Source organism: Scyliorhinus torazame, chromosome 15, assembly GCF_047496885.1.
Source record: "Scyliorhinus torazame isolate Kashiwa2021f chromosome 15, sScyTor2.1, whole genome shotgun sequence".
Lineage (NCBI taxonomy): Eukaryota > Metazoa > Chordata > Chondrichthyes > Carcharhiniformes > Scyliorhinidae > Scyliorhinus > Scyliorhinus torazame.
In genome coordinates this window covers 139,621,987-139,694,075 of record NC_092721.1, presented here as the reverse complement: position 1 = coordinate 139,694,075, position 72,089 = coordinate 139,621,987, and the positions used below count along the sequence as shown (strand labels likewise).

The following is a 72,089-nucleotide window of genomic DNA, read 5'->3' as shown; positions in this document are numbered from 1 at the left end:
TCCTTTCCTTCAGTCCGGCCTTATAATCTTCATTTCACTACAAATAATAACACCAACAGCAAATCTAGAAAAAAATATTGCAACAACTGCATTCCATCTGAATCGAAATTTTATAAAAATAAAACAATGAATTGCATAACCCCAAGTATCTGTCTTGGGTCTATTCTGTCCAAGTACACTTATGACATGTATTCTTACTTCTATGGTTTGGGAGGTGAAAAACTGCTGAGCTTCTATTGAGGACTTCTCAGATGGCCATAGCGGGTGACCCCGAGCAGGTCTGGGTTCAGATGCAGGTTGCATTACCAGCCATTGGATAGAACAGTGAAGCACCAACTCAGTGGATGGTGGGGAGCAGATTCCTTCCATGAATCCATTATCATTTTCTTGGCACTGCACCCCAGCACTCCTACAGCTCTACACAATAAGATTCCAGGAGCGATTTGATGCTATGGAATCTTCTGGCGAAGCTGGTCTCCGGAATCAGTCATATGGACTTCCATTGAATCTGTGAAAGTTGTCATGGTGATTGTCACTGTCGTGTTAACCAAACTGGGCACTTGCTACATGTTGGAGTCCGTCATAAGTTGGAGCTGAATTACTTCATGCTATGGGCCAATGTGTGCAAGCTCGCTGACAGGCTGCCCAGTGCACTTGGCATTTCAATCTTTTTTAGGCAACCCCCAAAATCTGCATTGAATCCTCTGCAATAGAACTGGTATGCAATCTTGCCCTCTGGCAAACTGCTATTTGTGATATCCTATCCCCTTACCCCAGCTCCTGCAGACTTTGGCAAGTGACTCATCACACGAAGACCCCTTGTCTAGCATCCTTCAAAGTACATAGGGTGCCAGTCTAAGCTGGTGTTTTCTAGGTGATGTTGCATCTTGGGGAGACTGTCCTTCTCTTCCAGAATTGGAATAGGGTTGTTTATATTTTCAGAAGCTGAAGTGAAAGACGATGCAGATAGTATTTAGTCTGCAGTCATACAGGTGTGCAGGATTCATACCTTGACAACTCTGATGAGATTATTGAACTTTTTCCACATTTCAACAATGTCCTCAGCACTCAATTCCGTGGCATTAACCTCTGCAACTTCTTCCCCCTGGCAGTGGAGGTGCTGCCTGGAAGTTTGTCTCCCAGTGGAACAGGTACCCCCGTCCATCTTCGACCACCAATGCGGCTATGGGGGACATGGGGCCAATATGCAGTTCTTGCAAGCATTTGTTTCTCAAAAACATTTCATCCTGTCTGCAGCTAAGGTGCACCTTCCTTTTTAAAGGTGCTGCTTAGCTTTAAGTGGTGTCAGTGAAAGTAGGTTTCCCACCTCTACGAACAGCTGCATAGCCAGTGGGTTGTGCAATCGCACTGGCTGCAAAGCTGAGTCATTATTGTGAGCTGCCAGCATCAATTTGACATGGGGGGGTGGGATTCTCTGATCCTGTGGCTAAGTGTTGACGCCGTTGTAAATGCCGGCACTGGAGCGACTCTCGCAGCTCCAGCTGCCAATGCCGGTGAAAAACAGGCACGGCGGGTATGTGCATGCGCTCTGTGGCCGGCGCAAATTCGCACATGCGTGCTGCGGTCGGCGCAAATTCGCTAGTTGGCTTCTCTGCACTGGCCCCGATGTAACATGGCGGAGAGCTACAGGGGCCCGGCACGGATTAAAAGAGGCCCCCACCAGGAGAAGCCGGCCTGCCGATCGGTAAGCCCCGATCGCGGGTCAGGCCACGGTGGAGGCCCCCCCCAGGGTCGGATCCCCCGCCCCCCCACCAGGCCGCCACCCGCAACATGCACGCCAAGGTTCCACCAACTCGAACCACACGTGAACGGCGCCGGCGGGACTTGGCCTATCTTGGCGGCCACACGGCCCATCCCGTGCGGAGAATCGCCAGCGGGGCCGCGCACAGTGGCCCCCAACCGGCGCCACGCCGACCGTGCCAGTCATCGGAGAATTGGTGGACTGGCGTCGGAGCGGCGTCGCATGAATCGCGCTCCCCCCCCCCCCCCCCCGGCGATTCTCCAACCCCTCTGCCCGGTTGTGTGGGACCATGTGAACAGGTGCTTGCTGTGCTTGTACTGCCCATTATTGCATTGCATTATGGGGTGTGATTGCACTTCTAGGCCAATATTTTCAATTATGATGTGGCTTTGTAACAATCACTGTCCCAGATCTCCCAATTAGACCTTGCTAAATATGACCTGCACATAAAAGGCAAACTCAGTGGCTGCTTCTTTAAAGACATTTGAAGGTCAATGACCATATTTGACCTCCAAAAGTTGACTTTTTTCAGATATTTCGCTGCCCTCTGATTCTCTGTTGCCCAATCCATTTTGAGTAAATGAGGATTTTTTAATAGCTTCAGGGTGTTTAACATATTTCATAACTGCAAATTAACCAATCAAAAAAACTGCCAAGGTTGTTATCCGGCACAGTTTCTTTGGCCACAATGTCCTCTGTGATTTTCAAGAAGGGCTGGAATACATCTTGCTTTCCACAGAAGAATAATCCATTCCATGCTAACCTCTGGATATCACTCTGTACTGATGGAATCTCTGATTCAAATAGCTCCTTAAACGGTGATGTGAAACAGGGTTGTTTTTGATCCTGCTAGCTTTGGTTATGGAATTGATGGGTGACCTTTTTTCTATAATGGCCAGGTTGTACGAGTTCAAACAATGTTATAGAAAATAGTAAGAGGTGGAATTCCATGATGCTGGGTCATTGCCGTTTTTGCTCACACCAACCATTTCTGGCAATGAAACAGCTGGGTACAGGAGACCCCATGAGAAAGGGTCAAAAACATTTAACTGACGTGGCAATAACTAATTTCTCTCATTTTCCTTCATTTAGCATTGGGCCAACACCAGTTCAAAAGAACAGAACATCCATATAAACTTGTGCCTTGACCTCCAAAAGCTTCTTTAAGAGCAGTCAGTAATTTTGACCTTAATGGTGAAGTCTATTTTGGCAAAGTACAGCAAAGATTTTATTTTGTTCTATTCTTGTGTTGGGTCATCTAGGCCCAAGGGATTTTACTCTAGACAGCTGCCACTACTGCACAATCCAAGGCAGTAATTCTGCCTGTCATTTTCCCATGGATTTAAATGAGTTGAACCTTCAGAATGGAACAGGCAAAAGATCCACCAGATGCCATACACTTGAGTCAATTTGGAGAGAGATTGTTATTTTACATGCATCAATTTCTCTATTTTCTCCATAAAATATTTATATAACTTTTGACTACAAAATTTGGCTCTGAAGTGTAACTGGTCCTGTTGCTTTGGACATCTGAAACTCCACAAAAGTATCGACCAGACTGTTTCCAGCCACCTCAGGCGTCACCAAGGATCTGTCATACGTGCATCAGAACATGCAGTGAGCAGACTGTGATGTCAAGCAGCACCTGGTGCTGAGTTGGCACGTGGGCTTTATTTTGGATCTCAGAGGTTCTTTTAACACCCCCCCCCTTAATCACTCCACACTGATCGTGTTTTCTGATGCACGAGGAACTGCCCCAGTCCAGCCCCACCAGTGTCACTATTTAAACCGTGGAACTGCCAGGTGAAGTCCTTTTGACTTTCATTCGCTGTTTCAGAGTGTATGGAAGTGTTGAGTGTTGGAGGAATTTGGAAAGTGTTTTGGATTAACACGTGAGATATGCTGGACTTTAGCAGAGAGCTCAGAGGATCTGTTTGTTGTTTCATATCTTCCCACGTTTTTCCCCTTTGGAGAATAGTCAGGACGTGTTATACGTGTTGAGTATAAACCTGTTGATTGCTTTAAATTACCCCACGTGTGCAGCTGTGCAAGAAGGGGCCATGCAAGTGAATCGGCTGTATGCTAGAAAAAAGGTGAGATGGTACATTGCTCATTACTCCCCTCTGCCATCCAACCACACATGACCAACATGCCTACAGTGTCGAGGAACTTCACACAAACCTTTGACAGTCATTCAGTTGCAGGATGCAGCTATCAGACATCTCTTGGTGCTTGATTCTCTCCCTCTGTGGTCATCATGGTAACAATCACAAACCATTTGTCTCTTATTGATTTGACTGCAGCAACCTGTTGCATTGTGTACGATTCTTCATCAGATTCAGCTGCTGATATCTGTCTTGTGGCCATCTATATTGTCCTGTTTTGCTTCTTTCGAGCAAAACACTTGTGTGTGAAATTTTGCTGCTTATTACAGTTAAAACACTACTTTCTCCATTTTAGCCAATCTATTTTTCCCTTTATGCTGTCCCCTACAGTATCTGCATTCTGCCCTTCGTCTGAGATTGCTTCTGGACTTGTCTGTCAGCATATCTCTTGATCTGCTCTGCCTCTAGCTGATGTTTCACAACATCTGCATTTTGACACACATCTATCACTTTCTTTAGTGTCAGTTTTCATCTTTCAACAGACCTTCTCTCACTGAGGAGTCTTACATGCCTAAGACTAATCTATCTTTAATCAGATCATCTTTTAGCTGTCCAAATTCACATGATTCTGCCAGCTGCATTACTGCTGGTACGTGCTGTTCAATGGTCTTTTTTTCACTCTGAACTCAAGTGTTGAATACATAATGTTCAAATGTAACATTCACTCAGGGAATTGGGCAGCATGGTAGCACATTGGGTAGCACTGTTGCTTCACAGCTCCAGGGTCCCAGGTTCGATTTCTGGCTTGGGTCACTGTCTGTGTGGAGTCTGCATGTTCTCCCTGTGTCTGTGTGGGTTTCCTCCGGGTGCTCCGGTTTCCTCCCACAAGTCCCGAACGACGTGCTGTTAGGTAATTTGGACATTCTGAATTCTCCCTCTGTGTACCCGAACAGGTGCTGGAATGTGGCCACTAGGGACTTTCCACAGTAACTTCATTGCAGTGTTAATGTAAGCCTACTTGTGACAATAAAGATTACTAATTGTTGTTGGGCTGTTGTTTATGTAAGCTATGTTGGCTGGGTTTTGTTTTTCTTGGTGTGTGGTTGCTTATTCTGTTAACATTTATAATATAAATGCCTCAATAAAATATTTTTCAAAAAAAAATTAATCCTGGAACATACGAGGGTGCCTCTGGAATTGCATTTTGCTCATTCTAGACAAGGGCACTGGTGGTGGTATACCCATGGTTGGGCCAATGCAGTGGTCTATGTTCACCAACATCTTGGCCTTCTAGAGGCCCTACTACCGCTTGCTTTTCAGGCCCTTGATTCTCATAAACCTGTGCCAACCAACGGTTCCTCTATGTTCTCATCTGGATGAGGGCAGGGTTGACTACAGCCTGCACCATTGCTGCCTCAGTGGATATGTAAACGGGTTGAAGTAATACAATTAGTGAGCATGTATTTTACAGGTTTCCCTTAATCTCAAAGCCAGCGGGCAAGTGCTCAGTTCTTCATTTGGCCCCCATCTAGACATGGCATCCCATCCCACCCCTTTCAAGTAAAGGACATCCTGGAGGACGAGAAATGAGTGTTCCTCCCGTTCATACATGAATGAGTACGGAGGCATAGCTCTTTGAATGGGGCGATGAGAGCCATGTGCAAGGAGCCTCAAGAGGACACTTTTCCACTACCTGAAAAACTCTAGTGAAATCATTGCTGTGGCAGTATAGAAAAATTTTGTCAGCCATGACCATTCAACCGTGGAGTAGGAGGTTTTGAGTGGTGAGTTGGCTTCCCTCTACCAGCCATGCCCCTTGGAGGCACCCAGCTCCCTCCTTCATCCCTATCTCTGACTGCAGCCAATGGCAATTGCACAGATTAAACGGCAGCTCCACACCTTGGTAAGATCTTAGTGTTATGAGATCTGTGAGTTGGGAACAAACCTGTTGCAATGCAGCCTTCACCAGAGAGAGGAGAACATAACTGAGCATTTTTGACATCCAGTTACCTCATAATTATTAGGGTGTCCCTTTAGTCAGCCACTTGTGTTGACTTTTAACATCCATCCACCCAAAAAAAACCCTCATCCCACCTTGAGGGGTCTTACTGATTGACTAACTGCATGGTCAAGGTCAGTTTGGAAAAATGCTGCGCATAACCTTTCAAACTCATGCCATCACCTTTTACCCTACCCCATCACCCACCAATCTCCCCCTAGACATCATAGACCTACCAAATATCATCATTCCTCTCCCCTCTGTCACCTTTGAACCTCCACTATTACCCTGGACCATACTACGATCCACCTCTACGTGCCTTTCCTCCCCTCAGCGCAAACACCCAATTCCATCCCCATGCCCACCCTGCCTCTTCCCATTATCCAGGTCCCCCTCCATGATCAACTCGATGAGACCTTCAGCTTCCAGACCCTCACTCTGGACCTGCCACCCTACCCCATCTCACACCTCCCTCTGACTGTGACTGTTCCCTCCTATCACCCTCTGACTGTGACTGTTCTCCCGCCCAAGACCCCACCATTGGCACCACTAACCTCGCCCTCTAAGGAAATCCACCCTCCCCCAAGCACTCTACCACTCCCCTTTTACTCGGTCACTTCCCTGTCCCACTGTTCTCTGGACACTCTACCCATCCTTCCCTGGACATTCCACCTCCCCATCCCTGGATACTCTCACCAACCTTTCCCTATAGGTCTGCCTCTCTTGTGCTGCCTTGGCACAGCGCTGGCTGATGGCACTCGAGTGAAGTTATGCAAATGGCCTCAAGAAAGAGAATGCAACATCTAGGTACTTCAAAGTCGTGAAAGAGGTGAAGCTCACCAGATGCACAACACTTATATACACTTGTAAAGCTGATCATTCTACAGTCTCGCTGGCAGGGAACATAATTTGGAGGGTGAACTTAATTTGGTGAGGTGACCTTTTAATTAGTACGCATGAGATGCTAATGCATGCAAATTGGTTTCCCACTATTGTTCATCGAAAATCTCGGCCCACCTTGAAAGTCGGGAGAACAGAGTTCCAGCAGTTTCTCCAGCTGTCAGGAAACAGGTTTCCTGCCTCCCGCAAAATTAAGTGGGCTGCCCGCAACGATTCCTGCTGCGGGTGTGAGTGGAAGGTTTCACTGAACCCCCACAAACCTCTGGGTTGACTTTCTTCCACTCCGGGGTTGTGGGTCCTGGGTGGCTAAAAAGTGTACGAACTTTGTCTATGCCTGATCTTCTACTGCAATGGCAACCAAAAGGACATATGAGAGATGTTATCACTCAGCTAATCACTGCAGCAGACGCATTAGGGGAGTCTCTAAACTTTGCAGCATCCAGGTAACTTGTGAAAAACAGTAAAACAGATTTTTCTGTTGAATTTCAGTCTGTTATATTTGGAAAGTACATGAATAGTTTCCAAAGCTCTATGCATTCGCCCTCTGTGATGCTCCTGCAAGCTTTCATCAAAAATGTTGATGAGGTGCATTGTACAGCAACCTTGTAAAATGAAGCAAATCCAATCTAATCAACTGAGCCCAGCACATATCTTCCTCACACCGCGGTGCCCAGGTTTGGTGTGCAGGTGAAATCGCATGTTTTCCTTCAACTCACTCTATGCTACTGTTGGCTGCATGTTGACTCTCAACTCCTAACAGGGTCATCTTTTCCAACAGGATCTCTTGAAGCTGGCCCTCTGAGGTTCCTCCATGACATTGAGGAGTTGTGTTTGGTCGCCTTTTTGCAATCATTCTTTCTCACTGTAGCAGGGCAGCCGCAAGGGTGAACAGAGCTGCTGGTGATGGATAATTTGCCCTTGATTCCTCACGATTACCCAGCTCATAATCTATTGTGACAGGAACCACCACAATTTTATGTTTAGGAACTAACCTTGCATTATAGCACAACTTTGTGAGCAGGCAAAAACAATGCTTGAGAAATAAGAAACCAAAAAGAAAATGCTGGAAAATCTCAGCTGACAAGGAGCTTTGACAAAGGGTCATCTGGACTCGAAATGTTAGCTCTTTTCTCTCCCTACAGATGCTGCCAGACCTGCTGAGATTTTCCAGCATTTTCTTTTTGGCTTCAGATTCCAGCATCCGCAGTAATTTGCTTTCATCCTTAAGAAATAAGAGTCTGATCACCGCACCAGACGGACATTATCGAGTCCTATAACCCAATGTAAAGTTAGCACTTTTCACTATCCTTTAATCTTAAATGGAATTAATCTGCATTTTAATCTTAGCTAGAATTAATATAAATCAGGCCTCATCAAAACTTCCTTAAATTTACTTTTTGTTTTAGATCTCCTGGGTATTTTTCTGCTCTATTGAATTTTTAATTCATTTCTCATTTTCTATGAAATCTCTTTAAAGTCAATATTTTTGTGTAATTATTTATTCCTCTAGATCAATCTGGTTCTATTAATATTATGATCACTGCATCCCAGATGTTCTGCTGCTTCTCTGTTATTTACTATATCAGGTCTGAGTAAAGATTACCTTCAACCCTTGGTTGTTTGCCAATTAAGTAAACAATCCGACTCACATTCCAGAAACATACAGTCCTCTTTGTTTATTCTTCTATTTTTCCTATCTCTAGATAATTAAAATGCTCAAGGAATAAAATACCAGACTTTTTACAGGCCTCTCTTATCTGTAAAAATATTTCCTGTCTCCTTCTCCTTCTTTCGAGGAGTCTGATAACAACATCCAGTAATGATCATTGTTTAATTCTGAAATATTTCCGGAGCAGGGAATATTATTTCACTGTGGGTGCCATAATCCTCCTTTATGCTCAGTCGTTGTGACAGAGCAAACCATGAACCATTGACAATATTAACTTGATTCTTTTCGGTTACCTCAGCAGGGTTTTCCTGCCCCAGTGTGGTGAGAGCAGGGCCGGAAAATGCGGCAAGCCATTCAAAGGTCCATTGCCTTCCGTGAGACCAAAAGACCCTGACAGCAGGAGGGGGCCCGAATTCTCCAGCCCCTCCTACTGAATTATTTGCTTTTCATGTCTGTAGTGTTTTGTATTTATTACAGTTTGTAACATTGTTTTGGTTTGGCACTGTGTCTTTCAGCGAAGGCAAAATGAAATGGATCATATCATCCATTCTAAAGTCTGCCTGATACCAAGCCTGGGTGGTTTGACTGTTAAAAATTAAAGGGGGTCCAAATTGTTTTACTAGGAAAAGGTGCAAGGCACTTACATTTGGAGACAATGCCAGAAGCCTGTGTGCTAATAGTGGTCGAACATTACTGTCCAAAGTATCAGAGAAGCGTTCAGTATGCCGAGTTATAAACAATGGTGCTTTAAGCTGCCCATTTACATCCAAGATAAGAGAGATACGTGGGCCGGGATTCTCCCCCAACTGGCGGGCAGGCCGTAACCGTGCCAAAGAGTGGTGTGAACCACTCCATGTCGAGCCACCCGGAAGTTGTGGAATCCTCCGCACTCCTGGGGGCTGGGCCAGCGCTGGAGTGGTTGGCACCATGCCAACTGGCGGCGAAGGGCCTCCGCCGGCCGGCACGAGTTGGCGCATGCGCAGGAGTGCCAGCGTGCTCTGGCACATGCGCAGAACTGCTGCCGTGATCCCTGCGCATGCGCAGGGGGTTTCTTCTCCCCGCCGGCCATGGTGGAGCTTTACAGAGGCTGGCGCGGAGGGAAAGAGTGCCCCCACGGCACAGGCCTGCCCGCAGATCGGTGGGCCCCGATCGCGGGCCAGGCCACCGTGGGGGAGCCCCCCCGGGGCTGGATCCCCCCGAGCCCCCCTCGAGGACTCCGCAGGCCGCCCTCAGAGCCAGGTCCCGCCGGTATGGACCTTGTGTATTTCACGCCAGCGAGACCGGCCAAAAACGGGCGGCCGCTCGGCCCATCGGGGCCCGGAGAATCGCCCGAAGAATTCGGCAGCCGGCATCGGAATGGCGGGGTGGGATTCACGCTGTCACCCAGCGATTCCCCAACCTGGCGGGCGGTCGGAGAATCCCGCCCGTGGTCTCCAGGGTAGCTAATTAGCATTTCCACCTGTATACAAGACTCATATGATTCATGTTGCCATGGAAATGGGCTTTGGGAGGGTAAGGGTGGCATTGTGGCACAATGGTGGGCACTGTTGCCTCACAGCACCAGGGACCTTGGTTCAATTCCAGCCTTGGCTGACTGTGGAGTTTGCACGTTCTCCCCGTGTCTGCATAGGTTTGCTCCGGGTGCTCCAGTTTCCTCCCACAGTCTAAAGAGGTGCAGGTTAGGTGGATTGGCCATGCTAAAATTGCCCCTGAGTGTCCAAATATGTGTAGGTTAGTTGAGCTACGGGGATAGGGAGAGATTGTGGGCCAGGTAGGGTACCTTTTCAGAGGGTCGGTGCAGACTCAATGACCGAATGGCCTCCTTCGGCACTATAGGGATTCTACAATTCAGAGGATTTCTCAGATGTCCCTAAAACTAACAGAAACTATTACCCTGCCAGGCTCAAGTGATTTCAACAATGAGATTCATCATACCCACAAAGCTTACGTCCTGCTGCTTAATAAGAACTGCTCCTGATGTTGGCTACAGAAGTCTGCTGACCGGACCATTTTACAACTCCAGATAATAAGGAGGTCATGGAAAAAAAATTATATCTAAAGGAGATAAAATGAAAATTAAATGGCCCTGTCTTACTGAACCATATAATGTCCACACCCAGAATGGGAGGAGGCAGCACAAGAATGAGACTTAAAGAATAGAACATAAAAAGTAATGGATATGTGAAACAGACTTCATAAAAAATGAATAAAATTATGTTGATGAACTCTTCAAACAATAAGTAATAGATATCTGGTTAACAATTGTATTGAAGGATTAGGTGTGAGTAGATATGATCAAATACTCATGTTTCTGTACCTCAGAGACCCATTGTGTCTGTGCCAGATTTGAAGAAAAATCTAGTTTCCCCCAATTACACACTTTTTTCCATTAACCCTCCAAAATATTCTCCTTAAAGTATTTATCCAATTGCTATTTAAAGATTGCCATTGAATCTATTGAATCCAATCAAACAATGCATTCCAAATTTTGCTTTTGGATGCTGTTGAAACAAATATGGGGGGGGGGGGGTGGGGGGGGGGGGCAATGGCACAGTGGTATTGTCACTGGGCTAGTAATCCAGAGTAATACTCTCAGGATCCAGGTTCAAATTCCATCACGGCAGATGGTGAAATTTGAATTGAATGAAAATCTGTAATTAAAAGTCTAATGAAACCATTGTCAGTTGTTGCTAAAAAAACACCTGGCTCACTCTTTGGGGAAAGAAATCTGACATCCTTAGCTGGTCTGGCCTACATTTGACTCCAGATCCACAGCAACATGGGTGACTCAGAAAATGCCCCCTCATGGGCAATTAGGAATAGGCAATAAATGTAGGCCCAGCCAGTTACATCACATTCCATAAAAGAAATGTGAAGCAGTAAGCTTTAAAATAGCTAAGGCCATTGAATAGAGAATCAGAGAAAGTCAGGAAATGGTGGATTACAGAGAGTCAGGCAATGGGAAATCAGAGAGATTCGGGGAATGGGGAATCAGAGAGATTCAGAGAATGGGGAATCTGAGAATCAGGGGGCAGGATTCTCTCAGCCCACGCCGGGCCAGAGAATCGCGCGATGCCGCCCCGACGTCGGTCCGCCGATTCACCGGAAAACGGACAATTGGTGCCATTGGCGCCGGGGCAGCGTCCGTCAGGGGCCGCTCTACGTGGCACCCCCCCGACAATTCTCCGCCCGGGATGGGCCGAGTGGCAGCAAAGAAAATCTGAGTCCCACCGGTGCCGTCCACGTGTGGTCTTACCTGGCGGGAACTTGGCGTGCATCCTTTCGGGGGCGGCCTGGTTGGGGGGGTGGAGGAGGGTCTGACCCCGGGGGGGCCTCCGCTGTGGCCTGGCCCACAATCGGGGCCTACCGATCGGCGGGCTGGCCTCTCGGGCTAGGGGCCTCTTTTGCTCCACGCCGGCCCCTGTAGCCCTACGCCATGTTGCGTCGGCGCCGGCACGGAGAAGGAAGCCACCGCGCATGCGCGCAACTGTGCCGGTCGCAGTGCACATGCGTGCATTCGCGCCAGTCGCAGTGCGCATGCGCAGACCCGCGGTGCCCATTTGATGCTGGTATCGGCAGCTGGAGCGGCATGGGTCGCTCCAGTGCCATGCTGGCTTACTGAAGGGGTCAGAATCGCAGCTCCTGGGGGCCTGTTGACGCCGTCATAAAACGCGACGGTGTTTACGACGGCGTCAAGACTTAGCCTCAGGGAATGGGGAACAGTCATGGAATGGATGGCGGAATTCTCCGTTCCTGAGACTAAGTGTTGATGCCAGGGCAGGATTCGTGGAGTTCTACGACAGCAAAAGTGGCTAAGGTGCTGCCACACCTGGACCGATTCAACGACCATTGAGGGGCAAGCATCAGCACCACGTGAAACACAATCAATTCCAATGAGAAACGGTGCCGGATTTGGCGGATTTGTGATTGATGCTAAGGATGCTGACAAGCTGCAGCCACATATAGCCACTCCACCCACCACACACACCATCCCGGCCAACAAGGTGGCAGCAAGGAGAGCAGCCCCGAGATTAACGGACACTGAGCTTGAAACCTTGCTGGATGACATGGAAGAGAGGCGGGCGACCCTGTACCCTGGCCCGGGAAGGAAGCTGCCAGCCGCCACCATTTACCGTACCTGGCAGCAGGTGGCAGAGGGCGTCAGTGCCACGAGCAACACCCTCCGGACCGGCCAGCAGTGCCGGCAGAAACGGCACTACCTCCTCAGGGTGGCCAGGGTGAGTAGGCAGCAGTGTGCCCCTGGCACCAACCCTGACCCACACACCTGTAACCCTACCCCCCCCCCCCTCCCTTCAACCTAGAGAGCATCTGAACCCCAGCCGTGCACCACATGCCGCCACCCATATCGGCCGCTATGGCCGGGTGCCCTGGCTACTGAAGCCACCAGCTGGCCTCACTGTAGTAGAGCAGAGGGTCCTGGACGTGGTCGGCGGGTCCGAAGAAAGGGCAGTCACCAGAGTGGAGAACTGCATCGGGTAAGGAACTGAGTTGCCGTTTCCCGTGAAACGTGTGTCAACTCCCCCCAACAGCAACCCCACACCGCCCTTACCCTGACACCACCCTCATACTCACACCACACTCACACCACCCTCATTCTCACACCTCCACCACCCTCACACTACCTACACACTTACACCGCCCTCACCCTGACACCACCCTCACACTCACACCGCCCTCACACTCACACCACCCTCACGCTCACACCACCCTCATACTCACACCACCCTCACACTCACACCACCCTCATACTCACACCACCCTCACACTTACACCACCCTCATACTCACACCACCCTCACACTCACACCACCCTCATACTCACACCATCCTCACACTCACACAACCCTCACACTGACACCACCCTCATACTCACACCACCCTCACACTGACACCACCCTCACACTCACACCATCCTCACACTCACACCATCCTCACACTCACACCACCCTCATACTCACACCACCCTCACACTGACACCACCCTCACACTTACACCACCCTCACATTCACACCACCCTCGTACTCACACCACCCTCACATTCACACCACCCTCGTACTCACACCACCCTCACATTCACACCACCCTCGTACTCACACCACCCTCACACTTACACCACCCTCACATTCACACCACCCTCGTACTCACACCACCCTCACACTCACACCACCCTCACACTTACACCACCCTCACACTGACACCACCCTCGTACTCACACCACCCTCACATTCACACCACCCTCGTACTCACACCACCCTCACACTTACACCACCCTCACATTCACACCACCCTCGTACTCACACCACCCTCACACTCACACCACCCTCACACTTACACCACCCTCACACTTACACCACCCTCACATTCACACCACCCTCGTACTCACACCACCCTCACATTCACACCACCCTCGTACTCACACCACCCTCATACTCACATCACCCTCACACTCACACCACCCTCACACTTACACCACCCTCATACTCACACCACCCTCATACTCACACCACCCTCACACTTAAACCACCCTCATACACACACCACCCTCGTACTCACACCACCCTCACACTCACACCACCCCCATACTCACACCACCCTCACACTTAAACCACCCTCACATTCACACCACCCTCGTACTCACACCACCCTCATACTCACACCACCCTCACACTCACACCACCCTCATACACACACCACCCTCGTACTCACACCACCCTCACACTCACACCACCCTCACACTCACACCACCCTCATACACACACCACCCTCACACTTACACCACCCTCACATTCACACCACCCTCGTACTCACACCACCCTCACACTTACACCATCCTCATACTCACACCACCCTCGTACTCACACCACCCTCACACTCACAACACCCTCATACTCACACCACCCTCATACACACACTACCCTCACACTTACACCACCCTCACATTCACACCACCCTCGTACTCACCCCACCCTCACACTTACACCACCCTCACATTCACACCACCCTCGTACTCACACCACCCTTACACTTACACCACCCTCATACTCACACCACCCTCACACTTACACCACCCTCACACTTACACCACCCTCACATTCACACCACCCTCGTACTCACACCACCCTTACACTTACACCACCCTCATACTCACACCACCCTCATAATCACACCGCCCTCACACTCACACCACCTTCATACTCACACCACCCTCACCCTGACACCATCCTCATACTCACACCACCCTCATACTCACACCACCCTTACACTTACACCACCCTCATACTCACACCACCCTCACACTCACACCACCTTCATACTCACACCACCCTCACCCTGACACCACCCTCACACTCACACCACCCTCAAACTCACACCACCCTCACCCTGACACCACCCTCACACTTACACCACCCTCACACTCACACCACCCTCACACTTACACCACCCTCACACTCACACCACCCTCACACTCACACCACCCTCATACTGACACCACCCTCACACTCACACCACCCTCAAACTCACACCACCCTCACACTCACACCACCCTCATACTCACACCACCCTCAGACCCACACCACCCTCAAACTCACACCACCCTCACCCTGACACCACCCTCACCCTGACACCACCCTCACACTCACACTACCTTCACACTTACACCACCCTCACACTCACACCACCCGCACACTTACACCACCCTCACACTGACACCACCCTCACACTGACACCACCCTCACACTTAAACCACCCTCATACTCACACCACCCTCACCCTGACACCACCCTCATACTCACACCACCCTCATACTCACACCACCCTCATACTCACACCACCTTCACACTCACACCACCCTCACACTCACACCACCCTCACACTCATACCACCCTCACATCACACCACCCTCATACTCACACCACCCTCACACTCACACCACCCTCATACTCACACCACCCTCACACTTACACCACCCTCACACTCACACCACCCTCACCCTGACACCACCCTCATACTCACACCACCCTCACACTCACACCACTCTCACACTCACACCACCGTCACACTCACACCACCCTCATACTCACACCACCCTCACACTTACACCACCCTCATACTCACATCACCCTCACACTCACACCACCCTCACACTCACACCACCCTCACACTTACACCACGCTCACACTCACACCACCCTCACCCTGACACCATCCTCACACTCACACCACCCTCACACTCACATGATCCTCACACTCACACCACCCTCACACTCACACCACCCGCACACTTACACCACCCTCACACTTACACCACCCTCACACTCACACCACCCTCACACTTACACCACCCTCACACTCACACCACCCTCACACTCACACCACCGTCATACTCACACCACCCTCACCCTGACACCACCCTCACACTCACACCACCCTCAAACTCACACCACCCTCACACTCACACCACCCTCATACTCACACCACCCTCACACTCACACCACCCTCATACTCACACCACCCTCAGACCCACACCACCCTCAAACTCACACCACCCTCACCCTGACACCACCCTCACACTCACACTACCTTCACACTTACACCACCCTCACACTCACACCACCCGCACACTTACACCACCCTCACACTGACACCACCCTCACACTGACACCACCCTCACACTTAAACCACCCTCACACTCACACCACCCTCACGCTGACACCACCCTCATACTCACACCACCCTCATACTCACACCACCCTCATACTCACACCACCCTCATACTCACACCACCCTCACACTTACACCACCCTCACACTCACACCACCCTCACCCTGACACCACCCTCATACTCACACCACCCTCATACTCACACCACCCTCATACTCACACCACCTTCACACTCACACCACCCTCACACTCACACCGCCCTCACACTCATACCACCCTCACACTCACACCACCCTCACACTCACACCACCCTCACACTCACACCACCCTCATACTCACACCACCCTCACACTTACACCACCCTCACACTCACACCACCCTCACCCTGACACCACCCTCATACTCACACCACCCTCACACTCACACCACTCTCACACTCACACCACCGTCACACTCACACCACCCTCATACTCACACCACCCTCACACTTACACCACCCTCATACTCACATCACCCTCACACTCACACCACCCTCACACTCACACCACCCTCACACTTACACCACGCTCACACTCACACCACCCTCACCCTGACACCATCCTCACACTCACACCACCCTCACACTCACATGATCCTCACACTCACACCACCCTCACACTCACACCACCCGCACACTTACACCGCCCTCACACTTACACCACCCTCACACTCACACCACCCTCACACTTACACCACCCTCACACTCACACCACCCTCACACTCACACCACCCTCATACTCACACCACCCTCACCCTGACACCACCCTCACACTCACACCACCCTCAAACTCACACCACCCTCACACTCACACCACCCTCATACTCACACCACCCTCACACTCACACCACCCTCATACTCACACCACCCTCAGACCCACACCACCCTCAAACTCACACCACCCTCACCCTGACACCACCCTCACACTACCTTCACACTTACACCACCCTCACACTCACACCACCCGCACACTTACACCACCCTCACACTGACACCACCCTCACACTGACACCACCCTCACACTTAAACCACCGTCATACTCACACCACCCTCACCCTGACACCACCCTCATACTCACACCACCCAAACACTCACACCACCCTCACCCTGACACCACCCTCATACTCACACCACCCTCATACTCACACCACCCTCATACTCACACCACCCTCATACTCACACCACCCTCACACTTACACCACCCTCACATTCACACCACCCTCACCCTGACACCACCCTCATACTCACACCACCCTCATACTCACACCACCCTCATACTCACACCACCTTCACACTCACACCACCCTCACACTCACACCACCCTCACACTCACACCACCCTCACACTCACACCACCCTCATACTCACACCACCCTCACACTCACACCACCCTCATACTCACACCACCCTCACACTTACACCACCCTCACACTCACACCACCCTCACCCTGACACCACCCTCATACTCACACCACCCTCACACTCACACCACTCTCACACTCACACCACCGTCACACTCACACCACCCTCATACTCACACCACCCTCACACTTACACCACCCTCATACTCACATCACCCTCACACTCACACCACCCTCACACTCACACCACCCTCACACTTACACCACGCTCACACTCACACCACCCTCACCCTGACACCATCCTCACACTCACACCACCCTCACACTCACATGATCCTCACACTCACACCACCCTCACACTCACACCACCCGCACACTTACACCGCCCTCACACTTACACCACCCTCACACTCACACCACCCTCACACTCACACCACCCTCACACTTACACCACCTTCACCCTGACACCACCCTCACACTCACACCACCCTCACACTCACACCACCCTCACACTCACACCACCCGCACACTTACACCGCCCTCACACTTACACCACCCTCACACTGACGCCACCCTCACACTCATTCCACCCTCACACTTACACCACCTCATACTCACACCACCCTCACACTCACACCACCCGCACACTTACACCGCCCTCACACTTACACCACCCTCACACTTACACCACCCTCATACTCACACCACCCTCACACTCACACCACCCTCACCCTGACACCACCCTCACCCTGACACCACCCTCACCCTGACATCACCCTCACCCTGACACCACCCTCACACTCACACCACCATCACACTTACACAACACTCATACTCACACCACCCTCATCCTGACACCACTCTCACACTCAAATCACCCTCACCCACACCACCCTCATACTCACACCAGCCTCACACTCACACCACCCTCACACTCACATCACCCTCACCCACACCACCCTCACACTCACACCACCTTCACACTCACACCACCCACACACTTACACCACCCTCATACTCACACCACCCTCACACTCACACCACCCTCACCCTGACACCACCCTCATAATCACACTACCCTCATACTCACACCACCCTCACACTGACACCACCCTCACACTTACACCACCCTCACACTCACACCACCCTCATACTCACACCACCTTCACACTTACACAACACTCACACTCACACCGCCCTCACACTTACACCACCCTCACACTTACACCACCCTCATACTCACACCACCCTCACACTCACACCACCCTCACCCTGACACCACCCTCATACTCACACCACCCTCACCCTGACACCACCCTCACCCCACACTGCCCTCACCCCCATACCACCCTCACCCCCACTCTCAGCCCCACACGACCTTCACGCTACCACCACCCTCACACCACTCACTCACCCACACCACCCGCTCAGCCCTACTCCACACACCCCCACCTCCCGCATTCCCTCCCGGCCCGCAGTCTAATCATGCGTATTCTCTTGTGTCTTGCAGGTGATGGGGCACGTCCTTCTGGTGTCCCCCACCCCCAGCTGGAGTCCTAGGTGCCAAGCAGCGATGAGGACACTGACACGGAGCATCAACCCGAGACCCAGGAGCCCGAGTGGAGATGCAGTCACAGAGCCAGAGACGGCATGAAGGGTTGTCAGCAAGCATCCAGCAACCTGCAGATGCAGGTGGAGGAGTCCAACCATGTACAGGAGCAGGAGATGGTGCTGACCATGCGCGTCACCCAGGCCAACACCGCACAGGTGGCATCCGTGGTGGAGGCCTTGGGCGAGTCGAGGGTTTCAGCTATGGATCAGCATGTCCAAGGCCTGGGGCAATCTGTGCAGGTGATGGCCAAGGCCCAGGACAGGCAGCCATGTGCCAGGGCCACCTGGACTGTGCAGTAGCGCTCCTGAGCGTGGACCAGTCACATTGGGCCATGGCTGAGAGTGTTGCCCAGGCGCTGGCTGATGTGGTACAGACGTAGTGGAAGGTGGTCCAGCCCCAGAGGGAGATAGCACAGACCCAGGAGGTGGAGGCATAGTCGCAGTGTGATGTGGCACAGTCCCAGATGGAGGTAGTCCACTCCCTATGCTCCATGGCCACAAGCATGCAGACCCTGGCAGAGACAAGAGTGGGCCTCCAGTACTGGCAGCACCAGGTGACGGGGTGCCTCAGCGGATAGCTCTGCCCGCACCCCCGTTCCATGGAGTAGCCCTGGGGCCATCAGGCACCCCAAGGAAGGAGGAGGTGATGGGATCCGTACAGGTGATTCCACAGAGGAGGTGCCAGAAAACTGCAGCACCTCGGACTCCCCCGCCCCCTCCTGTGCCAGGCGCACCTGTGGGCAGCGGGCAGAACAGGGCAGCACCATGCCACCTGGGACACCCAAATAGCAGCCAGGTTCATCCAGGCCCGGTTGCCCCAGAAGATGGCCACCAAAGGGGACCCAGGTTGCAGGGCAGGAATCACAGCAGGCCGCCTCCACTCCTGATGCACTGTCTGGGGATCCACTTAGGTGAAGCATTAGGGCCTGGAAAGCCAGAAAATTAGATACAAGTTAAGTTGGCACGGATGCAGGGCACAGTTTAGTGATAGGGGCTAGGGCACATTAAACACCTGTTCACAATGTTGCAACCTGCCTCGATGCTCTGTCAGAAGGATGTGAGGGGTGGGCTGGTCTGGGCTGACCACAGAGGGGGTGCAGCTGGGAGGAAGGAATGGGCGGACGTTGGCTCAGGGACCGCAGTTCAGCCAGCGTTCACCGCTCCGGTATCCCCCCCCCCAACCCGCCTCCTGGCCTGAACCCTGGTCACCTCAACGGCCCTGGCGGCAGGCCCCCCCACCCCCAGCCAGGCCAGTGTCCAGCCTTACAGCCCACAGTCGTGCTTCACTCCCTCACCAGCCAAGGCACCTGTTTCTCGATTTTTAAAAGCACAATTGAACCTCGCCGTTGGGAATTCCCCCCACTGGAGGCCAGGAATAGCGGAGGCCCCAAAGAATACTGGGGCAGGCCCGTTAATGATATGTCAACGGCGTTTACTGTAGGTGCGGTTTGGCATGAAACCGGCATCCGCCACGGTTTCGGCATCAGAATCGATTCTTCGCCCAATTCAGGCGTTGGCCGACAGAGAATCTTGCCAGGGAACCAGATAGAGGGGTAGATTCTCCATTGCCCGATGCCGGCATTGGGATTCCCGATTGGATGGAGAATTGAGCGTCGAGGAAGAAAACTGGTTTGACACCCGGCGCCAAAACAATGGCAATGCTCTGATCCCCATTGGTGGCCTTAGTGCGCTACTCAGCTCTATTCAATTAATGGGCTGGAAGCTGAGCCCGTTATACACCGACCCCTCACAGCGGGAAATCCTTCGTGCGGGCTATGTTTGCCCAAGAGTGGCCATAACACAGGGGTCAAGGGACATAAATAAGGTGCCCCCCAAAGTACATCAGAAGGCCCCCCACAATGCAAACCCTGCCACCCCCCCTCCCACTGACAAGTTGGGTCATCCTCCCCACCCCACCACGGGAATAACAGGTCACCCCGCCACAGCACACATGCATGAGAGTGACCTGACTCCCCCCCCCACCGACCCCCTCCACACAGACACCCCATCAGAGACCCCCATCAGAGACCCCCACAGACCCCCATCTCACCCCCATCAGAAACCCCCATCAGATCTCCCCATCAGAGACCTTCATTAGTCACCCCTGCCTGAAAGCTGACAAGCAGTCAAGGCAGTAGAGTAAAAAAAACACTTTTCACTTACCCTTCCCTAATATCTGCTGCCTCAGACATAAGTGTTTAAAACAGCAGCGGTTACAAGTGTGAGAGGCTTCCTAGGTGTGCTCATCACCAAAAATCTGTCCTGGTCCACCCATGTCAACGCTACGACCAAGAAAGCCCAACAGCTCTTATACTTCCTCAGGAAACTAAGGAAATTCGGCATTTCCGCACTGACTCTTACCAGCTTTTACAAGTGCACCATAAAAAGCATCCTATCTGGCTGCATCACAGCCTGGTATGGCAACTGCTCGGCCCAAGACATGAAGAAATTGCAGAGAGTCGTGAACACCGCCCAGTCCATCTCACGAACCCACCTCCCATCCATTGACTCCGTCTACACCTCCCGCTGCTTTGGGAAAGGGGGCAGCATAATCAAAGGCTCCTCCCACCAGACTTACTCACTCTTCCAACTTCTTCCATCAGCAGGAGATACAAAAGTCTCATGCACAAATAGATTTATAAACAGCTTATTTGCCGCTGTTACAAGACTCCTAAATGACCCTATTATGGACTGCTCTGATTAATACTACACTCCTGTATGCTTCACCCGATGCTGATGTCTATGTATTTACATTGTGTACCTTATGTTACCCTATTAGGTATTTTATTTTCATGTACTAAATGCTGTTTGAGCTGCATGCAGAAAAATACTTTTCACTGTACCTTGGTACACGTGACAATAAACCAATCCAATCCAAAAGCCAAGTGCACTTCAAAGGTCTTCAAATACCTTGACAGCCTTTGAAATGCAAATCTTCCATTCAATTTCACGCAATAATACATTGCATTAGCCAGTGATTGACAGTTGTATTATTCCAGAGGCAGGTGCTTGATGGATTGTTTATTTATCTTTCCCTTCATGCTTGAATGCACCTCAAGTACCCTGCTTTGATGCTAAACAAAATGTTGATAAACACTCTTGGTATGATTGACAGCTCTTCATCACACCAAAAGCAGCTGCGCTTTCTGCTGTGAAAAAGCGGAAGTAAAACTGGTGGTGCAAAAAAATGTTTAATTGTGTGTATTTACAATAGGTGCGCCTTCCCCCTTACTATCTTCTATCTACTATGCCCATGCCAACTTAAGTGTCATCTATTTCCTAATCTTCCATGGTCTGCCGTTTCTTCTAGGTGTTAGCCCAGACAGCACATCAAAATTGGATGCGGCCTGCTTCTTGTCTAGCCCTCTGCCCTGCGATGCTCTTGGCGGTAGTACTCGGCAGGGCCTGGGCCTAGATGGTCCAGTCAACTTTCAGGTGTCACATGTGATGATGACCTGCTTTACGCACTGCCCATAAGATGAGTCAGTGTCAGTTGGGGGGGGATTCAGAAGCATTGAGGTGTTCCAGCACCGCCCCTGCAGGAGTCGCCGGTTTGGGCCCCATCACTTCCTCCTCACTCTGGCACCCGGGCTACTCTATGAGATGGAAGTGAGACCGGACTGAGATCTGGAGGCATCACTATCATCTGGCGTTGCCAGTCCTGGAGGCCCAACCTTGTCTGAACCATTGTGCAGATACCCTCAGCCATAGTGCACTGAGGCTGGGTCATGTGCCTCAGTGACTGAACCATGTCCCTTATACCCTTGGTCATGTCCCTCTCTGACTGGTGAATGTCAGTTAGTGCCCAGCCAATACTTTTGATGCCCTCAGCCATGACCCTTTGCAAATGTGCCAAGCTCTGGCGCACTGCAGCAATATCCGCCTGTGACTGGGCTCCCCTGTCCTGCTCCTCAGCTATGGGCTGCACAGTGTGGTCCAAGCCATGAGCATCCTGACATGTGGCCTTGGCGACCTACCCCAGGCCTTCCACCGCAGATGTTGGCCTGGGTGCCAAGTATTATCGCACCATCTCCTGCGTCTGAAGGTGGCTGGATCCTCCAGCTGGACTTGTAGGCAGTGGAAAGTTGCTGATACTCCCTCCTGTAGATTCTGGCTGTGATTCTGCATCTGCACCAGTGATGGGATCAGACTTTTCAGAAGCTCAAACCTGCCTGGACAACAGCCCTCCGACTGTCCACTCCCTCAGAGTCCCTGCCTCCACCTGCTGTGCTGCAGCATGTGTGTGGTTCTCACCAGAGCGTGACCCAGAAGCCTGATCACTACCATTACCCACCAAGGTGATAGTCACTGCGATGATGGATCGTACACGTGAAGACAATGACGAGATAGTGGTGTCCTCCCTGGAGTGTTGCTCCATAGTGTTCTGAGGATCTGGATGGGGGCAGTGACCCCGGGTGACCAGGCCTTGTCTGATGGTGATCCTGTAAGATAAAAGACATGGGGATCTTGGGAAAGACTGGTCTGTGGGAGAGGGGTTACTCACTTGCTATAGGGACATCTGCACTGCATTGGGTTCTCACTTGTTTGCTGCATGCCGATCTCCAGTGCAGCCACTGCCCTCTCCTCGGTCTCCCCTGCGAGTTGTTGGGCCCACTACTCTGAGGCATTGTCAACCCAAATGTCTGGGATACCCCCTCCCGTCTCTTGTCACTCCCAGCGATTATGGGCCACCTTATTCTTGGGGACCCAAAAATAAATCCTGGAAGGTGAGTTCCATGGGGGGAGGGGGGTCTGTTGCTGGTGGCATGCGAGTGCAAGGCTACTTGCCAAAGAGGACAGTACATGTGTAGGGCTTTGGTGGAGGATGAGTTGCAAAGGAGATGCAAGCAGGTAGAGTATTGTTGGCCTCAGGGGGATTGGAGGTTGATGTGAGGAGTGAGGGACAGCAGTGATACCAGGGACACAGGCGAGGTGACTCATCTGTGCTCCCCTAAGGAGGTCAATTATTTATTTTTGGCATTGCCTGCCAGTCCTCCTGGCATCCAGCATTTGGTCAATCTCTGACTCCTGGAATCTGGAAGCCGGTTTGCGTGCAGCCATCTTCCTGGCTGGAATTACAGTCTGTGGTGAGTGAAGCGCTTAATAGCTGCTGCAGCTTGTCAGGCTTTTTAAAAAAAATGTATTTTATTACAAAATTGTATCAAAACAGGTAACAGCGAATCAACACCCCGGGAAACATATTTCCCAGCAACCAGCTATACAGTCTGTACAATTTTTTCCCCATTTTTAACCCCCCCACCCCCACAACGAACAGCTCCTCAAACACAGTTACAAACATCCCCCACCTTTTGTCAAACCCCCTGCAGAACCCTTTAACACATCCTTTATCTTCTCCAACCACAGGAAGTCATACAGGCCACCCAACCAAGCCGCTACCCGCAGTGGCAATGCCAACCATCCACTCCAGTAAAATTTGCCACCATGCAATCAGAGAGGCGAAGGCCACGACATCGGCCTTCCTCCTCTGCATGAGCTCCGGCTTCTCTGAAACCCCAAATATCATCACCAAAGGATCCGGGTCCAACTCCTCCTCCACTATCTTGGCTAAGACCGCGAACACTCCCGCCCAGAATCTTCCCAATTTTTCACAACCCCAAAACATGTTTGTGTGATTCGCTGGCCCCCGCCCACACCTCTCACACTCATCTGCTACCCCCTGAAAGAACCCACTCATTCTCGCCCGAGTCATATGCACCCTGTGCACCACCTTAAGCTGTATCAGGCTCATCCTTGCACATGAGGAGGTCCCGTTTACCCTACGCAGTGCCTCACAATTTCCCGCAATTCAAATCTGGTGGGAGAACTTAGTCTTCTAGACGGAGAATCCTGCCCTCTATTCATCTTATGATCATTTCCTTTTGATTGCACCATCATAACTTTTGTCATTTAATTACTCCTGCCCTCCACTCTTCACCCTTTTGTTTCTTTCTTGCCTTTCCCTGGCTTTGTACCTGTTAAAAATGTTCAGCTGGGCAGCACGGTGGCACAGTGGTTAGCATTGCTGTCTCACTGCACCGAGGTCCCAGGTTCGATTCCGGAACTGGGTCACTGTCCGTGTGGAGTTTGCACATTCTCCCCGTGTTTGGGTGGGTTTCGCCCCCACAACCCAAAGATGTGCAGGGTAGGTGGATTGGCCACAATAAATTGCCCCTTAATTGGAAAAAATGAATTGGGTACACTAATTGGTTTTAAAAAAAAGTTCAGATGTAATAGCTTCCAGTGTCATTCCAGCAACACTGGAAGCTATTACAGCTGAACATCTTCACTCTGTTTCTTTCTCTACAAATACTGATTAACTTATTAAATGCATCCAGAATTTTCTGGTTTTATTTTGAATCATCCAGAGTAGAATCTGAGTGCAAGTGCTTATGTTATTTTGTTAAACTGACTCTTATACAGTTGACCTTTCATATCAAAATTAAATAATTACAGCAATCATACAATGATAGTTAAATATTGCAGGAGCCATTTTTTTATTGGTGTTAATGAATAAAAATATTGGTTTCAAATTTCTTGTCAGGCTAGTTTCAGGTATTTCTAAGCTACAACCAAACAGGAGACTAATTAGATTCAATAGCTTTAAAGAACCTGTGATAATTAAATTTATATTCCTTGATCTTGCATTTGCAGAAAATGTGCAAACTATCTATCATGTAGACTCATTGGAGCATGGGTACAATTACCAAATTGAAAACATTTTCCTAAAATGTTGTTTGAGATTTCCAAAAATTCTTACAGACTTAAAGTACCTTCTCAGATTTCACTTCTCATCTTTACGCAGTGTAATGAAAGATGGTTATGGTTCACATTGTGACAGAATTGTATACTTTACAAAAGCAAACAAAATCATGAATTATGGCACAATAATATTTTGTGATGTGTCAAATGCTCTCTGATCTGAGGACATTCTAAAAGTGCCACCTGTTGGTTAGAGTTAAACCACCAGAGCTTGTGCTTACCTACATCAGGTAACTAACTGTGTATCAAGCCAATCTGTCGCACATAAAGTATTTTGAGACACGTCTGAGACATGGCAAAATGTTACATTTGTGAATACTCATATGCATTTAAATCTGTAAGTAAGTTTAGTAAATGTAAAAACTGACTAAAATTGTAATTTTATACATAGGTTTACTATGTAAAGAAAGGACAAATGGATTAATCTCCATTTGGGGATGAACATTTGAGGTATTACTGTTTTTCATTGGACTTTGTATTCATCAACACAGAGGGAAATTTTCCAACAACTTCACAGCGACACTGATAGCCCTTAAAGTATAGATGTGGATTCTTCTTCTTATGATGAACCTTTATAAAACATTGGTTAGACCTCATCTGGAATATTGCATCCAATTCTGAGCCCCGCATTAGGAAAGATGTGAAAACGTTACAGAGGCTGCTGAAACTAATGACGATAATGGTTCCAGGAATGAAGGACTTCAGTTATGTGAAAAGACTGGGGAAGCTGAGGCAGTTTTCCTTAGAGAACAGAAGATTGATGGGGATTTGATGGAGGTATTCAAAATCATGCAGTATCCAGACAGAGTAGATAGACAGAAACAGTTCCCACTGGTGGAAAACTCAGGAACTGGAGGACACTGCATCAAGATAAATAGGAAAAGAACTAACAATAACATGAGGAAAAATCTTTCTAGGCAGAGAGGGTTAGGGTCTAAAGGGTCCAAAGATGTGCAGGTCCATGGATTGGCCATGATAAATCTGCAGGGTGAGGGGAATAGGGTGGGGAGTGGGTCTAGATAGAGTGCTCTTTTGGAGGGTCAATGCAGACTCGATGGACAAATGGCCTCCTTCTGCACTGTAGGGATTCAATGGATTCAATTGGTTTGGAGTTCACTGACTGAGAGTACATGGGGGGAAATTCAATTAGCCCTTTCAAAAGGGAATTGGATAAGCTTCTGAGGAGAAATAATTTGCAGGGCTGCAGGTAAAGGACAGGGAGTTGGATTAGGTAAATTGTTCTTGTAGACAGCTAGCATGAACATGATGGGCTAAATAGCCTCCCTCTGTTGTTACCATTTCATTTGATTATTTTTATTTCCTACATTTGGACAAAGGGGGACTAATTATTTTTACTGAAATTGAACCATCAGTGTATTCCAACGTTATTTTGGAACTTGGAGCCATTCAACCAAAAGGGAACCAGTTTAAGGTTGAGAGGGATGAAGTAAACACTGTTTTATTAATTGCTAATTTCCATCCAATGGTAATGCATTTTGATTAAGATAAAGCAATATATGTATATATTATATTTATATACTGATGCCACAGAGTTCTGCTAATGGTGAGTGTGGATTTTGGTGCTAATCAAGGTGCGGGCCTTGGTGGTGCAAAGTTCTTTGAGTATTGTTGAAGCTGCACCTACCATGGTAAGCCCTGAATATTCCAACATACGCCTGATGAACGTTGAATATGGTGGACAGGCTTTGAAGTGCTGAAATGTAAATCACTCATTAGGGTGTATTCAGTCTGTGCCCTGCTCTTGTATGGTTCATAGTGTTGGTCAAGTCAAGCTACTTGTCAAGTACTAGATTCCGAGATGGTGCTAGCGAAGGATTTGATGATGATGGTGTTATTGAAAGTAAGAAAAAGATGGCTAGATGTTTTTTCCTTCTTGGAGATTTTCATTGCCTGCTAACTGTTGCTTGACACTTGTCAGCCCAAGTCTAGATTAGGTCCAAGTCCTGCTGTAGGTTGTTATGGATTGCTGAATTATCAAGTGAGTGTGAATTGAGTCAAACATCAATTGAATTTTCAGTGAATAGTCCTATTCCTGACCATATAATAGAGGAAAAGTTATTGATGAAACAACCAACAAGGACTCGTCCATTAATGCTACCTTGGAGAACCATAAAACAATGCTCAGATTGTGAACTATCAGTCCAAATTGCACTCTGAAGTTCATAACCACTCTTTGACTAATAATCTATACAAAGTCATTTTCGATTCCCGGCTTGGGTACTGTCTGTGTGGAGTCTGCACGTTCTCCGTGTCTGCGTGGGTTTCCTCCGGGCTCTCCAGTTTCCTCCCACAAGTCCCGAAAGACGTGCTGTTAGGTGAATTGGATATACTCAATTCTACCTCTGTGTACCCGAACAGGCGCCAGAATGTGGCGACTAGGGGCTTTTCACAGTAACTTCATTGCAGTCTTAATGTAAGCCTACTTGTGACAATAAAGATCATTATTATTATTATTATATTATTATGTGTCAAAGATTAGGAATGTAATATCAAACTATGATTTCTGTGATCATCAAATCTGATTCTGAACAATTTCACAAGAGAAAAATTTCATAGAATCATAAAATCATAGAATTTACAGTGCAGAAGGAGGCCATTCGGCCCATCGAGTCTGCACCAGCCCTTGGAAAGGGCACCCTAATTAAGCCCACACCTCCACCCTATCCCATAATCCAGTAACCCCACCTAATTTGATTGGCTTTTCCTGATTTCATACTGCTAGGTTCCAGCCGTGTTTTTCAATTGTCTTTAAGACTTTGAACCACATTGGCTTTGTAAACTATGATTGTCTCAGGAAATGTCCTGTCCCATATTTTATTCTTTATTCTTTCATGAACTGTGGGGAGGCAGTGGCGTAGTGGTATAGTTACTGGACTGGTGACCTGGGTTTGAATCCTGCCATGGCAGATGGTGAAATTTGAATTTAATAAAATTCTGGAATTAAAAGTCTAATGATGACCCTCAAACCATTTTTGTAAAAACCCATAACTCCTTCCTGATGATCTTGAAAGGTCCTCCTTGCGAAGACCTGGTGGCCTGTGTCAAGGTTGGGAGAGCTGTCTCACAGACCAGTCAAGCAACAGCCTAACATAATCATACTCACGGAATCAGATGTCCCAGACACCACTATCACCATTTCTGGGTATGTTCTATCCCAGTGACAGGACAGGCCCAGCAGAGGCGGTGGCACAGTGGTATACAGTTGGGAGAGAGTTGCCCTGCGAGTCCTCAACACCAACTCCGGACCGTATGAAATTTTGTGGTTTCAGGTCAAAAATGGGCAAGGAAACCGCCTGCTGATTACCAATTCCATTCACCATCAGCTGATGAATCAGTACTCCTCCATGTTGAACACCACTTGGAAGAAGCACTGAAGGTGGCACTGTGGGTGTCAAGAGCACAGTATGTACTCTGTCTTGGTAGCACCACTACTGACCGAGCTGGCCAAGTCCTAAAAGACATAGCTTGACCTGCAACAGTGGTGAGGGAACCAACAAGAGGAAAAAACATACAAGATCATATCCTCATCAACCTGCCTGCCACAGATTCACCCGTCTATGACAGTATCAGTAGGAGTGACCATTGCAAGGTCCTTGCAGAGACAAAGTTCCATCTTCACTTCGAGAATACCTTCCTTTGCTTGTATGGCACTATCATCATGCTCGATGGCATAGAGTCGGAACATAGAACATATAGAACATAGAACGATACAGCGCAGTACAGGCCCTTCGGCCCACGATGTTGCACCGAAACAAAAACCATCTAACCTACACTATGCCATTATCATCCATATGTTTATCCAATAAACTTTTAAATGCCCTCAATGTTGGCGAGTTCACTACTGTAGCAGGTAGGGCATTCCACGGCCTCACTACTCTTTGCGTAACGAACCTACCTCTGACCTCTGTCCTATATCTATTACCCCTCAGTTTAAAGCTATGTCCCCTCGTGCCAGCCATTTCCATCCGCGGGAGAAGGCTCTCACTGTCCACCCTATCTAACCCCCTGATCATTTTGTATGCTTCTATTAAGTCTCCTCTTAACCTTCTTCTCTCCAACGAAAATAACCTCAAGTCCATCAGCCTTTCCTCATAAGATTTTCCCTCCATACCAGGCAACATCCTGGTAAATCTCCTCTGCACCCGCTCCAAAGCCTCCACGTCCTTCCTATAATGCGGTGACCAGAACTGTACGTAATACTCCAAATGCGGCCGTACCAGAGTTCTGTACAGCTGCAACATGACCTCCTGACTCCGGAACTCAATCCCTCTACCAATAAAGGCCAACACTCCATAGGCCTTCTTCACAACCCTATCAACCTGGGTGGCAACTTTCAGGGATCTATGTACATGGACACCTAGATCCCTCTGCTCATCCACACTTCCAAGAACTTTACCATTAGCCAAATATTCCGCATTCCTGTTATTCCTTCCAAAGTGAATCACCTCACACTTCTCTACATTAAACTCCATTTGCCACCTCTCAGCCCAGCTCTGCAGCTTATCTATATCCCTCTGTAACCTGCTACATCCTTCCACACTATCGACAACACTACCGACTTTAGTATCGTCTGCAAATTTACTCACCCACCCTTCTGCGCCTCTAGGTCATTGATAAAAATGACAAACAGCAACGGCCCCAGAACAGATCCTTGTGGTACTCCACTTGTAACTGTACTCCATTCTGAACATTTCCCATCAACCACCACCCTCTGTCTTCTTTCAGCTAGCCAATTTCTGATCCACATCTCTAAATCTGGAACAGATCTAGTAATTCAAGACTGGGCATCCATGAGGTGCTGTGGGCTTTCAGTATCAGCTACTCAGCCGCAATCTGTAACCTCATGGCCTGGCATATCCCTCACTCTACCATTACCACCAAGCCAGGAGATCGGCCCTGGTTCAATGAAGAGTGCAGGAGGGCCATGCCAGGAGCAGCACCAAGCATACCAAAAAATGAGGTGTCAACCTGGTGAAGCTACAGAACAGGACTACTTGCATGCCAAATGACATAAGCAGCAAGTGATAGACAGATCTAAAGAACCCCACACCCAACAGATCAGATCGAATCTCTGCAGTCCTGCCACATCCAATTGTGAATGCAGATTTATTCACAGAATTGGAATTCCACCAGCTGTGGTGAGATGTTCCAGAGCATTAGCCTGTTGCTAAAAGTTGCTAAGGTAGAGAGAAACCTTTCTGTTGGTGGGGGAGTCTAGGACAAGTAAACAAATCTTAAAATCAGAGCCAGGCCATTTCAGGGGTAATGTAGGAAGTATTTCATCATCAAAAGCAGCACAGTAGCATAGTGGTTAGCATGTGGCTTCACAGCGCCAGGGTCCCAGGTTCGATTCCCTGCTGGGTCACTGTCTGTGTGGAGTCTGCACATTCTCCCTGTGTCAGCGTGGGTTTCCTCCGGGTGCTCCGGTTTCCTCCCACAAGTCCAAAGATGTGTAGGTTAGGTGGATTGGCCACGCTAAATTGCCCTTAGTGTCCAAAAAGGTTAAGAGGGGTTATTGGGTTAGGGGATAGGGTGGAAGTGGGGGCTTAAGTGGGTCGGTGCAGACTCGATGGACCAAATGGCCTCCTTCTGCACTGTAAGTTCTATGTTCTATGTAAAATGGGGTAGAAATGTGGAACTCCTCTGACACAAAGCAATAGATGCTGGCTGAAGTTTAAATTAAAGCCAATAGATTTTTGTTAGTCAGTTGCATTAAGGGAATGGAACCAAGGCAATTAAATAGAGTTAGGATAGTGATCAGCCATGATCTCATTGAATGGTAGATAGAGTTTGAGGAGCTGACTGACTTTCTCCTGTCCCCATGACCTTTAGTCATCTGATGTGGTCGGGGGTGGGGACTTTCTTGTAGACCTTGCCAAAATTGTAATTTATAGGGTCAGCACGATAGCACAGTGGTTAGCACTGTTGCTTCAAGCTCCATGGTGCCAGGTTCGATTCCCGGCTTGAGTCACTGTCTGTGTGGTGTCTGCACGTTCTCCCTGTGTCAGCATGGGTTTCCTCCGGGTGCTCCGGTTTCCTCCCACAGTCCAAAGATGTGCAGGTTAGGTGGATTGGCCATGCTAAATTGCCCTTAGTGTCCAAACAGGTTAGGTGGAGTTACTGGGTTACGGGGATATGGTGGAGATGTGGGCTTGGGTAGGGTACTCTATCCAAGAGCCGATGCAGACTTGATGGGCCAAATGGCCTCCTTCTGCACTGTAAATTCTATTATTCTATGATAGTTCTGGGAAGGGGATGGGGAGACATTCTGCCTCAATTCTACAGCATTATCCACATCTTGATGGCCCTGGAAGGGTACTGCAGTGTTCACGGATGTACTGGAGGCCTACAGTGGATAGGCACCAACTGGGTATTGAGTGTATTTTAAATACTAACATCATAAATGATCTATTATTTTTTTTTGATCGTCCAATTGGTCGTGTTTATTGTTGACCTATCCCTAGGGTCCTACACTTGCATTCGCCATATTAATGTTATGTTTCAACTGTCCAACAAAATAGGCCCATCGGACAGGTTTTTTTCACTTGGAGCAGCCTCTAATTTCCTTCATCAGCGAATCCCTGCTGTACAGTCCTTGTACTCTCTCTCTCTGGCACCATTGCGTCAGTCAGGTGTGTCGCTATAAAAAGGGTCAGGTAGTAGGTGGTAGATCACGGGGCTGCTCGCCAGGGGGAGGAGGATAACATTAACACGCATGCAAGTAGCCAGCCGAACTGTTTGAGAGTTTTACTCCAAGGATTCGGAAATTGGGCGCCTATCTTTCGATAGGAAGCCGGTGAGACGTTTCCCTGACTATCTTGAGTAGTAACTGCATTTTGAAGTGAGTGAGAGCGGGTGCGCTAAGTGTTTGTGGTGACTTGGGCTTTCAGTAAGAATGGGACTTATTGTTTACAAGTATTTGAGAATGTCTGCGCAGGAATCATTTGGGTTTGAGGTTTAACAGATTCCTATTTCGTAACCAACTTAGGTTTGCATCCACAAAGTTGCAACTGAATTTTGAACATGTCTAAAGGGGGACGAGGCGAATTAACACTAGTTTCGCAATTAGGGGAGCATTTGGCGCCGATTCCTCTATTTTCTATTTCTGTTTTATTTCACTTCCCAAAATCGGAAGATTTCCAAATCTGGTAAATTCCAAGTGTTTTAGTTTTTTGGGTGGACATTCTGAATGTAACGGTGTTAACCTAATTAGTTTTTTATTAACTGGATGATTGGCCCATTCACTTTAAATGGGGGTGTTAATTATTCTAACTGATTAGAAGGGTTAATTCTAAATGGGAGAACAAAATGCTGATTTCTGAACTCTCGGGATGATAGTAAGGGCACTAAACTTTACATCAAAAGAAACCTAGCAATCTTTGGGCTAGAAGAGTTAAATTCTGGTTTCTAATCTAGACCAGCTTTGGGAGTAAGTTTGGGATTGTTGTGCAAATACCTGGTCTATTTGTTCCTCTAAACAATGGGTTTGTCTAAACTTAGAACCTGCAGACTTTGACCTTAAATGGACTGTAGTGTATTCTACCTGTGCAACTTGTGTCAAATATTTAACAAATCTTCAGTCTTGACCATAGAGGGTGTTTTTCTGAATGGAGGTCTGTAACTAGTGGTCTGCAGGGATCAATACTGGAACCTCTGCTCTTTATAGTATAAATGACTTTGATAACTGATTAGCAAACTTGTGGATGCTACTAATTGCAGGAGTTGCAGATAGTGATGAAGATTCAGAACATGACTGGATAAATGGCAGATGGAATTTAACCTGGACAAATGTGAATGCATTTTGGTATATCTAATTCTGGTGGGAGCTATAAGATAAATGGCTGGAGTATAGAGACAGATTTGGGTGTGTAGGTCCACAGCTCCTTAAAAGTGGTAGCAATGGTGGTAAAAGCATATGGCATGCTTGCCTCTTGGGATGAGGTATTGAGTATAAAAGCTTTAGTTATAAAGAATGCTGTGTTCAATTCTGGTAACTGCACAACCAGAGTACAGAAAACATTCACCAGGATGTTGCCTGGTATGGAGGGTATTGTTAGTTATATACACCATGCTGTGTCCAATTCTGGTCACTGCACTAACAGCAGGATGTGGAAGCATTGGAGAGAGTACAGAAAATGTTCAGCAGGATGTTGCCTGGTATGGAGGGTATTGGTTATGAGGAGAATTGAATAAATTGGGATTGTGCTCCCTAGAGAGATGGAAGGCTGAGGGGTGACCTGATAGTCTAGACAGGGTGAACAGTTGGGAGGCTTCCCAGGGTAAATTAAAGGGGGCATAAGTGCAGGGGGGGGGGGGGGGGGTTCAGTGAAGGTGTGGGGGAGGTTTTTACATGCAGGATGGTGGGGCCTGGAATGCGCGAGTGGTTGAGGCAGTTCTGTTAGTGACCTTAAGACTGATCTGGATAAGCACATGAACAGATGGGGGTATAGCAGGATGCAGGCGGTTGGTCTAGATGGGACATGTGACCGGCACAGGCTTGGAGGGCCTGTTCCTGTGCTGTATTCCTTTCAAGTGAAGCATCGAATTGTGGAAATGATCTGGTCTGAGTTCTGTCCTGTTCCTCAAACCTGTTCATTATCATCTCGCTGCTGCTTGGATACACCAGTCCTGCTTCCAGAAAATATGCCAGTGGCTGAATTTAAAGCAGAAATTGTGTAAATTAATTTCGTAAAATAGTACATGTAATGGCTCACTCCGTTAGGAACATTGAGAATAGGCAGATAAAGCATTCAACCTTAAACATGTGCTGGAAAATGGGTACTTCATGGCGGACAGACTTCTGTGCTGTTAAGATGGACTCTAAAACCTACACTCTCTATCTTTCCTATTTATTCATGGGGGTGGAATCGACATTTCCACCGTTGTGGATGTGGACCATCAAGGTAAACTCTCCTGGTGAAATTGGGAGAAAAGTGGACCCAAATCGTCGTGCAGTATCATAATAACAACTCTTCAATTTATATTTTTAATCTTTTTTAAAATTCAATCAACCTATTTTCTTTTTTAAGGTCTAACTGAAGCCAAAAGATGAACTGGGGAACACTGCACCTTATCCTAGGAGGTGTCAACAGGCACTCTACCAGCATCGGCAAAATCTGGCTCTCCGTCATCTTCGTTTTCCGCATTATGATTCTGGTGGTGGCGGCGGAGAGTGTTTGGGGAGATGAGCAGTCAGACTTTGTCTGTAACACCCTGCAGCCTGGGTGCAAGAACGTGTGCTACGACCAGTTTTTCCCCATGTCCCACATCCGCCTGTGGTGCCTCCAGGTCATCTTCATCTCCACCCCCGCGCTCTTGGTCTCCCTGCACGTCGCGTACAAACAGCACGAAGAGAAGAAGTGTTTGGAAAAGCGGCAGGGCCTCTTGAAGCAGGAGGAAGTGGAGGCCCTGAGGAAACAGAAAATGCGGATAGTCGGTGCTTTTTGGTGGACCTATGTGATCAGCATCGTCTTCCGAATCTTCTTTGAGACGGTTTTCACCTACATGCTGTATTTCCTGTACGGTGGCTTTCAGATGGCTCGCCTGGTGAAGTGCAGTGCCTCGCCCTGCCCCAACATCGTGGACTGCTTCATTTCTAGACCCACCGAGAAGACCGTCTTCATCATCTTCATGACGGTGGTGTCTGGGGTCTGCGGGCTGCTGAACGTGGCCGAGTTGTTTTATTTGCTGGCGAAGGCGTGCGTGAGGCAAACGCGCCGGAGGCCCCACCCCAGCCACCTGCCCAGGAGCTCCGAGAAGGAGCAAAACGAGATGAATGAACTCTTGTCCGTTGATGCCACACACCAGAAAATGGTCTTGGAGTTGAATAAAACGTCCTGAGGGACTGTGCGTTGCCCAAGCTCAGTCCTGCTCCGTGACTCGCGTCAAAATGATCCAAACATGATGTGTAATGAACATTTAACCTGGGGAAATGCACCACGTTCTACCTTAATGTCGCCCCTTTTATACATGTACTCAGTAGTTTCTAGTCGGCACTTGCCGTTTTTTAAAAATACCAAGCAGTTACTCCCAACGCACAACTTGCACTAATTTGACACCTTTACCAATGTTGTATTCACGCTACCGCGACCTTTTTTAATGTAAGGAAGTGATATCAGATATTTAAATGCACCATCAGTGATGGACCGTTGACAGCAAATCTATTGGACTTTTCGTCCCTCTTGTGGGTTATCACTGCCAGTGGATGAACCAAATCACCTCCAAGCCAAGTCAGAAGTTTAATGGTTGCCGCTTATGGTTGGGTTCGTGAATTGTATCCAAAGAGTCACTTCAAGCCTCGCTGCTGTAATGAAGGGTCCTGACCACTGAGTGGCGCGCACTCCTAGCAACTGTTTTTTTTCTGTAGTTTTTATTGTAAAGCAATAAAATATTGTACTTGATGGGTATTAGCTCAATCTCATTTCTTATGACTGGTATTGGGTGCCAATGGAGCAATTTAATTTTGATTCTTGCGCGAATAAGCCAAAGGGCCAGATTAGTGTAAAGCAACAGCCGTCACTACATTCAATCCCGCTACCATTGACCAAATGACAACTTTTAAATTCCTGTAGAGATGCATTTAGCATTTATTTGCATAATTAGCTTTACGACTGCTTCCCCTAAATACTATTTGGATACTTAACCTCCTGATCTCTAGGATGAACTGCCCGCTTTGGTGAGGGAGCATGGTGCTCTTTCACTTTTCAATTTCCTCCAAGCAAGCAGCAGCCGTGGTAACTTGTGAACTGTGGAGCTAATTGTTGAGTACAGTCAGTTTTTAACCATTGAGCTATATTAGGAGTACGGCCTTCGGAGTATTGGTTTAATTTTAGGGGAGTATGAAAGCTGTCCATGTGGGAAGTTGCCAAAGGGACGTAGGATTACAGGCCCTTCGGGCCACAATGTTGCACCGAAACAAAAGCCATCTAACCTACACTATGCCATTATCATCCATATGTTTATCCAATAAACTTTTAAATGCCCTCAATGTTGGCGAGTTCACTACTGTAGCAGGTAGGGCATTCCACGGCCTCACTACTCTTTGCGTAAAGAACCTACCTCTGACCTCTGTCCTATATCTATTACCCCTCAGTTTAAAGTTATGTCCCCTCGTGCCAGCCATATCCATCCGCGGGAGAAGGCTCTCACTGTCCACCCTATCCAACCCCCTGATCATTTTGTATGCTTCTATTAAGTCTCCTCTTAACCTTCTTCTCTCCAATGAAAACAACCTCAAGTCCATCAGCCTTTCCTCATAAGATTTTCCCTCCATACCAGGCAACATCCTGGTAAATCTCCTCTGCACCCGCTCCAAAGCCTCCACGTCCTTCCTATAATGCGGTGACCAGAACTGTACGCAATACTCCAAATGCGGCCGTACCAGAGTTCTGTACAGCTGCAACATGACCTCCTGACTCCGGAACTCAATCCCTCTACCAATAAAGGCCAACACTCCATAGGCCTTCTTCACAACCCTATCAACCTGGGTGGCAACTTTCAGGGATCTATGTACATGGACACCTAGATCCCTCTGCTCATCCACACTTTCAAGAACCTTCCCATTAGCCAAATATTCTGCATTCCTGTTATTCCTTCCAAAGTGAATCACCTCACACTTCTCTACATTAAACTCCATTTGCCACCTCTCAGCCCAGCTCTGCAGCTTATCTATATCCCTCTGTAACCTGCTACATCCTTCCACACTATCGACAACACCACCGACTTTAGTATCGTCTGCAAATTTACTTACCCACCCTTCTGCGCCTTCCTCTAGGTCATTGATAAAAATGACAAACAGCAACGGCCCCAGAACAGATCCTTGTGGTACTCCACTTGTGACTGTACTCCATTCTGAACATTTCCCATCAACCACCACCCTCTGTCTTCTTTCAGCTAGCCAATTTCTGATCCATATCTCTAAATCACCCTCAATCCCCAGCCTCTGTATTTTTTGCAATAGCCTACCGTGGGGAACCTTATCAAACGCTTTGCTGAAATCCATATACACCACATCAACTGCTCTACCCTCGTCTACCTGTTCAGTCACCTTCTCAAAGAACTCAACAAGGTTTGTGAGGCATAACCTCCCCTTCACAAAGCCATGCTGACTATCCCTGATCATATTATTCTTATCTAGATGATTATAAATCTTGTCTCCTTATCATCCCCTCCAAGACTTTACCCACTACAGACGTGAGGCTCACCGGTCTATAGTTGCCTGGGTTGTCTCTGCTCCCCTTTTTGAACAAAGGGACCACATTTGTTGTCCTCCAGTCCTCTGGCACTATTCCTGTAGCCAATGATGACATAAAAATCAAAGCCAAAGAAGGTCCAGCAATCTCTTCCCTGGCCTCCCAGAGAATCCTAGGATAAATCCCATCAGGTCCCGGGGACTTATCTATTTTCAGCCTGTCCAGAATTGCCAACACCTCTTCCCTACGTACCTCAATGCCATCTATTCTATTAGCCTGGGGCTCAGCATTCTCCTCCACAACATTATCTTTTTCCTGAGTGAATACTGACGAAAAATATTCATTTAGTATCTCGCCTATCTCTTCAGACTCCACACACAATTTCCCATCCCTGTCCTTGACTGGTCCTACTCTTTCCCTAGTCATTCGCTTATTCCTGACATACCTATAGAAAGCTTTTGGGTTTTCCTTGATCCTTCCTGCCAAATACTTCTCATGTCCCCTCCTTGCTCGTCTTAGCTCTCTCTTTAGATCCTTCCTCGCTACCTTGTAACTATCCATCGCCCCAACTGAAACTTCACACCTCATCTTCACATAGGCCTCCTTCTTCCTCTTAACAAGAGATTCCACTTCCTTGGTAAACCACGGTTCCCTCGCTCGACGCCTTCCTCCCTGTCTGACCGGTACATACTTATCAAGAACACGCAGTAGCTGATCCTTGAACAAGCCCCACTTATCCAGTGTGCCCAACACTTGCAGCCTACTTCTCCACCTTATCCCCCCCAAGTCACGTCTAATGGCATCATAATTGCCCTTCCCCCAGCTATAACTCTTGCCCTGCGGTGTATACTTATCCCTTTCCATCATTAACGTAAACGTCACCGAATTGTGGTCACTGTCCCCAAAGTGCTCTCCTACCTCCAAATCCAACACCTGGCCTGGTTCATTACCCAAATCCAACGTGGCCTCGCCTCTTGTTGGCCTGTCAACATATTGTTTCAGGAAACCCTCCTCTGCACACTGTACAAAAAACGACCCATCTATTGTACTTGAACTATATCTTTTCCAGTCAATATTTGGAAAGTTAAAGTCTCCCATAATAACTACCCTGTTACTTTCGCTCTTATCCAGAATCATCTTCGCCATCCTTTCCTCTACATCCCTAGAACTATTAGGAGGCCTATAAAAAAAACTCCCAACAGGGTGACCTCTCCTTTCCTGTTTCTAACTTCAGCCCATACTACCTCGGAAGATGAGTCCCCATCTAGCATCCTCTCCGCCACCGTAATACTGCTCTTGACTAGCAGCGCCACACCTCCCCCTCTTGCCTCCTTCTCTGAGCTTACTAAAACACCTAAACCCCGGAACCTGCAACATCCATTCCTGTCCCTGCTCTATCCGTGTCTCCGAAATGGCCACAACATCGAAGTCCCAGGTACCAACCCATGCTGCCAGTTCCCCTACCTTGTTTCGTATACTCCTGGCATTGAAGTAGACACACTTCAAACCACCTACCTGAACACTGGCCCCCTCCTGCGACGTCAAATCTGTGCTCCTGACCTCTATACTCTCATTCTCCCTTACCCTAAAACTACAATCCAGGTTCCCATGCCCCTGCTGCATTAGTTTAAACCCCCCCAAAGAGCACTAACAAATCTCCCCCCCAGGATATTTGTGCCCCTCAGGTTCAGTTGTAGACCATCCTGTCTGTAGAGGTCCCACCTTCCCCAGAAAGAGCCCCAGCTATCCAGAAATCTGAATCCCTCCCGCCTGCACCATCCCTGTAGCCACGTGTTTAAATGCTCTCTCTCCCTATTCCTCATCTCACTATCACGTGGCACGGGCAACAACCCAGAGATAACAACTCTGTTTGTTCTAGTTCTGAGCTTCCATCCTAGCTCCCTGAAAGCCTGCCTGACATCCTTGTCCCCTTTCCTACCTATGTCGTTAGTGCCAATGTGGACCACGACTTGGGGCTGCTCCCCCTCCCCCCTAAGGACCCGGAAAACACGATCCGAGACATCACGTACCCTTGCACCTGGGAGGCAACATACCAAACGTGAGTCTCTCACGCTCCCACAAAATCTCCTATCTGTGCCCCTGACTATAGAGTCCTCAATTACTAATGCTCTGCTCCTCTCCCCCCTTCCCTTCTGAGCAACAGGGACAGACTCTGTGCCAGAGGCCCGTACCCCATGGCTTACCCCTGGTAAGTCATCCCCCCCACAAGTATCCAAAGCGGTATACTTGTTTCTCAGGGGAACGACCGCAGGGGATCCCTGCACTGACTGCTTTTTCCCAGTCCCTCTTACAGTTACCCACCTATCTCCATTTGCAGTGCTGCTGGCCAGCATATGTAGGAATGGCTATGGCTCCTGGAAGCCTGAATTTTTTTGAAGCTGCAGGTATTCTATGGAGCATCCACAGGATTGAGTACTGTGTGGTGTAACAGGCTGAGTCCGCAGAAAGGGAATGACCACCAGGTGGCCACCAGGTGGCGTATAACAGGCAGTGCAGGAATCGCCTTTGCTGTTCCCTAACAACAGATACCACCTTGGATACTATTGGAAATAGTTTGTGGCAAGCAGCAACCGTGTTGTACCACAGTTGGCTCTGCACAAGTGAGAATGTAATAGTTAAGGACTGGAATAGATGGGTGTTGTGGCTGCAAACAATATGTTGCTTTGGAGGTCCTGAAAGCAGATTCGTGAGTTGAGAAGTTCAAAAATAGGACCTCGAAAGGTAGTGATCTCAGGATTATTACCATTGCCCACGTGCTTAGAAATCGCAGGGTATATCTGGAGTACATGATGCGAGAATGTGAGGGGAAGTCCCTGGGACATTGGGACCAGTAGATGGGTTACACTTGGTGGGACTGGATTGGCTAGTGGTTTGGGAGCAGTAAAATGGCACCGGGATGGCAGCATGGTGGCAGTGGGTTAGCCATGGTGCTGAGGCCCCAGGTTCGATCCCAGCTCGGTCACTGTCTGTGTGGAGTTTGCACATTCTCCCCGTGTTTGCATAGGTTTTTGCCCCCACAACCCAAAGATGTGCCGGGTAGGTCGATTGGCCACGCGCCGGGTAGGTCGATTGGCCACGCTAAATTGTCCCTTTAATGGGGAAAAAATGAATTGGGTACACAAATAAAAAAAATTTTAAAATAAAAATGGCAGCGGGATGAGAACTCATCCTGTTCCCCATATCACCTTTATAAAAAAATAAAAAAAAAATATTTTTCCCCTTTTTCACATTCATCCAAATTTACACCCACAAACAATCAATGGTAACATACAATGTCAATCCCCTGGCCAACAATTCCTCCCTCTCACCAACCCCCCAACATTTTAAATACAAACATCAATAAAAGGAATCAGGAATACACCACACCAACAACATGCAACCTTCTCCCGCCCCCCCCCCCCTAATGTTTGATGTCATTCAATTCTTGAAAGTGCATAATAAACAAAGCCCCCATGAATTGTAGAACCCTTCCCCTCAACTCAAACTTCACCTTCCCGAGTGTTTTTAAAAACTCCCAACAGATCCCCACGCCAGGGTCAAGAAACTGACCTCCACCCCAACAGGATCACCCTTCAGGCAATCAGTGAGGTGAAGGCTAAAACAACTGCCTCTGCACCCCAGCCGATCCAATACCCGAATATGGCCTCCAGAGGATCCGGCTCAAGCCTCCCATGTACCACCTTCAAAATTACCCTGAACACCTCCCACATCCTCTACCCCTCAGAGTTGGCTCATCCTTGCCTTTGTGAGGTGCGCCCTATACACCACCTTCAAACAAAGTTTGAGGCATTCACCCTCTGGAGCACCTCACACCACGACCCCTCCTCCATGCTCTTTCTCCCACTTTGTCTTCATCCCCTCCAGCGGTGCCATCTCTCCCAGAATTGCCCAATAAATTGCTGACACCGCCCCTTTCTCCATTCCCCCTGTCGTCAGCACCTCCTCCAACAGTGTGGAGGCCTGCTCCACTGGAAAGCTCTATCTCCTTCTTAGCGAAATCTTGGACCTGCATATACCGAAACATTTCCTCCTGCCCCAACCCCTATTTCAGCCCTAACTCCTTCAATCCTGCAAACCTGCCCAACCTAGAAACAAATCCTTTAATGCCCTGATTCTCTTCTCCTCCCAACTCAAAACTCCTATCCCACTTCCCTGGCATTTCCATTGACCCTGCCGCAGCCTGAAGTGCACAACTGGCTCCAGATTTTCAACTGCCTCTCTGAGTATTTCCCCAGGACCATCAGGAGAAGCACTGTTGCAAACACCCTCACCCCCGATCCCCTACTCAGACTCTCCTCCATTGTAACCCACTGGGAGTCCCCCCTCGCCACCCACCCCTCCTCTAACCCAGCTCCTCACCTTCTCCATGTGTGCCACCCAGTCATACTATCGTAAATTCGGAAAACCCAACCCCCCTGATGCCGTCCTCTCAGCAACAGCACCACCGTCATCCTAGCCACCCCCCCACCCCCCGCCATATAAATGAGGTAATCATCTTTACAACCGCCTTGAAAATGCCTTTGGCAGGAAGATCAGCAGGTACTGAAAAATAAACAAGAATTGCGGCAACACCTTCATTTTAATTGCTGGTATTCCACCTGCCAGCGACAGAGGGAGACCATCCCACCTTGCCAGATCCGCTTTCATCCTCCCCCCCCCCCCGCCCTCCCTCCTGAGACCAGTAATCTTATACCTACGGACCCCCCCCCCCAATCCCCCATATCCCTTTAACCTGATTTTTAAAAATCTTGTTTATTTTTATCTCCTGTTATTATCAGAAATATATCTGACCAGAACTCAAGGCTTTAATGCGCAGAGCATTTGCAATAAAGGGGATGAATTAATCACGCAAATGGTCAGGATTAGTGTTATGGCTGCAGGGTGATGGAAAGCGAACATCCAGAGGTATTTAGGAAGGACCGGCAAAAAACCAGATTTGCATTGCTGGGAAGAGAAAATTAATGCAATAGTAAGGGAAAAATATTAGTTCCAATGATGTGGGATCTATATGGGTTGGGGCAAAGGAGGTTGTGTGTATAGTGGGCAGTTGCACTACTGTGTGGATAAATGTGAGGTAGTAAAAACAGGAAGGAGAATTCTGAATGTCTATATAGACAATGAAACCTGGGTGTCCTGTACACTAGTATCTGAAGGCAAACACACAGGTTCTGCAGGCAGTAAAGGTGGCAAATAGTATATTATCCTTCATAGTGATTTCTTGCTGTAATTGTGCAGGATCTTGGTGTGGTCACACCTGGAGTACTGTGTGTAGTTTTGGTCCCCTTACCTGAGGAAGGATTTTCTTGCGGTTATGGGGAGTGCAGTGAAGCTTTACCAGACTGATTCCTGGGACGGTGGGACTGACATGAGGAAAGATTGAGTCCGGGTTAGGATTATATTTGCTGGCATTCAGAAGAATGGGAAAGGGGTCTCATAGAAACCTATAAAATTCTAACAGGACTAGACAGGGTAGATGCAGGAAGGATGTTCCTGATTGGTGGGTGTGTCTAGAACCAGGGTCACAAGTCTGAGGGTATGAGGTAAACTGTTTAGGATACAGACGAGGAGAAATATCTTCACCCAGAATTCGCTACTGCAGAAAGTAGTTGAGGCTTATTGTATATTTTCAAGAAGGAGTTAGATATAGCACTTGGGGCAAAAGTGATCAAAAGATATGGGGTGGGGGGGGGGGGGGGGGGGAAGAGACGGGAACAGGGTACTGCGTTAGATGATCATAATGAATGGCGGAGCTGGAAGGGCATATTTCTCCTATCTTCTATGTTTACACCTGGCTTCACTTATTTGCATTGCCTGCAGGACCCCTATGCTGCAACTTAAGCTTCCCTATTTGTTTAAAGGTCCTCCTTTGTCCCTTCCTATCATTAATTGGATGCAGCAAAGGCAATGGACCCTGACAAACCTCCCATCTATAGTACCGAAGGTTATGCTCTAGATTATTCCATGCCTCAGCCAAGTTGTTCCAGTACAGCTACACACTGCATCTACCCAACATTGTAGAAAATTGCCCAGGTATGTCCTGTTCATTAAAAGGACAAATTCAATCCAACAGTTACCACCCCATCAGTCTACTCATCAGCATAGTGTTGGAAGGTGTCATTGACAGTGGTATCATGTAGCAATAACCTGATCACTGATGCTCAGTTTGGGTTCCACAAAGGGCGCGTGGTTCGATACCTCATTACAACCTTGGTTCAAATATGAGTAAAGGAGTTGAAATCCAGAAGTGAGGTAGACATCAGGGCTGCATTTGGATAAGTGCAACATCATGGGGCAGCACGGTAGCACATAGTGGATAGCACTGTGGCTTCACAGCGCCAGGGTCCCAGGTTCGATTCCCCGCTGGGTCACTGTCTGTGTGGAGTCTGCACGTTCTCCCCGTGTCTGCGTGGGTTTCCTCCGGGTTCTCCGGTTTCCTCCCACAGTCCAAAGACGTGCAGGTTAGGTGGATTGGCCATGATAAATTGCCCTTAGTGACCAAAAAGGTTCGGAGGGGGTATTGGGTTACGGGGATAGGGTGGAAGTGAGGGCTTAAATGGGTCGGTGCAGACTCGATGGGCTGAATGGCCTCCTTCTGCACTGTATGTTCTATGTTCTATATGTTCTATGGTGCCCTAGCAAAATTGAAAACAGTGGGAATTAGAGGGAAAACCCAACACTGGTTGGAGTCATACTGGGAATAAAGGAAGGCAGAAGGTAGTGGTTGTTGGAGATCAATCATCTCAACCCTAGGACATCACTGCAGGAGTTCCTCAGGCCCAACCATCTTCAGCTGCTTCACCAATGACGCCCCCCCCCCCCACAATTATAATACCAGAAGTGATGTTCACTGATGATTGCACTGTGGAGTATGTTTTGCAGATCTTCAGATACCATGTGCATATGCAACAAGATCTGGATAACATTCAAGCTTGAGCTGATAAAATGACAAATAACATAACTAGTGCCAGACAGTGACCATCTTCAACAAAAGAGAACCAATCATTTCCCTTTGACATACAATGGCATTTCCCTCACTGATTCCCCCATTATTAACATTCTGGGGGTTGCCATTGACCAGAACTGAACTGGACCAGCCATATTGGTTACAAGCGCAGGTCATAAACTGGGAATTCTGCCTCAAGTAACTTCGCTGTTGACCCCCAAAGCCTGCCCAGCATCTACAAGGCACAAGTGAAGAGTGTGTAGAATACTCTCCACTTGTCTAGATGAGTGCAGCTACAATAACATTTCAAGAAACCCATTACCATCCTTGGCAGCGTAGCTTACTTGATTGACACCCAATCCACTATATTAAACATTCACTTCCTCTACTACTGGATGGCAGCAGTGTGTACCACCTGTAAGATTACTGCAACAACCAGCAAAACCTCCTTCGACAGTGCCTTCCAAACCAGTGACATCTACCACCGAAAATACACCATCTGCAAGTTCCTCTGCAAGCCACATATCATCTTGACTTGGAAATACATCATGGTTTCTGCACTGTCACTGGGTGAAAGTCCTGGAACTCCCTTCCTGACAGCACTGGTGAAGTACCTACACCACATGGACATCTGCAGTTGAAGCTACCTTCTCAAGGACAATTAAGCACATGCTGTTCCTCTAATTCCTAAAGTCCTATCCATTCTTTACCGCACCACTGGCAATAGTGTCTTAATTTTTATACATTAAGAATAGCATATAATTGCAATTTGTGTTGTTTTAAGGTGAATGAGACCAAGAGTGCAGGTATGAACTGAGAAAGAGAACAGAACAAATGATTTGTTTCACATCAAGCTGCTTCAAAATAACATTTTACTGCTACCCTACCCAAACATTCCTCATCAGTAAGCCAGCATGGTGAATCTTTGCTGGTTATTTCAACAAAGGGATATCAGAGTGGAGTTACTGTATAATGACAAGAGTAGGATCTCTGACTCAGTTTCTGACCTCCCTAGTGAAGTCGTATGAGATCCAATTGCAGCCTCCTACTACCATAGCAGTTAAGATCAGTTTACTCAGCACAGTCCAGGATAAAAGTTGAGATCTTTGATTTGTATGGTTCAGTACCATAGTAGGTAATGGATCCAGCCACTGAACTCACAAGGAAACTGTTTTTAAGTTCTAATTCTTTACACTGTTTTGTGCACGTATTGGAGTATGCATGGTGATGCCACTATAATGGTGAGTACTTGATGGAACTGTGTGTTTGCATAGAATTAGACCATGCAAGTTATATAGTATAATATGGGGCAAGGTACTGACTGATTTTAAAAAGCATGGATGCTAAAATAAATAATGGGATATTAAGGTTCCTCTAAAAGTGGAAGTGTTTAAAGATGAGCTCTTTGGTCTATCCTAGCTCGATTTTAACTCATACTTTGCAAATGCAGATTTACTTATTTGTTTAAAAATGACACTCAAAATTTTAATTTAATTTGAAATGAGGCAGTAAGATCAGTTCAAAACTGTTTTTTTTGACGTTGAACCAGCAACCCAGTTTTTTATATCTACTATGTCCAAATGACAAAAGTACAATGTATCCCTCAGATCTTATAATACCTAAAGATAATGCAGAAAATACAATTCTGACAGCTTTTAACAGCAATGGTCCAACAAAAGAAATATATCTTACTTAGATATGTAAATTGTGAGGCTTCATTTGGCACAAGAACTACATCTTAAAAAAGATAAGCAAATGTTATGGTCTGTATATATTTCTAATGCTGGTATTCAGGGAATTATGAGGAGTATAATAGAGTCAAACTATATATAGAACTAAACATTATATGGCAACGTTGAGAAGCAATCTTGGAGCAGCTGCCACAATGTGTTTAAGATCACACCGTTTTGACATCAGTAACCATTTTTTGATTGTTCATATTTTGATAGTTTCGAGTAAGTTACCAAATCAACAAAGTTGACATTTAATCTTCGCCTGACATAACTGTAACAAATGACAGACTTAATAATGGCTTCATAGTTTTTACTTAAACCATATTAAACGCCTATGATCAGAGACAATCTTTTCTTGTATCTTTTTTAACCAGTACTGTACAGACTTAGGAATAATGTATCCATTGTTTAATTAAATTTAGAGTGCAAAACATAAGTACGACATAACTGAACGCAGTTCAAAAAGACAACCGTTCTTTCCACTAATAATGTCAATCTTTTAAAAACATATTTAAAGCATGTAATTGGAAATCTGGCTGGGCGGAGATAAGTAGACAACCGAATTCAGAACTACATTCCCTTTAAACGGATGTATAAACGCATAAATGCAGTAATATTTACAGCGAGTTGTAATCGACTTCAGTTTGGATGTTTTATTTTAAATAGAGGGGGAAGCCTACAAAGGTTATAACTCTATCTTCTTCCGAAGTGATGAGTTTTGCTAGTGGTAGGGGCGTGGCGTTGCCCTCCGCCTGGTGACAAGCGAGGTTCAGCCATGCATTCTCACACAATGTGACAGCGGCGATGGCTGGGGGTGAGCAGGAACTCCACGCGGTCCAAGCTGCAGGTTTAATGGACTTTTGAATCACTTTTTTTCTCCCCCGCCCCTCGCAAGACTGACTTGGAAATCGATGTGTGAAGAAAGTGACTGTGCTTGAATAGGCTGGCTGACAGCGGTCAGAAGTGTTGGGTAAGCTGGCAGCGGTGCACGAGAGGGGGAGGGTTACTTAGACAAGTCTGCTTCATGTCCCCAACGCACTCAAAATATGGCATCTATGACAGCCGGATGTGTTTACTAGCTAGCTGGTTTTGTCATCTCCAGTTTGAGGTATGATACAGTTTGGTATCATCAAACATTTTGATGAGATGGGAGTCTTTTCACACCCAGCCGCCTTTTTGTTTTGCGGAGGTTGTGCTTGGGCGGGGGTGTGATGAGGAGGATCCCTTTAGAGTTACTTACATAATGAAAGGGTCTTCAGGAGTACCTAGTTTGATTCGATTTTTAGCTGTAAGCCACATTTGATCAGTTGATACTCGTGTGGGTGTAAAACAGGGCCAAAGAAGTGTACTGGTGTGTGAAAACGGCTGGTTTGCTACTTCGCTGACTATAGAGATCTGGCATTTTCTCGATGATGCCACATGATGTGTTTTATTCTGAAACTCAAAACCTATAGTTCAGATTAAGGTTCCTATGAGTGAAATGAGCTGCAACACTTTTCAGGCAAAATTTGATTCTGGGCAAGTTTTCATGTTATTTTTATCCGATTATTTTCGAATCAACTTCAAATATATTTCAGGAAAACAAAATAAGTTTTAAAACGGCGCATTTGGAAGTCACTGTCCTCGACATGGCAAATGTACGTTTTATTTTTCAAAAAATATCACCTGTAATTTCGCCCTTTAAAAAAAATACCAGCCGTACTTTTCTTGCAGAATTTACAGAATCGAAATAAACTTTAACAACATTCACACAGTCACTGACTGGAAAACTATCCATCTTCATTACATTTGGTTTACCATAGGTTTGGAAGCAGAGACAATTTACAACAAACAACAATTTTAGAAGTCTAATCAATCTTTTATTGAAGCAGCGGTTTTTAAAATCTCCTATCCTTTTTAATTTGGTAGGAATTAAAATTGTGATCAGATTTTTCTAAGTAAAATGCTATTAATATTACGTTTAGATTGGTGTTATGACAAATATTTATTTAAGTCTCTGTTTTTATAGTTCATACCAAATTGCATGAGTTGTTGATCCTCTCCACGAAATAAGTGCATTGAGACAGAAACAAAAAGATAAGAAATGAGAGAAATAATTAAACATGAGTAAAATCGTTTTTTTTTGTCCTGGGCACCAGTTGATGCCACGCGAAGCTGGATAAGCTATTTTTTCCTTATTCAGCCATTTGTTTTCTGTTGATGCAAGCATCTATAGAAGGCAACATCTCATTCCACTGATTTGCCATTATTTTAAACTTCATATTAAGATATTTTTTTCTAAATTGGCTTGCTTTAACTTGAACAAATTATATAATTTATGTTTTGCTCAATACAACTTGAGGACGGATATTTTAATCTAACCTAATGGTATTAGTAAATTAAAATTAAGAACGAATGAAAGTTAATGGCTGTCAATGATTTTCTATAACGCACATACCTTAACAAAATACATATATATCAGAATTAATTTCCCTCAGAGAATTTTCTGCGTATATCTTGATATCAAAGCATGGTTGGCAGCCTTTTTGGAAGGAATTTTAAAAGCTACATAATTCCCAGGTTAATTCAAAGGCTGTTTATTAATTACAAAAGCACATGCAATCTCAAAGGATTATCTTAAATCACTGTTTTCTAAAAGTTTTGAAAGACACCGATGGATTTTACATAATCTGAAAGACAGTTCACGCACAACCAAAATATGATGCTTCTGAATTTTGATTATTAGCAAGGTCTAATATGTACCTGGTGCAACGTGTATATGGTTCTTACCTCACCGTTTATATTGACACGTGATTGAATTTTCATGTGCCATTTTTTCACAACAGATAATTCAATATTCTGTCAGACTGAATCACCATTTTGTCCACTTGAATTCAGTCTGGTAAGGTTACGCCTGTATCACCATTCTTCTAGCTTTAATGACAATTTGACACGTAATGTGACACATAAAATGTAAAACTATTTTATCCTGCCTTCGACAAATAAACGAGTCTGAAATGATGTATTTTTGATGTTGTCAAACCCACCAACAGTTCATTAACCTGTTGTACTTTCAGATAAAAACTGGTGCTCTCTCTGACTAAACCCATTAACTCATAATGTTGAATGGTCTAGGACACTTTTGAAATTAAATGAGTAGAAGTAGCATTGCTAAAATGCATAATGTATGAAGGGACGGGAAAATAAATCAGACGATAGCAATATTAATGGAAAGCAAAGGCAGCGGATTTCAGAAATAACATAAAGTGGCATAAAATTGATAAATAATTAAAACAATGTATATGTCGATGTGTTCAAATAACCAATTACATTAGTGTCACATTCTAACAAGATGTAGGGAAAAAACATTCATTGTGTTAGAAGGTTGTCACAGCCGAAGCACATTCAAACTGGAAATGATAGGGAATGTGCCGGTTTTTGAATTTGCAAGTTAATAGGCGGAATGTGAGATTACATTTCGTGCTAACTAGGCCATATTGGATTAAATTAATGAAGCCTACCGGACGTGCTTGTTATTTTGCGAAAGAGCTATCAAATAAAAATACATCTAATGGGCACTGCCGTAAACCGGGATTGAGGGTTTATCAGTTGATACACAATAAGTGAATCGTTCTGTAAGCACTATATTGATCAAAACTGCAAACTGATAGTGCCATCATGGTGAGTAGTGTCAAAATCAGTAATTGACATGTGCCTTAGGATTCCATTGAAGTTATTAAGTACCTTAACTTATTTCATTCATTGTCCTATATAATTTACAGGGAGGGCGCATCATTCTAAAATAAATAAATAAATAACTTACGATGTTACTACATTTAGAGTAAAAGACGGAAGAAATGAAAGCACCGAAATCAAATGTTCTTTTCATTTTACCTGTCATTCCAGCGATTGAGTTCCTCAGGTAGGTATTGCATAACATGAGTGACATTCCTCTGGTATGTGTTTGCAGTTTATTGCCCTGCCCTTTATCAAGCGAAAGGGAAAGATAGATAAAAGTACAATTTACTGGTAGGAGTTTTAAACCAATGTAATCCCGCTAACTCAATGAAGAGCAACGCCTACCTGTACTGGAGCAGGCAATACGACTTGTCATTCTAGCCAATTTTACTAGTTCAAGGTTTCTTTTCTTCGCTCCCTCTTCCAGTGATAAGATTTCATTAATTTTCGTATTTTACAATCATTTTTTAAAAACATACGTTTCAAGTACTCTTTATAATCCTTCAGCGGACGAAAGTCTTAAAACCATTGTTTGACCAGTCCTTTTGAAAGTGCCGTTTTAGTTGTTGATTATATGTATATTCAATTCCGACATTTTCTATTTGATAAATGCCTAGTATTTAGTCTGTTGCTGAATTACGACAGTCTTTTCTGACTCGTGCACTGAGCTTTGCAAATCTGGAAATGGTGGTAGGATGCAAAGATTTAATTTCAAATTGTAAGGCAGTCCATAAAATAGATTCGTGACAAGATTAACCATCCTTATTGTTCTTTAAAAATAGTAATATGCATTTTTCTTTCATAGGTGAGTGAACAATCATGTACCACACAAACAACTATCTTATGTAAAGGATTGTGCGACTTCCAAGGACGTATTGACGCCATTTAATTGACGAAAATATGGTTAATATATTTGTAGAATTGAATATATTAGATCCTCACATTTATAATACAATGCATGGCCAAATCAACAATATCCCACTGTTTGCTCTTTAATGAATACCAATCGTTACAAGGAAACTAGAGAACTAGCGCTGGTGTATTTTGAAAACCTCTACTCCAGATATCCATTTCCATTGAGGTTTTGGGCTTTCCATTCTCCAACATCTAATGGCTCTTTGTTTTATATGGATTGCTTTTCCAGGGTAGAGACTTGAGACAATGGGTGACTGGAGTTTTCTGGGAAGGCTTTTGGAGAATGCACAGGAACACTCCACAGTGGTGGGCAAGGTCTGGTTGACTGTGCTCTTCATCTTCCGGATCCTGGTGCTGGGGGCTGCGGCCGAGGAGGTCTGGGGAGATGAACAGTCCGATTTCACCTGCAACACCCAGCAGCCTGGCTGCGAGAACGTCTGCTACGACAAGGCATTCCCCATCTCCCACATCCGATTCTGGGTGCTCCAGATCATCTTTGTGTCGACGCCCACCTTGATATACCTGGGCCATGTGCTGCACATTGTGCGGATGGAAGATAAAAGGAAAGAGAGGGAGGAGGATATTAGAAAAGCCCAGAGTCAGGCAGACAAGGAACTGCTGCTTAAAAATGGCAAAAAGAAGCTTCCTTTTAGGGATGACCATGGTAAAATCCGAATTCAAGGGGCCCTGCTACGCACCTACGTTTTCAATATTATTTTCAAGGCGATGTTTGAAATTGGATTTATTTTAGGTCAGTATATCTTGTATGGCTTTGAGCTTAGACCTCTGTATAGGTGCGATAGATGGCCATGTCCCAACACCGTGGACTGCTTCATATCACGGCCAACAGAGAAGACTATCTTTATCCTATTTATGCTTGTGGTGGCTTGCGTGTCCCTTTTCTTGAACCTAATGGAAATCTATCACCTCGGCTGGAAGAAGCTGCGTCAGGGTGTGACCAACCGACAGACCCCGCACCTCGAGCAGAAGCCGGAGCCCCTGACGCCAGTCACAAGGACTGTCCCCAGCACCTTCAGCTACCCCTATTTCCCTGACGCGGCAGAGGGCCCCAACCCTTACCCCGGGGCACCGCCGACTGAGTTCAAAATGGCGCCGCTGTCCGAGGACAGGTCGCCATACGTGGTGTACAACAACAAACTGGCGGCCGAGCAGAACTGGGCCAACATGGCCGCCGAGCAAACCCGCCAGCTCATCCCCGACGCCAGCAACGGCAAGCAGGAGCACGCGCTCCCGGCGCCGGCCAATCAGGAGAGCGCGCCTGTGGGCGGGGCGGCGCGCGGCAACGGTCACCTGACCACAACGGTGGAGATGCACGAGCCTCCCGCGAACGACACGCGACCCCTCAGTCGGGCCAGCAGAGCGAGCAGTGGCAGGGCGAGGTCAGACGATCTAGCGGTTTAGCGCCCGCTTCATGTACAACCTCTTCCCCCCACTTCCCCTTCCCAATCTTCCTTCATCCTCTCTTAAAAACATTTTAATATCAAGTCGGGTGGGTGGGAGAAGCATACATGCTGGGAAGCATGTAATTGCAATGCGCTCTGGGAGTTGTATTCTTAGTGGCTTTCACAGAGATGGTTTTATTAAAATGGATTTACACATCTGTTAGCCTTAACATTCATACATGCTCCTATTTTATCATTTTTAATAAATGTAAACCAACCGACAGAGAACTTAATTGGGTACACCGTCAAAATTGGGAAATTGAAAATGCCCCAGATTTTGCATCATGTTATGAGTCAAGCCTGATTCAGGTAGTTATACTTTTAATTGATTCGTGATCATTAATTGCGCCTCTAAGAGCCCATTTTACCAAACCCACTACTACATGTTGACTTAACTGTACTTTTTAATATGTTAATCACTATTTCATGGCAAGGTAAAATGTCTACAGTAAGCTCGAGAAACACAGCTCCTTAAATGTCTTATTCAAGTTAGAAATATGCACTCTGTGATTGTATTTTGTTCGCTCTGAACTAATACAGTAGGTAAAGTCTCTAAAACTGAACAAATTGCAGGATGCTTCATTACATGGCACTTAGATCTACCACAGGGTTGCAATATTTAGCTTCTTGGTTTTCATCCATCTCCAATGTTCCACGTGCCCCAACAAATGTTGTAAAGCTTTAAATTGTACTGCTTATAGTGATACAAAAAATAGAAGGGATGAATACATGTTATCTAGACTGAGGTACATGGAAAGAACATGCATTTAAATGTCTTCTAAAAATATCAAAGCAGGGCAACAAACTCAAACCACTTATAGATTAAAGGGGTATGCACTGCAGTTTATTTGTGTGTGAGGGCGTGTTTGTGTGTATTAGATACTCTTGACAAATTTAGGATTCTATTATGTTTGATATGACACTGCATTAGAGCAGAAGATGGATTAGAAAGACCAAGAAGTAAGATAAAAGCATGGTTTGCAATAAAACCGTTATGGAAGAGTAATGTTTTTACTTTAAAAAAAAAAGGTTTTTAGGTCAAGTTTACCTTCAAAAACATTGTAAGCACACCTTCAATAAAATTGAAATGGTTCCAGGTGTTTCTTCAAGAATATGGCATTTTTATACACCCTACCTTTTCAACACTGCATAACATTTGGAACTGACAAACAACAGCCTGTAACCATTGCTACAAACCTTGCATGCAGGGATGAAAATATTACTAATATTCCAGGGTTAGGGCATGATGCTGTAGTCTCATATTCATTGTTGGGGGTGGGAAACATAGGGAGAATAATTGTTGCATTGCATTGGGTACTTAATTTTGCTGTGTTTTCCAAGATTTGGAATCTTGGTTAATATCAGGAAAGCAAGTGTTCAAGTGCCAATTGCTTCTTGACAGTTTTGGTAGAATCTTGCAAAGGATCACCAAGCAAAGCAAGCCTGCACAAACCCTTCTAGGTTAACATCCTTCTAGGACATGAACATTTGAGAAAGAATTGATAACATTTTTAAGAATTATGTACATGCAGAGACTATGGTGCATAGTAGAGGTATTCTAGGTTGCATCTTTGCTTCAAAGTCACAATAGCCGTTGGATACACTTTTTACCACCAGAAACTTACATTTTTTTAAAAAGAGAAATGCTTATTTACTTCAAATGCACAGTTTTGTGCAAGAGCGGTTCTCAAAGTACAGTTACTTTTCTGAGGTTCCCTAACACAAAGAAATTCTTAGAACATATTTATTTGTAGCCCTATGTTTAGTTATACAGAAAAGATAATGCACCGAAACAAACAAATCTGCTCTTATCAATGAGATGGTTTTCTTAAATGATTTTTTTTAAACAACCGGCTCTTGCTTGGATGAATCTATTAAATAATTGGCCAAATAAACACAAGCAAAAATTACACATTCCTTGAATTAAGGAATCAAAGGCTTCCTTTAATGTCTTCCAAGAATTGATTAAATTTTCTAGGTTGGCATAACTTTATTTATTGAAACCCTTAACATTATTGGTAACTAAACAAATCAAGGAATCAGTTATTAGGTGTAATATTTTTAATGCGTTGTTCTTTATTTGCACCTATTTTCTTGTACAATGTGTGCTATCTTTGTAACTATGTTATGGTTCCTGAAAGTTTACATTATCAAAAATTGCACATTTGAGCAAAGAAAAAAGAAAACACAGATATCAAAGTTTACATTGTTGGATGCCAAATTTTAAGAAAATGGCCCTACCAATATGCATCAAACCCAAAATTGAATGTCTTAATACAAAATTAGTGCTCTTCACAGCAAAGGCAGTACAGTAGTGCTGTACAATTAAATTGATTTCCAGTGTACACATGCAAGCTGTTTAGATTGTTACTGTATTACACTTGGTTTTTGCTGATTATGAGAAATGCACAGCTAAAGCCAGAGAGTATTTTCCTTCTAATAGATAATCGCATAGCACTGGGGCTATAGTAATTTGGCATATTTGGTCATTAGTCAATACATGTTTACTTGACCAAAAGACTACATTAGGTGAGAAAACATTTTGTATATTAAATTTGAATTAAACTGATTAGGTTTCTTAATTCAATATCTGTTGCTTTCTACCATGCTTTTCGTTAACAGCTGAAGATTTGCTCAGAGGCTTCAAAGCCTACTTGTTGCCCACAAAAACATTCTGTTATTTACCTAATATAACCTCTCACCCAGTGGTAAAGTACTTTCTGGGCAGTCAGGGACATTTAATAATTTGGAGCAAAAGCAACAAAGCTGTTTTAAGTACTGTCTTTAAAGAAGTGCCTTATGTACTATATTCTGTAAGAGCAAATTGATGTAAATGTTAATTTACCTCAAATGTTTACAAAAGTGTTACCCAATAAACTTTTTTGTACCATCTTCTTGTCTAATTATTTTAGAAAAATATCCTTTACTTTGTTTTAGTTTTTAAACTTTAACTCATGTCTTTCAAACTGGTGTAAAATTAATATGTACATGATAACACACAAGGATGCAATTGATAGGAGCAGGAGTAGACCGTGCAGCCGGTTGACTATGCACTGCCATTCAATATGATCATGGTTATCGTGGACATTGATTCCATTCTCCCACCAACTGCTCATATCCTTGATTTTGGCGACCGGCCAGAGAACCTAAATTTACGACAGAATCGGGGATGGCGCCGCTTTCGCGATGTTCGCGTTGCGCCATGTTTCGATGGCCTCAGGACGTTGCCTGAGGCCCGCCCCCCGATGCTCCACCCCCGACCAGCCGTGTTCCCGACAGCGTAGGTGTCTCATGGTCTCACCCGTCGGAAACTCGGTGTGGCGGCTGTGGACTTAGTCAAGCTCCACCACAGTCGATGGAGGGCCGATCATCTGGTAGGGGGGACATTATTCGGGGCTGGGGGCATTGTGGGGGTTGGTCCGAGGTGCGCGAGTCGGCCAAAGGGCTGGGTTCGCAAGTGGCCTCCGCCATGAAGCATGGCGCGGCAGTTGCAGGCCGCCACCATGCGCATGCGCAGCCACGGACCCGGCAATCCTCTGGGCTGTATCGGCAGCTAGAGCCAGGTTCTGGCGTAAAATGCCACCGTTCCCACGCCAGAGTGGGGATATAGCCCCAGAATCAGAGAACCCAGCCCTGTATGTTTCAGACTTAAATATATGTAACAATGGAGTATCCACCCTCGGGTAGAGAATTCCAGAGATTCACAATACTTTGAGTGCAACAATTCTCCTCATCTCATTCCTAAATGATTGCCCCCTTATCGTTAGAATATGCCACTGTATCTTAGAACCATAGCATCCATAAAGGGCAGAAGAAGGCCAATGTGCCCATCGAGTTTGCACCAACGCTCCAAAAAAGCACCCTACCTAGGCCTACTCTAATCCCTGCAACCTCACCTAACCTACACATCTCTGGACACTAAGGAGCAATTTTAGCATGGCCAATCCACCTAACCTGTACATCTTTGGACTGTGGGTGGAAACCAAAGCCCCAGGAGGAAATCCACGCAGACACGGTGAGAATGTGCATACTCCACACAGACAGTCACCCAAAGCCGGAATGGAATCCGTGTCCCCGGCATTGTGAGGCAGTAGTGCTAATCACTGTGCCACCGTGCCATTTTAGATTACCCAGCAATATCTCAATGTCCTGCCCTGTCAAGCCCCTTCAGAATTTTGTATGTTTCAATGAAGTCAACTCACATTCTTTTAAACTCCAGAAAATATCAACCCAATTTACTCAGCCTCTCATCATAGGACAACTATCTTATCCCAGGGATCAATCCAGTGAACCCTTGATGCACTGTTTCCAATGCAAATATATCTTTCCCTAAATATAGGGACAAAAATTGCACATAGTGTTCTAAGTGTGGTCTCAACAAAACCAAAAATTGTAACAGCACTCGGCGGTACGGTAGTACAGTGGTTAGCACTGTTGCTTCACAGCGCTAAGGTTCCAGGTTCGATTCCTGGCTTGGGTCACTGTCTATGCGGAGTCTGCACGTTCTCTCTGTGTCTTTGCAGGTTTCCTCCGGGTGCTCCGGATTCCTCCCACAAATCCCGAAAAACGTGCTGTTAGGTGAATTGGACATTCTGAATTCTCCCGCTGTGTACCCGAACAGGCGCCGGAATGTGGCCTTCATTGCAGTGTTAATGTAAGCCTACTAGTGGCAATAATAAAGATTATTATTATTATTCATGCACTCAAACCCCTTGCAATAAAGATCAGCATGCAATTTGCATTCCTAATTGTGTTCGGTACCTGCATGCTAAATCTATGTGTCCTTCTTATGAGTACAGCAATTATCCACCCATTCCTACAAATTGTATATGCCTTTTTGAAGTTGTACACTGTCCTCACAGTTCACAATGCTTCTAGGTTTTGCGTCATCCACCAATTTTGAAATTGTTCCCCGTACACCAAGATCTAAGAAGAATAGGAATCCCATTAATGTTGTCCAAAATTATTGTTTCTGGACAGTTTCTAAGTGAATCAACTTAAACTGCTCCACATTATAATCCATTTGCCATCTTGTTGCCCACTCACCTAATCTGAATATATCTCTTGGCAGCCTCTCTCTGTCCACTTCACAGCCCACATTTCCGCCTAATTTTGTATCATTAGCAAATATAGGTAGATTATTCTCTGTCTCTTTGTCTAAGCCATTAATACAGATTGTAAATAGCTGAGGCCCAGCACTGATCCTTATGACACTACACTAGTCACAGTCTGCCAACCTGAAAATGCCTAATTTATCCATTATCTCTGCTTCCTGGCCAACCAATCCTCTATTAATGCTGATATATCACTCCCAAGTCCATGAGTTGTTAGGTGACACCTTTGGAATTCCAAGTAAATTATACCTACTGGTTTCTCTTTATCTACCTCACTAGTTACATTATCAAAAACAGGATTTCCTGACATAAAACCATGTTAACCTGTTCTAATCGTACAGTGCTTTTTAAGTCCATTGTTAAGATTTCCTTAGAACTTTAATCTTCACATATACTGGTCCAATGAATTGGCAAAGGTGGTTTGGAAGATGACTGTAGAATGCTTTCATTAGTTTCCTGGAGCAATATGTTGTGGAAGAAACTTGAGATAAAACTATTTTAGATCTAGTATTGTGCATTGAGGCACAGTTAATTAACAATGACATAGTAAAGATCCACAGAGAAATAGTGATCATAATACAATTGACTTCCATATTACCTTTGAAAACAACATACTCCAATCACAAAGAATCTTAAAAACATGAATAAAGCAAATTACATGGGTGTGAGGGGAATTCTGGCTAAGATTGAGTGGCTAAATAGACTAAAAGTTAGGATGGCAAATAAACAATGAGAAATATTTCAAGAAACAATTCAAAATGTTCAACAAAAATATTGCAAAACAAAAACACAGCGAGAAAGATCCAGTTGTGGCTTACTAAGGAGGTTAAGGATAATATTAGATTAAAGGATGAAGCTTATAATGCTGCAAAGAATCATTGTAAGTTTGGAATGTTTTAGAAACCAGCAAAGGGGTATTAAAAAGTTGATGGAAAGGAGAAAAGAGTATGAAAGTAAACCAGCCAGAAATATAAAGAAAAACATTTTTAGAACTTTTAAAAACATATAAAAAGGAAGCGAGTAGCTAAAATAAACCTTGGTCCCTCAAAAACAGAGACAGGAAAAATTATCATGCAGAATGAGAAAATGGCAGACATTTAATAATTGTTTTGTGTCTGTCTTCAAGTAGCAGACACAAGTTATATACCAGAAATGAAGGGTAACACAGGAAATAATAAGAGAGAGGAAAGTAAGGTAACTAATATCAACAAAGAAAAAGTACTGGAGGAACCCATGCAACTAAAATCTGGCTAATTCCCATGACCTGGAGGCCTATATCCTAAGGTCTAAAATTGATAACTGAAGAAATAATGGATGTGCTGACTATGATTTTCTGAAATTCCCTGATTCTGGAATGGCCCCAGCGGATTGGAAGTTAGTAAATGTAACACTATTATTCAAGAAAGGAGGGAGAGTTGAAACAGGGAACTACAGGCCAGTTAGCCTAACATCAGTCACTAGGAAAGTGCTGGAATCCATTATTAAGGAAGTCTTAACAATGCCCTTAAAAAAGTCTAATATGATCCTGCAGAGGGCGGCAGAGCGGCGACGCTGATTGGCTGTTGCAGGGAGTGAATTATGGAAAGCTGCTGTCGGGTGAGTTTCTAGAACTAATATATTTCAGGCAGTGGCTAAACCCGAGACACTACACAGGTAGTGTCTCCCACCCCTCCTCCTCCTCTAACCAAAAAAAAAAGACTGTGTGGTGAGTTGGTGAGGTAAGCTTTTCTTTCCTTTTCCTCTATCCACCCTTCCACCACCTCTAACCTGCGGGGAGTGTGAAAATGAGGTAAGCTTTTTTTCCCCCTGTAATTGTCAAGTGGATAAATGGAAGCGATGGCAGAGAGGGCAGTGCAATGTTCCTCCTGCAGGATGTTCAATGAGAGGGACACCGTCAGTGGCCCTGCTGTGTTCACCTGCGGGAAGTGCACCCATCTCCAGCTCCTCAAAGACCGTGTTCTGGAGCTGGAGCTGGATGAACTGAGGATCATTCGGGAGGCAGAGTCGTTTATAGATAGAAGGTACAGGAATGTAGTTACTCCTAAGAATGAAGGTAGCTGGGTGACATTTAAAAGGAGGGGGAAGAAGCAGTCAGTGCAGGGATCCCCTGCGGTTGTTCCCCTCAATAACAGGTATACCGTTTTGGATACTGTTTGGGGGGGGTGGGGGGGACCTACCAGAGATAAGCCACGGTGACCAGGTCACTGGCACTAAGTCTATCCCTGTGGCTCAGAAGGGAAGGTGGGAGAGCAGGAGAGCATTAGTTATTGGAGACTCTATAGTTAGAGGTACAGATAGGCGGTTTTGTGGCAACGATAGAGGCTCGCGGTTGGTGTGTTGCCTCCCGGGTGCCAAGGTCAGTGACGTCTCTGACCTTGTTTTCAGGATCCTTAAGGGGGAGCGGGAGCAGCCACAAATCGTGGTACACATCGGTACCAACCACATAGGTAGAAAAAGGGACGGGGATGTAAACCAGGAATTCAGGGAGCTAGGGTGGAAGCTGAGAGCCAGGACAGACTGTGTTGTCATCTCTGGTTTGCTGCCAGTGCCACGTGCTAGCAAGGTGAGGAACAGGGAGAGAGTGCAGTTAAACACGTGGCTACAGGGATGGTGTAGGAGGGAGGGTTTCAGTTACTTGGATAATTGGAGCACATTCTGGGGAAGGTGGGACCTGTACAAACAGGACGGGTTACACTGAACCAGAGGGGCACCAATATCCTGGGAGGGAAATTTGCTACAACTGTTCGGGGGTTTTAAACTAATTTGGCAGGGGGATGGGAAACTGATTTGTAGTCCAGGAGATAGCGTTTCTGGAGTTCAGGAAGTTGAGGGTAGTGCAGTACTGAGGAATGTACCAAGGTTACAAGAGTGGACCTGCAGGCATGAAGGTAGTTTGAAGTGTGTCTACTTCAATGCGAGGAGCATCAGGAATAAGGTTGGTGAGCTTGAAGCATGGATTGGTACCTGGGACTACGATGTTGTGGCCATTACAGAGATGTAGATAGGACAGGGGCAGGAATGATTGTAAGAGGTTGTTTAGATGTTTCAGTAAGATTAGGGAAGGTGGTAAAAGAGGTGGGGCTGGTTTAGCACAGGGCTAAATCGCTGGTTTTGAAAGCAGACCAAGGCAGGCCAGCAGCAGTGTTCAATTCCTGTACCAGCCTCCCCGAACAGGCACCGGAATGTGGCGACTAGGGGCTTTTCACAGTAACTTAATTTGAAGCCTACTTGTGACAATAAGCGATTTTCATTTTCATTTCATTTCATTGTTAATCAAGGATAGTATAATGGCTGCAGAAAGGCAGTTTGAGGAGGATCTGTCTATTGAGGTAGTGTAGGCTGAAGTTAGAAGTAGGAAAGGAGCGGTCACTTTGTTAGGAGTTTTCTATAGGCCCCCAAACAGTAACAGAGATGTGGAGGAAAAGATTGCAATGCAGATTTTGGATAGGTGCGGTAGTTACAGGGTAGTTGTCATGGGTGACTTTAACTTTCCAAATATTGATTGGAACCACGATAATTTGAAAAGTTTGGATGGGGCTGTTTTTATCCAGTGTGTACAGGAGGGTTTCCTCACACAATATGTGGATAGACCGACAAGAGGCTGGGTCACATTGGATTTGGTACTGGGTAATGAACCGGGCCAAGTGTTAGATTTGGCTGTGGGAGAGCACTTTGGAGATAGTGACCACAATTCGGTGACTTTCACTATAGCAATGGAGAGGGATAGGAACATATGGCAGGGCAAGGTTTATAACTGGGGGAAGGGTAATTACGATGCGATTAGGCAAGAATTGGGGAGCATAAGATGGAAACAGATACTGTCAGGGATAGGCACAATTGAGATGTGGAGCTTGTTCAAGGAGCAAATACTGCGTGTCCTTGATATGTATGCCCCTGTCAGGCAGGGAGGAAATGGTCGAATGACAGAACCATGGTTGACAATAGAGGTTGAATGTCTTGTCAAAAGGAAGAAGGGGGCTTATGTAAGGATGAGAAAACAAGGTTCAGTTCGGGCACTTGAGGGATACAAGATAGCTAGGAAGGAGCACAAGAAAGGGCTTAGGAGTGCTAGGAGGGGGCATGAGAAGTCCTTGGTGGGTTGGATCAAGGAAAACCCCAAGGCTTTTTACACTTGTGAGGAATAAAAGAATGACCAAGGTGAAGTTAGGGCCGGTCAAGGACAGTAGTGGGAATGTGTGCATGGAATCTGAAGATATAGGAAAGGCCCTAAATGAATACTTTTCTTCAGTGTTACAAAGGAGAGGGGCCATGTTGTTGAGGAGGATAGTGCGATACAGGGTGGTAGGCTGGAGGAGGTAGATATTCGGAAGGAAGATGAGTTAGAAATTTTGAGAAGCCTGAGGTTAGATAAGTCCCCTGGGCCTGATGGGATATATCCTAGGATTCTTTGGGAGGTGAGGGATGAGATTGCAGAGCCTTTGGTTTTGATCTTTGTGTCCTCACTGTCTACAGGAATAGTGCCAGAAGACTGGAGAGAGGCGAATGTTGTCCCCTTGTTCAAGAAAGGAAATAGGTGTAACCCTGAGAATTATAGGCCGGTTAGTCTCACTTCGGTCATAGGTAAATTATTGGAAAGGGTCCTGAGGGATAGGATTTATGATCATTTGGAAAGATACAGCTTAATCCAGGATAGTCAGCACGGATTTGCGAGGGGTAAGTCTTGCCTCACAAGTTTGATTGTATTCTTTGAAGAGGTAACTAAGTACATCGATGAAGGTAGAGCAGTTGATGTCGTATACATGGATTTTAGTAAGGCGTTTGATAAGGTGTCCCATGGTCGGCTCATGCAGAAAGTAAGGAGGCATGGCATAGAGGGAAATTTGGCCAATTGGATCAGTAACTGGCTATCACATCGAAGACTGAGGGTGGTGGTAGATGGTAAACTTTCATCCTGGAGCCCAGTCACCAGCGGTGTACCACAGGGATCAGTGCTGGGTCCTCTGCTATTTGTGATTTTTATCAATTACTTGGATGATGGAGTTGAAGGTCGGGTTAGTACATTTGCTGATGACACCAAGATTGGTGGAGTAGTGGATAATGTGGAGGACTGTTGTAGGCTGCAAAGAGACATTGATAGGATGCAGAGCAGGGCTGAAAAGTGGCAGATGGAGTTTAACCCTGATAAGTGTGAGGGGATTCATTTTGGTAGGACAGATTTGAATGCGGATTACAGGGTTAACAGCAGGGTTCTGAAGAATGTGGAGGAGCAGAGAGATCTTGGAGTTCATGTCCATAGATCTCTGAAAGTTGCCACCCAAGTGGATAGAGCTGTGAAGAAAGCCTATAGTGTGTTAGCATTTATTAACAGGGGGATTGAGTTTAAGAGGCGTGAGGTTATGCTGCAACTGCACAAGACCTTGGTTAGACCACATTTGGAGTATTGTGTGCAGTTCTGGTCACCTCATTATAGGAAGGATGTGGAAACATTGGAAAGGGTGCAAAGGAGATTTACCAGGATGCTGCCTGGATTGGAGGGTAGGTCATATGAGGAAAGGTTGAGGGAGCTAGGGCTTTTCTCATTGGAGCGAAGGCGGATGAGAGGTGACTTAATTAAGGTGTATAAGATGATGAGAGGGATAAATAGTGTGGACGTTCAGCAACTTTTTCCTCGGGTGGATGTAGCTGTTACAAGGGGGCATAACTATAAGATTCATGGTGGAAGATATAGGAGGGATGTCAGAGGTAGGTTCTTTACTCAGAGAGTGGTTGGGGCGTGAAACACACTCCCATCTATGGTAGTGGAACCAGACACTTTAGGAACTTTCAAGCAGTTATTGGAAAGGCATATGGAGTGCACTAGAATGATTGGGAGTAGGTTGATTTGATCTTATTTTCAGACTAGTGCGGCACAACATCGTGGGCCGAAGGGCCTGTACGATGCTGTACAGTTCTATGTTCTATGATTTGAACCAGTCAACATAGTTTTATGAAAGGGAAATACGCTTGAGAAATTAGAATTTTTTGTAAGCAAAATGGTAGTATGTCTGCAACACAGTCTTTAATTTTTTTAACTATACATACAATTTTGAGTATTATTGAATGAAGATACCTATTGTCAAAGTTTTATGTCTTACACTCTTCAGGAAAGAAGCAGCACTGTCAAATTTCAAAGGGAGCAACAATTTATACCGCATAAGAAAAGGGTGGTGATTGGTTGGCAAGTCATCTCTGATTGGTCAAGATATTGCCATGGAGAATGTACCAATGAAGTTTTGTTCCACAGGTTTTTGTTGAATTAAAAAATGATGCAATGCCTGGACATGTTCCGCTTGTCTGCAGAGTACAGGTCCCTGCATATGAACAACTTCTAGCAAGTGTAAGTGAGTCACATTGTGAGTCCAGCTGATACTCTTCAATCGGTTTGTGTAATTCTTCATGCACTCAGGATTGTGCAGCAAGTGCTGGCACCTAACTTTAGACATTATGTTCTGAGTTTAACAAGAACTGGCTGGTTGAGTACAATTATTACTCCGCCTATTGTGAAGTCGAAGATATATTCTGGCTAATGAGGAATTGGGATTAATTTGAGAGAGCCTGTGCAGAAAGTAATACCGGCTGTCTCCTTTCTTCCTCCTCCTGCTCCTCCTCTTCTTTCCCCTCTTCATCCTCTTTCTCCTGCTCCTCCTCCTCCTAAAATTGTCAACCAATCCCTGGTGACAAGGGCTGTGCCCTCGCCCTTGCCCGTTTTTGGTGAATGTAAGAGACCACTATTTATTGGGACAGCTACTCCAGAACAAACAAAGTAGCAGAATATTTGCTTCAGCACCCCATTTGTTTGCTTGATGAAGTTTTTCATGGCAGCAAGTCTGTCATTATAGCTCTTGGCAATCAGTTGCCTTCCTCTGGTTTGATGTAGTGGTTGAAGATTGCTGTAACAGTAGACTGATGCAGAATGAATACTTAATTTTACTGCCAGGATAGTGTGAATTCACAAACACAATACTGGGTGTGGTTTCACACCAACTGTGTATTGCAGAAGTGATAACCTTTGCAGTTCCAATACAACTCAACATCAAGATGCAACACTTCCAATATGTTTTCAGAATGTGACACCCTGTATTATGGGGAAGTCCAATGTTATGCCAGATCCACCTGTGTGCCACACTCACCTCTTTCTATCCATTAAAGAGCACAATTAAATCCTTTATCCTGCCATAATGAGTTGCTGTCATTTCTCTGTTGAAGCAATCTAATGCAAACTGGAAGATATTAGCTATGTCTCCTCTTCTAGTCTGGAATAATCCCACTGTATCAAAGTTGAAGGGCACAGAAACATTCATTTAAATCTTTTCTGTACCCTCTCAAATGTCTTCATATCTTTGCAAAAGTGTGGTACCCAAGATTGAATGCAATGCTCCAGTTGAGGCCAAACCAGTGTTTTGTAAAGGTTCACCATAACTTTCTTGCTTTTGTACTCTATGATTCAATTTATAAAGTTCAGGATTGATTATGCCTTCCTAACTACTTCTTAATCTTTCCTGTGCACATATAGCCTCAGGACCTCAACTCCAAAAGCCTCTTTAGAGTTTGTTATTTTATATTGCATTTCCTTGTCCTAAGACCATAGGGCAGAAGTAGGCCATTCAGCCCATCAAGTGTGCTCTGCCATTTAATGAGATCATGACTGATCTAATATGATAATCCTCAACTCTACCATCCCACCTTATCCCCATAATCCTTGATTTCCTGAGGGAAATGGAGGCCCTCACCTTGTCCTTCTGACCAAACTGTATCAGTTCACACTTCTCTACATTAAACTTAATCTGACACCTGTCTGCCCTTTCCATCAGCTTTTCTATGTCCTTTGGAAGTCTATCACTATCCTCTGCACAGTTCGTCTACTTCTAAGTTTTGTGTTATCTGTAAATTTTGAAATTGCACCATATACACTCAAGTCTAAGTCAGTAATATATGTCAAGAAAAGCAGTGACCCTAATACCCAACACTGGGGAATCCATTATATAACATCCTCCAATCCGTACTAACTATTATTGTCTTGTTCCTGTCACTCAGCCAACTTCATATCCATGCTGCAATGGTCCCGTTATTCCATGGGCTTTGTATTTGCTGACAGACCTGTTATGTTATACTTTATCAATCACCTTTTGGAAATCCATGTGGACCATTTCAACATCATTACCCTCATCAACCCTTTCTGTTATTAGTTAAACGTAATTTGCCCTTAATAAATCCCTGATGGCTTTCCTTAATTAATGCACATTTTTCCAAGTGACTGTTGATTCTGTCCCCGATTATTTTTTCCAAAACCTTTCCCACCACTGAGATTAAATTGACTGGCCTTTAGTTGCTGGTCTTATCCTGAGACACTTTTGTGAACAAATAGGTAATATTTGCAATTCACCACCCCTCTGGCACCAATCCCAGATCTAAGGAAGATTGAAAGATGATAGCCAGTGCCTCCTAAATTTCCACCCACAATATCCTCAGATGCACCTGATCCTGCCTTGGTGATTTATCAACCTTTAAGTATAGTCAGCCTTTCTAATATCTCCTCTTTATCAATTTTAGCCCAACTAGTCTTAATTACCTCCTCTTTCACTATGACTTTGGCAACATCGTCTTCCTTGGATGCAAAGTATTCATTTAGTACCTCAGCTGTGCCCTCTGTCTCCATGCGGAAATCCCATTTTTGGCCCCTATCACTCTTTTATTGTTTAGATGTCTAATAAGGTGTTAGATATCAGAGAATACATCCCTGCTGGTGGAACATTATATGATCCGTAGTGATGTCAGCAGAATGTTTTGCGCAGGATTCCAGATCTCTAATTTGATTGCATGAGTATCATCTCCTAATAAACCTCTCATCGGGTTTGTAAGAAATTCAAGTGTGTGGCCCCTCCATACCTTCTCTCTCTGTGGCACCTAGAGAATAAGTCAAAAGAGAAAACTGGCGATAAGGACTGAGGCAAAATACAAAATTGCTGAAGAAGGAAATTGCCAACAAGAAAGTGGAGACTGCTTTGAGAGCAGAGAAAAGATTCTCAGGACTGGGTTCACACGCCGGGTAAAGCAAAAGCCACCAATGTTGAAGATTTTAAGAAAGAAATGGAACACAACCATAAGTATGCAGAACAACAGTTGCCGTTTAAGTGGGTAGAGTCTAGGCTTCAGGGACCAAGCACATGGCAAACAAAACAGACTACAGGAACAGGAACTCAGAAGTCTTCCACCTCTGTCCAGGCCACTACTTAGGAAAAGTCAAACGACAGTCAGGTAAAAAGAAAAATTCTAAGTTGCATTATGGATAAGGGGATCGCTTATTCCAGATATGAAAAATAAATGGAAGAGAGAAAGTTGGTTGAACTATAGACCCTAGGCGCCGGTATCTGGAATGGAGGAAGAAATGGATGCATTTGATGAAGACTGTGAGACTTGGAACTCATATGAAGAGAGATTTCAACTTCATCTCATGGTGAATCAAACTCCAGGGGACCGAAAGTTTGCAACATTTCTCAGTTCGGGAGGGAATAAAACTTCTAGGCTGCTGCAAAATTAGTTCACCCAGCAAAACCAGGAGATGAGTCCTATAATGAATTAATGAAAATTCGAGAAGACCGTTTCTCATCTAGACCATTGCTAATTGCAGAAAGCTTTTGGTTTCACCATCCTAGTCAGGAAGAAGGTGAAAGCATTTTACTGTCCGTGGTGACTTTAAGAAGTTAGCAAAATACTGTGAGTTTGGTGCAACACTAGATGATATTCTTTGTGATAGGCTGGAAGTGGATTCCGTAATGAAATTATTCAGAGGAAATTGCTTCAGGTAAGCAATTTAACTTTCAAATCTGCTGTGGAAGTTGCCACGACTCTGGAGCTAGCAACAAAACAAGATTCACAGATAGGGGCTAGAGGGAAGATGCCTAAGATGGAGACCATTATAAACAAAGCTGCAAGGATATGGCAATGCCATAGATGTACACAGGTTGGACACTCAGTGGGTAAATGCTGAAGTAGAGAAAATAAATGCAAGAACTGTGGCAAGAAGGGCCATATTGCCAAAGCATGTTGGGTTTGGCAAACTTCATCAGCACCAAGAATGTGCAAGAAAACAAAAATACATCTATGCAAGCTAACCACGTTTATAAGTTAGTTGATAAAGTACAAGACCCCTCAAGAGACGACGTATCCAAACAACTTCAGGAGCTGAAACAAGTCATCTTGTCGGTGCAGAGAGATCAACAACATTTCTGAGCATTCCCATAATTAGATGGTAACCAAGTCAAAATGGAAGTGGATACAGGAACAGCTGTTTCATTGATACCTGAGACATTTGAAATTGAAGGATCTGCCTTTAAAACCATCAAATGTTATCCTAAGGATGAACACAGAAGAGGTTGTACCATTAAAAAGATACATGATGATAAAAGTAGAAATAAATGGACAAACAGCAGAGTTGCCCATTCACGATGTCCATGGAAACTTTCCTGCTTTATTTGGTAGAGCATGTTTAGGAAAAATTAAACTCAACTGGGGAACAGTGAATTAATTAGTGGATTCAAATAATGACCTACAAGAACGCCTGGAGAAGTATACAAAGGGTTTTCCAGATCCATTGGGCTCAATGACAGGAGTTGAAGTTCAACTTAAAATCTACAGTACACCAAAATGTCTCAAAGCCAGAACAGCACCATATGCCATCAGGTCAAAACGCAAAGGAGATCCAGAAAGGCTAATCCAAAAAGGAGTTATTGAACCAGTTGCTACAAGTGATTGGGCAACACCAATAGTTCCTATATTGAAACATGATGGCTCAGTGAGAATATGTGGAGATTTTAAAACAACTGTTAACCTAGATCACTATCCACTGCTGTTAATTGAAGATTGTTTGCTGGACTTTCTGGATGCAAATATTCAGTAAAATTGATCTATCACAAGTATATTTACAAATGAATGTGGCTGCAAAATCACAGCCGCTGCTCACTATTGTGATGCACAAAGGTCTGCTCCATTACAGGAGAATTCCATTTGGAATAACATCCGCTTCTGTTCTTTTTCAGAGGTCCATGAATCAAATTCTGAGTGGGCTAAATGTGGTGCAATGCTACCTCGATGACATTCTCATCACCAGTTCAAGTGAACAGAAGCACTTGAAGAACTTGGAAGCTACACTGAAACATCTACAAAACCATAACCTCCGGGTTAAAAAGGAAAATTGTGACCTTTCAAGCCATCCATAAATTATCTAGGTCACATCATTGATAAAGATGGCTTGCACAAGGAGTTGAAAAAGTTGAAAGCAATCTTAGAAGCACCACGTCCTCAAAATGTGACACAACTGTGGTTGTTTCTGGGATTAACCAATTATCGTGGCAGATTTGTTTTGAATTTAGCAACACGATTGAAGTCTTTACACACTTTGTTATGAGCCGTACATGTAAGGCATTGTCAGAAGAATGCGAGGTAAAAGATGCCTTAAAGAAGTCAGCTATTGGTCCACTACAATCCCAAAGTGAAGTTACAACTTGTTTACGATGCATCACCTATGGGGTTGGTGCAGTTGTCTCGCACATTGTGCCTTCAGGAGAGGGACGACTGATAGCGTTTGCTTCACAAACTCTTACTAGCACAGGGGTGAATTGCACTCAGTTAGAAAAAGAGAATTTGAGCATCATTTTAGGAGTAAGAAGGTTTCACCTTTATTTTACTCTTTTGATGGATCATCGACTCTTGACGACAATCTTTGGCCCGAATAAATGTATTCCTTCTTTAGCAGCTAGTAGGTTACAGAGATATGCCAGAACCGATGCAGTGATGGAGAAGGTGATGGACATGGTCTAAAAAGGAGTGATGACGGATGTACATCGTAAGAATCCAAATGTCAAGCCCTACATCACACGAACAATTGAATTGATAGTTCAGAATGGAATTTTATTATGGGAAATTTGAGTGATTATTCCTCCATGCTTGCATAGTAAAGATCCTAGTGATTGTGGATGCACATTCTAAATTATGAAATCCACAATGACAGAAAAAACTAGTGAGAAGCTGGATGAAATATATGCAAGATTTGGTCGACCCGAGCAGATTGCAAGTGACAGTTCACTTTGAAGGGATTTGAGGGCTACTTAAGAGGAAATTGTATACAGCGCATAACGTCAGCTCCATACCATCCTGCAACAAATGGATTAGTAGAACAATTCCTATCAAAGGGCCAAAGTACATTGGCAGGTTCTCGATGTCTTTCTGGAACACTGCCCGGGTTCCTGGTGGGCTCGGTCCACCTTGAAATGTATTATGTCAACCAGGCATAGAGTGCCTCCGTATCGATGCAGATGCACTGGTACACCGAGCTCTGTGAGATCCTGGGCAGGCCCCATCTGGCACCTGGAAGGATCCCGTGGCGTAAAGATTCAGGGCTACCGTCACCTTAACGGTCACCTGGAGCAGGAGTCCTCCCCCATTCCTTCGCAGTACCAGGTGCATCATGATTTGGCAGATATGTCGCACTGTCCCTCTGCTCAGCCAGGGTCATTGACAGCATGCCCGGTTCGTTAGGTTCTCGAATGTCAGATGCTGCCGGTACACATGTGGCCTTTTGGATTGCCTCCTACCAACCTCCTCCTCGGCCTGTTGGACGGCAGGTCTCCATCCTCACCGGCTGCCACCTGCTCCTCTGGGGCAGGCTTCGCTTCTGCATGGCCCTGCTCCTTGAGCGGTTCCAGCTCGTACAGCCACAGTGCATCCCCCAGGGCTGTAGCGACTAGGAGGAAGGCCACCATGCCTGGTGAATTCCAAAATTGTGGCTCCGGTTTGCACTGCAGACCATGCCCCAATACCTCCCTCGCCCCCCCCCCCCCCCACCCCCGCTCCCCTATCTCTGCACCCCTGGCCCCGTCGGTGCCCGGCACCGTGTGTGCTTCTGGCCTTGGCGCCCTCCTTGCTGCCAGGGTTACTGGTGGCTAGCGCTACCCTAGTCAGCGGTACGCTCCGTGGTCCCTGTCTGGTGCCAACCGTGTAAGGGCTATTGTGGGCGTTGCTCTTGGGTGGGCCGCGTGATGCCCTGCCGGTGGGTAGTGGCTGATGGGAGGGGGGATGGTATAGCGGTGGGTGAGGGCAGAGATGGTTGGGATGGGGGCACTGTAGCCATCTGGGATGGCCACTTACAACAAGAAACATGGACGCTCGCAAAACCTAAAGGGAAATGTGGACAATGTAAGATTCAGACAGGCTCAGAGCCTGAAGGTATATTTGTGAAGCAAAGAATCCAGACAGCATCGAAACCTCTAACCAATTAGCATTTTGATGGCCCATCTCTGTAAGACAAAGGACTGATACTTGAGTAACCGATACAATCCCAGACATTTCGGTGCCACTCCCTTTACTCAGGAAGCATCGACACCAGGGTCAATGACCGCTTAGGACACGCCCAGCCATCAAGGCACCCGCCCCTTTTAATGGCTCAGATCGAATACAGTTTTCGGGAACTACCCAATTAATGAGGTCCAAACCGAAGGAGCGCCCAAAAGAGCGGGAAACTCCCCAAGGATAAAGAGAGACACTGCCATGTGTTCGATCTCTTCTGGACCTGGCGCTCCGGCAATGTCCACCTCCAATTCCAGCACCACCAGAAGCAAGTCCAAGTTCAACGCTCGCTTCCAGACGGATAAGCCCAGCTGAGCAGTTGTTATTTCTGCAGACCCAGTAGATCCAGAATCGAACAACGGCCACTGTTCCTCTGACCTAAGCCGGGTGCCTGAAGTTAAGTACAGGTTGTCATAGTTGATAGATATAGTTTAACTAGTAGTGTTTATGTTGCATGATTAATCTTGTGTGTAATTAAAGTACCCTTGATCTTGAACTAACTAACTGGTGTTTGGCTCTTTGATCGATATCCGGTTGAGCCTTGTGGTGGTATCGTTTGATACCTGGCGACTCTGAGCAATATAATATCGATATCCAAAGAAAGATGGGCAACCTCATTGACTGCCATATTTATAGCAGGTAAAAAAAGGCAACAGTTATTGGAGACATCTGACGGGACTCAACCCAGAAGTGACTGTCACTCCGAGAGAACCCACAAAACGGTTGAATTAGAAATCCAAATAGGAA

At 46.0% G+C, this 72,089-nt stretch overlaps 2 protein-coding genes across 6 annotated transcripts; both read left to right on the top strand.

Annotated features, from left to right (window-relative positions):
- The first annotated feature begins 32,551 nt into the window (after window positions 1–32,551).
- gjb8 (gap junction protein beta 8) lies at window positions 32,552–36,310 on the top strand. 3 transcript variants are annotated; one of them, XM_072476827.1, is made up of 2 exons: window positions 32,552–32,700; window positions 34,934–36,310. In XM_072476827.1, exon 2 carries the CDS (start codon window positions 34,953–34,955, stop codon window positions 35,742–35,744), a length of 792 nt encoding a protein of 263 aa, XP_072332928.1. In that variant the 5' UTR covers window positions 32,552–32,700; window positions 34,934–34,952; the 3' UTR covers window positions 35,745–36,310. The 3 variants fall into 3 exon arrangements, with proteins under 3 accessions (XP_072332928.1, XP_072332927.1, XP_072332929.1); XM_072476826.1 differs by having other exon boundaries at window positions 32,568–32,745; XM_072476828.1 differs by lacking the exon at window positions 32,552–32,700 and adding an exon at window positions 34,612–34,807.
- A 9,543-nt stretch (window positions 36,311–45,853) lies between these two features.
- On the top strand, window positions 45,854–55,779 carry gja3 (gap junction protein, alpha 3). Of its 3 annotated transcripts, XM_072476824.1 has the most exons (3): window positions 47,596–47,762; window positions 51,315–51,412; window positions 51,654–55,779. In XM_072476824.1, the coding sequence occupies exon 3, from the start codon at window positions 51,671–51,673 to the stop codon at window positions 52,844–52,846; it is 1,176 nt and encodes a 391-aa protein (XP_072332925.1). In that variant the 5' UTR covers window positions 47,596–47,762; window positions 51,315–51,412; window positions 51,654–51,670; the 3' UTR covers window positions 52,847–55,779. The 3 variants fall into 3 exon arrangements, with proteins under 3 accessions (XP_072332926.1, XP_072332925.1, XP_072332924.1); XM_072476825.1 differs by lacking the exons at window positions 47,596–47,762; window positions 51,315–51,412 and adding an exon at window positions 45,854–46,300; XM_072476823.1 differs by lacking the exon at window positions 51,315–51,412.
- The last annotated feature ends 16,310 nt before the right edge of the window (window positions 55,780–72,089 follow it).

Coding starts and splice junctions, on each gene's coding strand:
- gjb8 (XM_072476827.1), top strand. CDS start 34,953: ATGAACTGGGGAACACTGCACCTTATCCTAGGAGGTGTCAACAGGCAC.
- gja3 (XM_072476825.1), top strand. CDS start 51,671: ATGGGTGACTGGAGTTTTCTGGGAAGGCTTTTGGAGAATGCACAGGAA.